Source organism: Oryctolagus cuniculus, chromosome 4, assembly GCF_964237555.1.
Source record: "Oryctolagus cuniculus chromosome 4, mOryCun1.1, whole genome shotgun sequence".
Classification (NCBI taxonomy): domain Eukaryota; kingdom Metazoa; phylum Chordata; class Mammalia; order Lagomorpha; family Leporidae; genus Oryctolagus; species Oryctolagus cuniculus.
Window position 1 is genome coordinate 64,550,476 of NC_091435.1, and position 72,089 is coordinate 64,622,564.

At 37.2% G+C, this 72,089-nt stretch overlaps 1 protein-coding gene across 1 annotated transcript; it reads left to right on the forward strand.

Moving 5' to 3' along the window:
• Positions 1 to 1,454: 1,454 nt before the first annotated feature.
• On the forward strand, positions 1,455 to 39,040 carry TRAT1 (T cell receptor associated transmembrane adaptor 1). Its single transcript, XM_051819076.2, has 6 exons — positions 1,455 to 2,262; positions 10,947 to 11,057; positions 18,868 to 18,904; positions 26,526 to 26,587; positions 28,935 to 29,023; positions 35,093 to 39,040. The coding sequence occupies exons 1-6, from the start codon at positions 2,256 to 2,258 to the stop codon at positions 35,345 to 35,347; spliced, it is 561 nt and encodes a 186-aa protein (XP_051675036.1). The 5' UTR covers positions 1,455 to 2,255; the 3' UTR covers positions 35,348 to 39,040.
• The last annotated feature ends 33,049 nt before the right edge of the window (positions 39,041 to 72,089 follow it).

Genomic DNA, 72,089 nt, shown 5'->3' on the forward strand with positions numbered 1-72,089 from the left:
GCTATGGCCTGGGAAAGCAGTAGAGGATGGCACAAGTCCTTGGGCCCCTGTACCCCGTGGGAGACCCGGAAAAAGCCCCCATCTCCTGGCTTTGGATCGGCGAAGCTCCAGCCGTTGCGGCCATCTGGGGAGTGAACCAGCGGATGGAAGACCTCTCTCTCTCTCTCTCTCTCTCTCTCTCTACCTCTCTCTGTAACTCTGTCTTTCAAAAAAAAAAAGTTTGTGGAAATGGAATTAGAAGATACTTATTTTGGCACAAAAAACGTTTGCACCAAAATATACCTAGATTTTGCCCAATAGATATTTCCACAAACTTATTGAAAACCCCTCATGTGCATAAATTCCAACATTTTGGCACCAAAATAAACTTGTTATTTATGTCCATTTTCCACACACTTTTTGAAGTACTCTAATGTTTGTGGACAGATCCCTTTTTTCTAAGAGTTTGTTGAAGGGGTACCGTTATGTGGACTATATATTGAAAATACTTTTCAAAATAGATTAAACTAGGGAACCTTCTTGACCTCTTCCAGTTTTTCAGACTTTGATTCATAAGAAATATTTTGGGATCAAATGATTGAAGGGGAAGATGTGCTAGGGTTTAGCCAACTCTGTTCCAATAATAAAGAAGCACCACACTTTATTTAGTGAAGAGTTGTTTCCTATAATGGAGCAAAGAGATAACAAAGACTCTACCAGTGTTTTATTTATCCAGCCATTGTAAGAATATTCATTGAGACTTACAATATATCAGTCACAATTCTAGGTTCTGGAATATAATGATAAATTAGATAGATTCTCTCATATGTGGGATCACTTCAAAACATTTGTGGAAAATGCTATGAAAAGTTAAGCTTATTTTTGTGCAAAAAAACTTTGAAATTCAATTTCCCGTAATTCATATTTCCCATAAACTTTTTTGAAGATACCTCATATATGAGTTTCACAAAGCATTGCCCAGAACACCTATGTGACAACCAGTGATGCCTGTTGAAATGCAGATTCCAAAGCACTACCCCAAATATTCTGATCTAGTAGGGCCCAGAATTTCAAACTAGGATTTTTTTTAACTAGGGGTGCATAACATACTTACACACATTAACGTTTAAGAACTGATGTTGAAGGTCTTGAGTTGTGGTGTAGCAAATTAAGCTGCGACTTACAATGCCAGCAGCTCATATAGGAGTGCTGATTTGAGATTTGAATTTCTGCTAATGCACCTGGGAAGGCAACAGAAGCTGTCCCAAGTGCTTGGGCCCCTCTGCCCATATGAGAGCTAGATGGAGTCCTGGCTCCCGACTTGGCTGTTGTGACCATTTGAGGCATGAACTAGCAATTGGAAAATATCTCTCTGTTTTTCTGTCTTTCAAATAAATAAGTAAATCTTAAAAAAAAAAAAAAAGACATAGGAGAGGGAGCGGGAGATGGGAGGGGTGCAGTGGGAGGGAAGTTATGGGGAGGAAAAAGCCATTGAAATCCATAAACTGTACTTTGGAAAATTGTATTTACTAAATAAAAGTTCTAAAAAAAAAAAAAGATGTGAAAGAACTGACACGGGCATTGGCATGGCAGTTGAGAACTAGACTGTTGCCAGGTGGCTCCTGATTGCCCAGACAGCCTCAGAGTGGCTGGGACAGGGTTGGTTGGAAACAAGGCAGGTATCAAATCTCCTGGTAGCAAAATGTACAGAGGGCAATAGTACACAGCAAGTGATCAAAAACTATCATTCCTTTCTGACCGTCATGTTCAAAGCTGAGCATATTCAGAACGGCCTTAGTATTCCCTCATCAGCTAGCATATGCAATTGTCTTTCCATGAGAATTTACTTGTGAGGAGATACCTGGATTCTCTCCAGACATATGAAAGATTTCTTCTAGTCTAATTTGTCGTTTAATTTAGTTATTTATTTTTAAAATAGATTCACGCAGAGACACAAATTCAAATACCAGAGTACAGAGACTTGTAGGATTTTTTTTTCCCACGTTACACAATGTTAAGTCTACTGGTTTCAGATCAGAACTCTAGAAACCTCCATCACCACATTTCCTGTTTGTAACTGAACAAAGTACATACAAAAGAGTTTAAGAAACAGAAGAGCAAGAAAAAAACACACAAGCACTGATAAAGATAAGTTTTACTGCCATGCTGCATATAACTGTAACATTACATTAGAAAAAAAGTTTGTGGGAGCATTTTTAATCAATGCATTTTCCTGATGGCTACATAGAGATTTTTCTGATTTAAAAAGAAGAAGCATGTCAGGTAAGTGGCATTTTTAATTTTCTTCTTTCATTCCTATGCCTAAAAATGTCACTTATAGTTTTCAAGTCTTAACAAAAATACACTTAATATTTGGGATGTAAATTAGCATACTTTTTAAAATGTGAGATAACTTTTAGTATAATTTGAATGCATTTGGAAAATATTAGTGAGTATGATGGACTATATTCTCCTGAAAGAAAAAATGGGCAGTGTTTTTTAATACAAAGCTAGGTGCAGGTGTTCAGTAAGTGTTCATTGATAAGTATGCCATTTGAAGTACTTATTTGAAAAGCAGCTTTTGTTGACCACGCATATTCCCCTGTAGTTTAGTTTAGATATGAGGCAGGATAGGGGTAATTACATTCTAATTTCTCAGAGATTAGGTACTGCAGTATCTTTCCCAGTAATCAACCTGATTGCCAACATTCTGGGAGATGAGAATTTTGAAAAGACCCGTAAAATTTAATCAGTTTTGCAAGGATAGTGAGGATTGGACCCTCGTTGATGTGCTGTTATGAATTCTCACTGATGGCTCATTCCTTCTGTATTCTTTTATTGACTTTTTTAGCTCTTCAGCAAACATCTTTTTTCTAAGAGAAAGCATGTATATTGTATAAGGTGAGAGAATTGTAAAATATACATAAAAAAACAAAAAACTTTCCTATTACTTTAAAAACACAAAATACTATGTTGTATTTCCTTCCTATTTGTATTTCTTTGTAGTATATATAGTTTGCTTAAAATAGCTGGAATGCATAAACTTATATATTCAGATTTTTCACAAACATAATCATTTCCTATTTTATAATGACTTCTTCCTAATCATTTTAATAAATGCACAAAATGACATATATTTGGTTAATTATAATTTGTTTAGTCATTTGTTAATATTTGAACATTTAAGTTTTATCCAACTTAATAATACTTTAAATGACAGAAAGATGAACAATCTTACAGCTTTTTTCTATCCGAATGGTTGTCTTTTGGGAAACATGTCGAGAATTGGATTATGAACTTTTTAAGTCTCATTGCCAAGTTACTTTTCCAAGAGTGATGGTGATTCATTGTTGTCCTAGAAGTTTCTCTCATTCACAGGCTGGTCTCTTTTAAAAATATTTATTAATTTCATAAGCACAACATGCTTACCCATTGTTTTAATATGCATTACTTTAATTATAAGGCTGAAAATTTTTGCATGGGCTTTTAAATGGTAATTCTATCATTTGTAAGTTGTCTGATTATAAATTTTGCTTAATTATTGTGCTTATAGCACTTTTTTTGTTAATTTGTATGGGTCATTTATTAAGTGAAAATATTATATATTATTATGTTTTTGAATTTGCTTCACAGTTTTTTTTATAGATCTGAAAGGATAAGTCACACAGGGCAAATAAGCTGACATCTGATTTTCACATCTCTCTTTGTCTTTCCCAGTTCATAAGTTAGCAAAGAACAAAAGAACAAAAGAATTGTTCTAATTTTGCTTGTCTTATGCAAAAATAGACATTGCAGTACTAGTACGATTGCCGTGATCTAATGATAACGAGCAACTCTGGAAGGGTGACAAGGCCAAAGGCAGTGATTATGACATTAAGCTATTTCCAGGACTAGTTAATTCCAACTGTAGAAGACGTGTGATAAAATGTCCTCCATGACATTTTGTAGTGCAGGTTTCCCCTTCATATGTAATTCAGCGCTCCTCCATTGTCAATTGAAACCTTTCTCAACTCCACAGAAGAGATTCAAATAATAAAAAGTATTTATTCTTAAAGCTTCACATATCTGAAAAGCCAGAACAAAGTAAAGCAAAACTTAATATTAACTAGGAGATATATACAGTAATATATTCTGTATTTAGATAAGTGTAAAGGAAAGTAAATTTGAACACTCCAACAAGTACAAGTTGAAACAATGTATGAGATGAAAAACACAGATCTTTCTGTTCTGTCTACATGCCTATAGTCATTGCATTATCAATAAACATGCTGATATCATAATTCCCATTGTGTTTCTGCCGTCACATAAAATCATATTAGCTGAATCAAATGGTGAAAAACATTCCTTTGGAATACCATTAATTTAAACAATGATACACAATGTAGTTTATATATTTTTAAAAATAATTTTCATTGTCTTCACTCAGTTTTATTTTACCTTGAGCCTACTAAATTGCTTTTTTTTTTGCTTTTGTTTCAGAATAAAAGTATTTCTTTTACAGACTTGGTAGGACTAACTTAGAAATCCATTTTTTAAAAGGTTTATCTATAAAATGGGAAATATTTTATTTGTTTCCTATTTACAGGTTGATGAGCACTTTATCCTCCTTCCCTCTTTCCACCCTCCCTCCTTCTTTTCTTATTTTTCTTTTAATTTTTACCATGACATACTTTCAATTTTCTTTATAATCAAAAGCTTAACCTTCCACTAAACTCAGGTGCATTTCAAATGGCAGATGGATCAAAGACAATGTTTCACCATTTAATTTAGGTAATATTTGGCAATGATTTTATAATTCCAGAAAGATTGTCACTTATAGGTCTCAGTTCTGAGAAATCAATGCCCACAAAGTGCTGGGCTATTTAATCATAGACATCATTATTGGGCAGTCATCCTGACATTTTATTTCATTTTTTTTCAGCATTTTTGAATTGGAAGAAAGAAAAATAATAGGTTTTCTTGAAATGTCAAAAGAAACATAGTAGTTGTTGGGTAAAAGGTTCCACAAAACTATATCACCTTCAGTCTTACCAAGGTGCATCACCTGTAAGAAACAGTAAGTGCATATATGAATCTGAGTGTAGCCAGATACACGCTTAGATTCATCTACACCTAGACTTTGGCAGCACTTCAACCCCAATAGTATGTTTGAAGTTTACCAATCTCAAAAGTTTAATTGTAAAAACAACAAGAAATCCAGTGTAGTGTATACTCTGAAATATCTGGTGCTCACTCCAATATGTATACTTTCTCCAATGAAATTCACTAAGTATTGATTGTTCACCATACACTAGAAAGCATCACACAGGTATGTTTCTAACTTACCTCAAATGGTAGAGTTAGAAACATACCAGGGGATTCCAATTCAATCCCATCAAGGTGGCATGCACCAATGCTATCTCACTAGTCCCAGTGATCAATTTCTGTTCACAATTGATCATAATGATAGGACTAAGAACCAAAGGGATCACATAAACAAGACTAGTGTCTGCAAATACTAGCTGATAGAATAAAAAAGAGAGAGAACGATCCAACATGAGAAGTGAGATACACAGCAGACCCATAGAATGGCAGATGTCCTAAATAGCACTCTGGCCTCAGAATCAGCCCTTAAGGCATGCAGATCTGGCTGAAAAGCCCATGAGACTATTTCAGGTACGAAAAGCCAAGACACTCTGGGAAAAAAAAAAAAAAAACTAAATGAAAGATCTCCACGAGTGAGATCCCATTGGAAAGAACGGGGCCATCAAAGAAGGAGGTACCTTTCTCTGAAGGGAGGAGAGAACTTCCACTTTGACCATCGCCTTGTCTAAATATGATCAGAGTCAGTGAACTCAGGGGCTTCCATAGCCTTGGTAGCTCATGACAAGAGCCTAGGGTGATTACTGAGGCCATAAACAAGAGTGTCAATTTGTTAAGTCAACAACAGGAGTCACTGTGCACTTACTCTTCATGTAGGATCTTTGCCCTTAGTGTGCTGTACATTGTGATTTAATGCTATAACTAGTACTCAAATGGTATTTTGCACTTTATGTTTCTGTGTGGGAGCAAACTGTTGAAATCTTTACTTAATGTATGCTAAACTGATCTTCTGTATATAAAGAGAATCGAAAATGAATCTTGATGTGAATGGAAGGGGAGAGGGAGTGGGAAAGGGGAGGGTTGCAGGTGGGAGGGACGTTATGGGGGGGAAGCCATTGTAATCCATAAGCTGTACTTTGGAAATTTATATTCATTAAATAAAAGTTAAAAATAATAAACAACAAAAAAAAGAAAGCATCACACCGGTGAAGAACTGAACTCCAGTTCTTAATGAGATTCAGTGATTTGCACAATACCAATCACACAACTAGTATTTGTCTGCTCTCCTTTCTCCGCACTAAAAACAGATATTCCAAAGCTGGCATTGCTATAATCCTTCTTCCCATCATAGTCTACTCCCTGACATACACCATTCATTTCTCAAACAACTCTTTGTTCATAAAAGATATTTGTTAAAGATTGGTGGATTTCAGATTTTTGATAACTATATTATTTACTTGGTAGCCTGGATGTGATGTGCGAACTCCCTGCTGTGCTAATGTCTATGATTCCAATGCCTTTTGTTGACGTGGATGATGGGTGTGTATATAGACATTCTTGAAATGCAAAGATGCTCCCTTCTGTAATAGAGTTCTCAAGTAAGAACAGCTTTGTACTAAACTATACACTCTAAACTCACACACTTGTCTTAAAGACGGCCTGTATAGAAATAATTAAGGCATTATATTTATCGCTTTCTCTATTGTTGATTGCTGAAGTAAAGGATTCTGTGGAAACCAAACCTGCCTGTAGGAAGATATTATATTTTCTTAGCTGGGTTTCTTCCCAGAATACATGCAACTGTAGATTTCAAATGCAGTGCCTGCCAATTATTGTTGGTATTAATGGAGTCATAGGTCTTATTAAATTAGAATCTACGGGGGGTCAGCACTGTAACATAGTAGGCTAAACCTCTGCCTGTGGTGCCAACATCCCAGCTATTCCTCTTCTTTCTGCTTATTGCCTGGGAAACCAGTGGAAGATGGCCCAAGTGTTAAACCCTGCACCTGCATGGGAGATCCAGAAGAAGCTCGTGGCTCCTGACTTTGGATTAGCACAGCTCTGGCCCATGTGGATTTGGAGAGTGAAACAGCAGATGGAAGACTTTTCTCTCTGTCTTCCCTCTCTCTATGTGTAACTCTACCTCTCAAATAAATACTGTTTTTAAATCAGCCACCATTAGCCTGTGGCAGTTTAAAATTAAGATTGAAACATAAATCACATTTCTCCTAAATGTTATTGCTAATAATTTCTTGAGTACTTTTGGACTTTTAATAGTTTAAATAGCTACATATAGATTGCATGAGAGTTCTTTTTAAATTGATAAAAGATATATAAATAGAAGTAATTTTAATCAATGAACAATGATACTAGTGATTGCTCCTATTGACAAGAATTTTCACACATTTTGCACATCCAATTTTATAAGAGGCACTGTCTGTACTAAGTAGATACCACACAAATATGGATATATATATATTCACACATATAACACTTGAAGAATTATTGATTAAGGGGAGGTATGAAATCGTGGGAATGTGAATGTGTGAGTATATGCAGATCTACCATTCAAGCTGACATTTTTCACCATTTCGGGGATGGAAAACCTTTTTTTCTGCTAAAAGACCATTTGGATATTTATAATTCTACTTGTGGGCCATACAAAATTATCATCTTAGAAATTAGCCTGCTACAGATATATTGAATTTCAGGTCCCACTGGAAGTTTTCTTTGGAAGGGCCAGACCAAATGATTTTACAAGCTATATATGGCCCACTGTCCAGACAATCCCCATCCCTGAAAGCTAGGAAGTAGCTACTCTTTTTGTGTGTTTGTTTTGTTTTGCAAAGTTGAGCTGTTTATTATTGGCAATCAAAAAAGAGTAAAAGGGGCCAGCCATTGTACAGTAGGTCAAGCCTCTGCTTGTGACACTGGCATTCCCTATCAGAGTGCTTATTCTAGACCCAGCTGCTCCGCTTCTGATCCATCTTCCTGCTACTGCTCTGAGAGGCAGCAGATGATGGCCTAAGGGTTTGGTCCCTGCTTCCTGTGTGGGAGCCCTAGACAGAGTTCCAGGCTCTTGGCTCTAGCCTAGCCTTGGCTGTTGTGGTCATGTGGGACTGAACCAGCAGATGGAAGTGGAAGATCTCTCAAATGAAAAATATTTTTAAGTGTAAAAAATTTTAAAAAGTCATGAAATATAAACTTGAAAATGGAAGTCTTCCTGCTGAAAACTTGCTTCACACTACACTACAAGAGAAAAAATATTGGAAAGGAGAGTGTTAGGACATGTAGACTCTCAAAATCAGAGATAAACTCTGGTCCTTACTAAACAACCTCACAGACATTAGAATTTAGCTTGTGTTTGAAATGACCTCTACCTGATTATGTGAGACAATCATACTCTTACAGTAAATGATAAAACACTGCACTAAAGGAATGTACAACCTGACCCATGTTCTTGCCCTAGTACTATTGACACGGTTTATTACAATTATTGGGACTTTCCTTAAAGATGTTAGTATAAAATGAAGGCTTGCAATATTGATGTGATTGCTTCTTTGTACCTAAAAGCAAAATTATGTTTTGGTGCAAGTCAATGGACTAATAAAACTACTCTAACTCTCCCCTTTAATTGGAAAGAAGAAAGTAAAAATTCTATTTGAAATACAATTTTTTCAAAATGATAGGATGATTTATAGTTAGACTCAGTGCAATTTTTAAAATGACACTGCAACTTTCTGCTTACTTCCTTGAAGTATGACTTCTTATACTATGTTTAATTTGTCCAAACTACAACTGTGTATACGAAATGCTAGTAGCTGTGGGAAATGGAAAGGAGAAAACACTAGAAAGGAGATAGATTATGTTGGGTCTCCCAAGGATGATAAACATTAGAGATTTATTGTTTATGTGTATTTATTTACACCTGCCTCAGAAAAAGAGGTATTAGAGTTCATATAATAGTATAAAAGATAAGTAAATAAGTCAAGGTAAAGAGAAATCAAAGAGCCAATGATATGAATAGATAAAAAAAAGCAAATTACATAATCTTAGAGATTTGCTTAAAGTAGAATATCTATCAAAAACAAATGATTAATTATAATATCTACATGAGCTATATGCCTAAAAATATAACAATTCTTTAGAATATTCCCAGGAGTTTCTACTTGAAACACCAAATGATGTATTAATACTATCTATAGTCCACTGCATCCCTATTAAATAATTAGTTCAATGGTATGTTTCATATGGATGATTCTTTTTCTTAAACCATATTTTGCCTGGATAACAAAGGCAGAAAATGTGGAAAATTTTATCCTTTTTTAAAAAAGATTTATTCATTTATTTGAGAGGCAGAGTTAGAGAGAGAGGGAGACAGAGAGAGAATGGCTGCAACATACAGAGCTGGGCCGATCCAAAGCCAGGAGCTTCTTCTAGGTATCCGGCATGGATGCAAGGGCCCCAAGCACTTGAGCCATCTTCCACTGCTTTCCCTGGGCATTAGCAGAGAGCTGGATTGTAAATGGAGCAGATGGGACTAGAATTGATGCCTATATGGGATGCTGGTACCACAGGTGGAGGCTTAACCTATTGTACAAGAGTGCTGGCTCTGAAAATGTGGAAAATTAAAGAGAATAAAAAGGACAATAACAAATTATTTTAGATTCTATTTCTAACTGCAATCTGAAGTTTAAGTTTCTGTTGCTACATTAGGGCGGATTGTATGCTTTAAGGGTCAGTGAAATCGAAGCAGTCTCAAAATTCTGTTAAGAAACTTTGCAAACATTCCTGGGACATGTCCCAAAATATAAAGACCTCAAAGTTCTTTCTACTGGTTAGATCTTGATAGTTTTGTACAAACAAAATCAATTTTGCCTTTTTTCAGCATGTGATAAGTGAATAATCAAAGTCCAAAGATGTATGCCATAGGGGTTTGATACAATAATTCTAGACTGCACTATTTTTAAAGCAGGGTTACAAGTACATTTTAGTCAAAGTTAATTATTAATAAATTCATTAAGTGCTTAACTTTGGGCAATGCAAATTTCTGCTCAACTCTACTATAGATAAGCTGTAAAATGTATTCTTGGAGAACTTACGTTATATTATAGTTTTCTGCAAAATTGTCTTTACACTGTATAATTGCTATGCTTAAAGTTTTAACAATGGATGAACATCTGCCAAAAACAATAATTTAGATTTTAAGCGATACTATTTAACCACTATTTCTCTTAGAATAACTTGAATGAACAAAAATTTGAAAATGATACTCTTGGTCTATGAGAGAACCATATTAGAACACAAGAAAACATCTAATGTTCTGTTCTTTTAGTAAAATGGCTTGCATTTTATTAGTAAAAATAAAAACTTTAGGTCTCTCAGTTTGAAAAAAAAAGAGATGAGAACACATTCTCATTTATTCTTCTCAAAATTGAGGTCAGTCAAGAGATTGCTTCTATTCACGTGACTCTGATGTGACCAACAGTCTGCATTCATGCAAGCATATATTTCCTGGGGTTGCCACTGGACCTATTACAGGTTAGCACAACTGGCAGTAGTTTCCAAATTCATTTTTTGTAGAGATTATACTCATACTGATCAAACTTCCAAAAGGAAATGCATTTTTTACATGTATGGTGGTGGATATGCCTAATCCAGATTCTTCCTGACATTTCCTGGGAAACAAATTAATATCCAATAGGTCACCAACACCCACTCTGAAATGTGTAAGAAGCTTTGGGTTGTCAATGTTAATCATTTCCTGGTAGAGGATTTGGTCCTTCATTGTGAATAAATGTGATGGCTTTCATTGTGGGTTTAGATAGAACAAAGCAAGTGAGTGAGCAGCTGCTTATACCTGGTATATTTACTTTTGTTTCCAGGAAACTCTGGGTGCCCCTTTTTTCTCTGGGGACTTCTAGCCTTCTTGGGTTTGGCTCTGGTTATATCGCTGATCTTCAACATTTCCCACTATGTGGAAAAGAAGCGACAAGGTAAGACATTTTAACAAGTAGCCACATGATACCTGCTTCAGTGGAGGCTGTAAACTCACTAAAAACATATGGCAGTAGGCAATTTTATGAAGCAACTTTCAATACAATGCTTTTATTTGTAGAAAATCTTTTTAATTTTTTTCACCTTGAGGCTTGTCTTAATTTAATCTGTGATCATATTAAAAAAGTGAAAAAAAAAAAAAAAACTTCCCAAATTTATCTTATCTCAGCCTGACAGTGTAGAGTTAGAAAGGATTATCCTGGTAACAGGTTTTTCCTGCTTTCATTGAACAAGACATGAAACTGTGGTATATTCTGGAGTAACCACTAAGGCTCTCTGTGATGATGATGGGAAAAGTGGAAAGTGGCTCCTTAAATTTCCACTCAAGCCGTCTCAATATTCCAGCACCATTCAGGTTCCTCATAGGATTTCAGGTAGGGATGGACTCCAAACAGGACTGGCACAGCAAATGACTGAACCCTGGACTTCTTAACAAACACTCCCAGGGGCTAGGTAGGTAAGTCAAGAGGAACCTCTACTGCCATATTTTTCAACAGACTGAGCAGTAGTATCAACCATGCAGATTTTGCCCACATGCAGCATGACTGAAATAGTTGTAATGCCCAGCAATTGGCCCAGCCTTTGCATGCTGTGAAGTACGTGGATAGAAAGATGGAAGAATCAGAGCTCAACTACTTCTGGGAGGTGTCTTCACATTCTAAAGCCAAGAAACTCCTAGGAGTAGAACACTTAATTAGTAAGAAAAGAATATAAAAGAAAGGGTACATGCATTTTCATTTAACAAAGGAAATGAAACCAAATTAACAAAATTAAGTTAGACATGTGCCCAAGAAAAGTTGCATAAATCTAACTTAGAACAATGGTCACATTACAGGGAATGTCCTTGGTCTTCTTGGGAGTATATTCTTAAGTATTTATAACATGTAAAAATGAGGAAGTTATTATGGTAATACAGGTGTGAAAAAAATGAGATACTGAAAAATGAGTGGCATAGTGAGTGAGATCATACAACACTTTAATAGCAAAATCAAGAGTAAGTATCCAGTTTTTCCGATTCTCTGTCCAAAATAATTTCTTCTACTCTTATTTTGTTAACTAAGTGCCTGTGGTTACTCTTAAGACTTTTTTGTCAGGCTGGGCAATGATAGATTGACATGTTTAATCTGAGCCCAGTGGTCTAATTCAGATTTCAACTAGCAAATTTGATTTCCAATCTAAGTAGTCATTTGTTTTTAAGCCTTTTAATTGTGTTGAATTGTGATGAATAAAGATGTTAGGAACCAACATGGTCAAGATCAATACTGGCTAATTTTACTGACTTATTACTTCTGCCCCAGAAGTACTCAACATACCTTCGTTTTTTAGTTTTTTACAACTCAACGTGAAAAGGATTTACAATTCTCATTTTTGGTAGTGTTTGCATTGGAATTTATTTACCTGTGTCCATACCATTTTGCATTATACAACCTCATGAAGTAGTTTACTTAAAATGGCAAGCTGACCAGTGGTAAAAGACAATAGCCTGAATAAAAATGAGAAACCTGCTCATTTTGCTTTTTATGAAGAGGTTTCTTTCTTCTTTGCTTTTCAAGTGTGTAAGCTCTTACTGCCTCAGACAAACTATATATGACTTTATTGCCCAAAAGTAGAGTGGTAGAAAATATTAAAATTTTTTAAAAATCAGGAAATATTACATTGTATTTATTGATGTTTTTGCATATCAATTTCAATTCCCTCAACTTTTTAACAGCAAAACTTTTGAAGTCAACCTGATGTGAATTAGAACTTTGCTATTGATATTTGGCTGGAAAATCTTGTGATATAAGTCAAGTATCATAACTTCTGTGAATCTCAGTTTCTTTATAACATTTGGAAAATACCATCTAGACTATAGAATTTTGAGAATTCTATGTGCATACCTTAGCACAGTGTAAGGAAATTAGTGCATTGGTCATAGGGCTGCTACAGCCCACATCAACTTCTATGAAGTCCTAGGGCTTCCTTCCCTCTTTCCACAAATAATTATTAAGGGCCTATTGTGGCAACATGTCATTTCATTTAATTTCAAAATCTGTTATTTCAGTTAACATTACTTCGTCTGGCCTCTTCGGCACCCACACTATCACTATGCCTTCCAGGTCCTCGCCAGCTTCCTCTTCACTTTCTACCCCCTTCTCTGTATTATTTAAGTCTGTAAAGTCATGTAAGTCACATTCAAGTCTGTTTTTTAGGGAGTTTTCTATAGGTTTTTGTGGAGTTGGTGCTAAAGATTATTGGACCACAAATCATGTTATTTGGGCAGTCATGGGCTCTCCTTAGGTGGACCACACAACCGTAGGTCTTACACAAGGTTTACTTTGAAGCAGCAAATATCAATGCTATAGAAATGCCTTTTGTCTTCATTGTCTTCATCCCAGCTCTGTGCTTCCTCGCTACAGCCCTTTCCCAACTGCCCCAAGTTCTCTTGACATCTTTCCACAATTACAAGCTATCTTCAGAAAGTTCATGGAAATGCATAGTACGAAAAATGTATGCATGTATTTCTATCTTTTTGCACCAAAATTAACTTATATTTTAATTCCATTTTCCACAACTTGTGACATGTCTTCACATTGTAATCATGCTGCCATCCTTTCCATGTTATGTGAACAAATACCATGGTTCTCCCTCACAGAGTCTATGCAGATGTGGGATTAATCTTGCAAACTGTTGGGCTCCTTCTCAGGCCTCCTGAAGCCTTCTGCCTGTCTTGTTTTTCCTGGACAGATTAGAAGAGATTCTATCAATAGCAGCCAGCTTGGGCTGTGAATGCAATGCCCCTCTATCTGGCCTCTTGTAACTTTTTCATGTTTGCAACTTGTGCTATACTTTGTGGCTAAGAAACCTGCAAGATATGACTCCACCTTGGCAAAGAGTCAGTGAATAAGTGTTGCTGGTGTATCAAATAGTTTACAAAAGAAAATCTCTATCCCAGCAACCGTACAGTATCTACACATTCAATCAGATAGACAAGATAAGCCTCTCCTTGATGTTTCCTCTAGCAGCTAGGTAGGAGCCTTAAAATATGGTTCTTTCTTCCCCTGAAAATAAATCTTTCATTTGTTTGTGATTCTTTGTCCAATTCCGTTCCTTAGGAGGATTGTATTTATTTCATTTTCTGATAGGTATATACTAGTTTTGTCTCCTTTAAATCCAAAGAATATTCTTTATCCAGTGCTCCCTCTCTGTTTTGGGGAGAATAAATAAGTGCATGGCTTGTCATTCATGAAAGGCCTATCTGTGTATCTGCTATTCAGTAGAAATTCATGTCATTTTTCATATTTTCATGATGAAAATGTATCAGAAAGATTTTATGATGGAGTTCCAACAATGAGCGGCTGTTTCTTGTTGCAGTGAATTGTGCATAGAAGGATGAACACTAGAAAGGAGAAAACATAAAAGCAGATGTATTTGCATCATACCCTCTCAACCGTGAACCTGACCACAACTGTTTGCATATGAATCACAGGAGAGAATTTTGAAAACTTACCTACCTCTTCTCACATGCAATCCTACGCATTTAACTGCTTCGTTTCAAAGCACATTTTTAAACTTTGCTAAATAGCATTGAAAATTACAAGGCAGAGTGTATTTTTAAATAAACATATGAACCCTTATGACAGAGCAAGATCTTTTTAGGAGCTTGGGCTTGCTGACCTTTAGTCTCATTTATAACCTCCGACTCTTTCATTACTGCCCCCATTGAAAGAGATCATATTTTATTAGTCTTCTTCTAGGAAGAAGTTTTATAGTATAAAACTAAAATCACTCAATACTGATCTCTCAGCTCCTGATTACACACTTAAACTCTAAAAGTCTCGTGGTATGTGATATTCTTGAACTTCTTAAATCCAATTTCAGGGTGCTTCTTCAATAGAGCTGGTTTGAAATGTAATGTCCTCTACCCATTACTTATTTTTTTCCCATTGTTTTCATTTCCTTTCCTTCTATATGAGCATCACATTATTATATTGTATCATTTATGGAGCTGTTTCTGTTCCTTTTTCTTCCCACAATGCTTTCTGTTCTTACTTCTAATTTTGTTTTCTGTTCATGATCCATTCATCTGTGTCTGCCTTTTGCAGAATTATCCGTTTGTGTATTGTACAAGTACACTTTTCAGGCACTAACACTTGTACTTCCTACCCTTCCAATTGAAAAAAATCTATATTCTCCTCTAAAAGTATTAGTATGTTTTGGAGGATTTTTTTACTCTATTCCATTTTTTTCTTATTCTAATTTAAAAGTGACACTATTTTTGTTTTCAAATTATCATTGTCTTTTCTTTCAAGTTAATGTTTAGTTGTTCTTGTCAAAGGTGAGAGTTTAGTAATTTTATTCCAAATCAAGTCTTATTTATGAATTTTTTAAGTTCAAAATACCCTCTTAGTAGTGCCAGCCTGATTCAGCTAACTCATTTAATGAAGAAACTTCCCAGTTGAAATAGTCACAGCAAAACTGTGGCTTGTTATAGCACATGTATTATGATGTACAATATCCATAAGGATTTTTTTTCATTTTATAAAATGTTTTAACGAATTATTGTATTTACTTTTCCACATCTATTCCTTCTTATAGACATTATATCCCTACTTTGTTGAAAAACTGAGAATCACAGTTTTAAAGTTGTTGTCTTATGGCAAATACCTGGCAGATGTGGTCCCAAATCTGAAGTTTTTTGTTTCCTTACTCTGATTTTTTCCCATAGTGTATTAGGCTACAATTTGACTAAATTTTTGTACATGCAGTTTAATTCCAGACAAATCTGAATAATAATCATAATAATCACCTGAGAATAAGCATTCCCTTCACATAGAAACCAACATGTATGTCACCTCCTGTTTTATTTTCCAATGGACAATTTTCTGACCTGTATTAGCTACTTTTTCTTCTGAGATTACTGATATTATTTTAACTTCTCAAAGCTTTGGATTCTCCTGGACTGTTATTAACTGGCCACTGTGTACCATCACTGTGTTCTCTTGGCCTTCTCCCAGCATCCATGTCCATTCATATTCACACAACTAATCTGAAAAAAGTTGATAATAACTGCATCTCCTATGTGCAACTCATGGTAGGACACTTCCTGTGGACTAGATGACGTGTATTTCTGACATATCCCAAATGAATTATATTCTTCACTTTTGGTCCCATAGCAATTTACTAAATAAATCTTCCCTCATTTGGTCCTTCACAGAATTCTTCCAGACAAATTGATGTGTGACATGTCCATCTGCCGTTGTGATTATTTTCATAAATTGTTCCACTAATGTTTCTTTAATGATTAGTAACATCTCTTGCGTATAACTGAACTTTGTTGCACAGAAATCTAACTAAAAGTAATATTGTAGCCATTTGGTGACTTAATTTTGTGAAAATGTTATTGTCAGTTCCTTACCAACAAACAGTGCTTCATCATTTGTTAAATCTGAAAGATCACCATTTGGTTACAGTTGCTGAGTCATGGTCAGAGGTTCAGATAACACTGGTCTTATTTTTCTATGAATAGGTTTTATTTGATATCAATTTGAATAAGAAGCATTCAAATATAACAAATATCATGCTATATGTCTCAATCCTGTTCAACATCAATATTTCTTGAGTGGATTATACAGATTTCTTCATAATAAGGATCTTCATTATCAAAACTGTACCCCACTGCTGAGGAAGCCTCACCGGGATATCCTACCTCCTCACAGGCTGCTCCACTGAGCATTATGTACTAGGGAGGGGGCAGCTACCCGGCCCTGCCTGTGCCAGGCAGGTGCCTCCCAGAGCTTATGGGGTAATACCAAGATCTGGTCTGGTTTGAGCAGGGGGCCTGTAGTGCTGCCGTGCTGTGGGGGTGGTAGTAACCCCAAAGGTGTTTTCCAGGGTCCTGGGAGGGTGGCTCAGTGCCAGTAATTCTAGCCCCAAGCTCACACAGATGCTTCTGTTTAGAATCCAGAAGCTTATGGGCCGGCGCTGTGACTCAGTAGGCTAATTCTCCACCTTGCGGCGCCGGCACACCGGGTTCTAGTCCCGGTCGGGGCGCCAGATTCTGTCCTGGTTGCCCCTCTTCCAGGCCAGCTCTCTGCTATGGCCCGGGAGTGCAGTGGAGGATGGCCCAGGTCCTTGGGCCCTGCACCCCATGGGAGACCAGGAGAAACACCTGGCTCCTGGCTTCAGATCAGCGCGATGCGCCAGCCGCAGCGTGCCGGCCGCGGCGGCCATTGGAGGGTGAACCAACGGCAAAAAGGAAGACCTTTCTCTCTGTCTCTCTCTCTCTCTTTCTCACTGTCCACTCTGCCTGTCAAAAAAAAAAAAAAAAAAAAAAAAAAAAAAAAAAGAGAATCCAGAAGCTTAGGCCCCATGCTGGGTTGGTGTAAGGAGGTAGAAATCGAACCCAGACACTCTATGGGGTGAAACCACCTCAAAAGAATGGGTTGATCTTTAAGTGCAGCTGATTGCAGCAAGAGGGGGCAGAGAACCACAAACTGAGGGTGGAAGCCATTGGCGTCACCTCTTAAGTGCCTTGTATAAGTTCCTGGTTACTTCTCCGTTCCAGTCTCCTGCTCCTGCTGTTCTTACCCCCATCCCCTCCCCATGCCACCCACCTAGGATCCAACATTTCCCTCCGCCTCCTGGCTTCATCCCTCCTTCTGCCCATTTTGGGTCTTTGGGGGTGGCACCAGCAGATGGGGGGGTCTCTCTTGAAATAAAACTTTTAAAAGCAAAAAAAAAAAAGTACTCTAAATTTTTTCTTAATTTTCTTCTTGTAATCATTATGAATCTGTTGCTTTCACTAAAAAATATTAAAACCATGTTTTCCCGTATCTTTTTGAATATATATATGCATTTAACTAGAAATAAAAATACTTCCTTTATTTTGCCTTTGAACGACTAACTTCAAATTTCAACAGTGGGTTACTTACTGAGTTGTGGCTCATAGTTTTTTCATGGTTTTATTGGTCTAATAACAATTCTGGTAAGCCTTGTCTCTGCAGACCAAAGGGAATTATTTCCTATAGAAGCCATCTTACTGTTTTGATTAATTCTAAACACTGCTTTAAAGCCTTGTCCAGGTTCTTCCTGGGACCCTCATCTTTCCTTACCACTATTGGTACCATGTGGATGGCGGGTCAGTATGACCAGAACCACCTTCTTGATATTATTTTGTGTCATTGCTCACGTGCCAAGAAATGTTAACACTTTTAGGATAGTTGGATAAATGAGACACAGACACGCACACACACACACACACACACACAGGATTGTCCTATGGTTTTCAATTTTTTTGGTTGTTGTTCTTTTAATTTAATGTACTTATTTATTTATGGTAAGGGGAAAAAAAAAAAAAACCCTGTCCAAGTGTGAACGAAGAGAAAAACTTATTTGAAGGATGCAGAGGTGTTTCCTGGAACTGAAGGACAGACAGTACGGGCATGCCACACAAAGGACTGCACCAACAGGGAGGCAGGAATGGAGGCCCCCCATTTCTTTCCGTAGTCTTTCCCCGAATAAAATGGCCATACCTCCAGGCTCCATATCACTTACAAGATGTACTATTTCCATTCTAAACTATCAAGAGAGAATCTGAATGGTCCAAATAGGTTATGTTTTTATCCCTAGTTTAATTAGAGATAGCTCAAATGACTTAATCAAAGATGTTGACTGACACTTAGGCTAATATTACCCTAGAACGGTCTGTAGATTTAACAAATGTATATCAAAGATTATTTTAATTTGTGTATTTTGAATATCTTTCAGATTATATGTACAGATACTCTGATGACTACATTCCCAGGTATGTTGAAATTGATTCGTGATGCCCAACTAATAAGGAAAGGTAAAAAATGTTACATTGCTTATAGATTTAGCTCAAGGATATTGAACTTGGGTTAAAATAAAATTAAAAGTGAATTTTAATTACTTTTATTCCCATCTGAAGATTAAAAGCTACAAGATTACTATCTTCCCTAATTATTAACTCATCCTGAGTCAATGAGAGAGCCAGATGAAGAATGAAATGAGACTCTATGCTGGCATCTACAGAATTCTCATTCATTTCAGGAGCATATATCCTAATTAGGACTCAGATCAGCCTGTTGGAATGCAGTTAACTATATACAGATTTATGTCTCAGAATTCGGAGTACAAAAAAATCTAGCATTACCAAGTATAATTTAAGATTTGTATACAAACACATTAAAAAAACAAAACTGTTTGGCAATGTGCTGTTTGTAAGGGAAATGATAACAGGAAAATGTAATACATATATGCTATAAAATAATATACAATTATAGATATAAATTATTTTATTTAATACTTTCTGAGGTATTTGCAGAGAAATTTTACAGTATCAACTTTTTTTTAAAAAAAAGTAAAGTTTATGGTGTAAATTCTACTACAGAAATTTCATTTTCTTGGACAGAATATCCTGACCCAAACATATAATTAATTTGGAGATTTTTGTTTTAGAAGTAGAAAAAAATCTAAATCAAAAAATTTCCTAGAGGGATGTTGAAATTGCTAGACTGAAAAGGCTTTGAAAAGCAGAGCTTTGCACTGTGTAGGATAAGAATTGGAGCCTCTTTTGGCCTCTAAAATGCTTTAAAAAAATCTTTCACGTGTGAAAATGTCTCTAGCAGATTCAGGATCTGAGCTGCAGGCACTCCCATACACAAATGCACCAAATTTTTATTTTTATGATTACGCTTAGCTTCAGATTCTTTTGACTTTTTTTTTTAAAGATGTATTTGAAAGTCAAAGTTACAGAGAGGGAGAGGCAGAGACAGAGAGAGACAATCTTCCATCTGCTTGTTAACCGTGAAGTGACTGCAAAGGCCAGGGCAGAGCCAAGCCTAAGCCAGGAGCCAGGGGCTTCATCCATGTCTCCCATGTGGGTCCAGGGGCCCAAGCACTTGGGCCATCTTCTGCTGCTTTTCCTGGCCCATTAACAGGGAACTGCATCCTAAGTGGGGCAGCTGGGACATGAACTGGCACCCACATGGGATGCTGACACTGCAGGCGGCAGGTTTACCCACTGTACCACAGTGCCGGCCCCACCCTCAGATTTTTTAACATTAGGTAATTTCAAGTCATTAATTCATATTGAATGATTTGATGATCACCTTACAGTTTGCTAAAACAAACGTGAATAAAGTCCTAAATATCTACAAAGTAGAAGTGAATCTCTTTGGTGATTGGTTTGATACTTGTAATTTGTAAGGCAATTTAGATATAATGTGATGGAAAGTTCATTTAGCTAAAGACCAGATTGGTGGTTTGGGAACTAGGATGGGAAGAGCCAGAGGGGTAAACTGATAAATTACTCATCTCAGTGCCAGCAGGCTCTTAGCCATAGGGCAAGTGCGGAAAAGAGGCTTGCTCTTTTATAAAACCATTCAGTGAATAAATATTAATAAACAAGCACTATGCTAAACAATTAGATAAAAAGTACATTGACTACAAGTCCCAAGTGAGGACTCCCACTGCAAGGACAGTGGGAAACTCCGTTACTTGCCAACCACCAAGAATGGGAGTCCACACACTACACTTTGGACTGCACGGTGAAGGCTCACTTGACTCTGGTGAGACAGAACACTCACACAAGCAGTGAATTGCATGAGGCAGGTTGGTCACTTACAGACGGGCAGCAAGGGGCAACAGAAGCCTAGGTTTCACTGTAAGCTGGTTCCCCAAGGCTCAGGAAAACCAAGTTAGGTGGTGAATGGGACGTTATCTGCACCTGTTGCACTTGTACTTCTGCTGAGCGACCAGAGAAAGCTGCCCACATTGTGTCTACACCTCAGGAGCACAACTGTGCTTCTAGAGCGGACTGGACCAATCACAGCCAGATCTTTAATCCAGAATGTTGCACTCCCAGCACATCTATGGTTATTCTTGAAAATTACAAGCAAGGGAGAACTGGGCTGACCAAACTCTGCTTGTCCTGCAACGACAGAAAGACAGGAATTGATAGATATAGACATACTCTAAAGGATTTAACATTTTATGGTAATAAATTTCCACTCAGGCAAATTTTGAGGATATAATACAGATTTTATCTAGAGAAGGTACTGGTATTTTAATTTATAAGTCTATGTATTTTATAAGCTGTGTATTTCCTTTGATTGTGTGATTTGGGAATCAGCATCACTTTTACAAGGGGGCACATGGAGGCTCCAGGAAACAAACAAACAAAAAGCTAGATTCAGTCATTAACATTTAAAACATTAAAACAAAGCAAACAGAAATAAGGGCAAGATTTACTGACGCTGCTTCAGTTTCAGAACGGTTTGTGGCTAGACAGAAATGAGACAAGCTTCTATCACGTTGGAATAATCGGTTCTCCATCATGTTCTCCTACCTCTATTCAATATTTGTTCTGGTGGACAACTAGACTAGACAGGAAACAATTGGCTTATTTGATCTTGTCTTCATGTCTCCCCAAATCCCTGCCCTTAATAGATAGTAGATCAGAAATACAATGAATTTAAGAATAGAACAGCATCAAAAACAGACCATAAACCCAAATATATACTTTATGGTATTTTCCCATGGCCACTTTATTTTTCATTTAAAATATACTTCTACACCATTCTTCTCTTTTGATTTGAATAAGGAAGGTAGTGCAGTGGAAATAGCATGGGTCAGGGATCCAGAGAATTCTGGTTTTTAATCAAATTGTTCAATTGTAGATTTATAGCTTCATAAAATGTGCACTGGTGAACTTCAGTTTTTTTACTGTAAAGTAAAAAACAGGGAAGTTGAAAAAGTTGCTGCTTATTGGATGGAACTAAGGTTTCAGAAAATTCCTACTCACTTGCAATATATTCATTGCCTAATTTACAACAGCAGTTCAGATTTACAATAATTTAAGTTTATCATGCCTGCTCAGCTTTCAGTCTCTCTCAAAAATTTTATGGTGATAGTTTTAAAGAAATAAGGACAACTTCCCTGCAGTTTTGCATTGACTGCTCCTGGCTGGCCCTGTAGTCCCTTTAACCAGAAAACATTATCTCAGTCCAGCTACCCTTCCACTTCAGGGTAATTGATTAGATTTTTGGAACTCTGCAGGATGGGAATCCTTTTCATTTCCCTTCTTTGCCAAATACAGTAATTAAATATAACTAGCCCCCTGGAGCAGACCTTCAGTCTCAGGTTACTTCACAAGTGTTCTCAGGGTTGAGCATCTTCATGATGATAGCACTGGGTCGTCTTCTCTGACATCTACTCCAAAGTAGGTATGCAAATGAAGCCCTCTGTATGACCATTGCCACACATGTAATCAAAGTGCCTTTAAGTTCTCCAGCCTCCAGTTTACTTGATTTTGTGTACAAGTTATCCTGTGTTACTGCAAGAAGTCTACCCCCTTCCTAAGTATTTCTGTGAGTGCCTGGGAAGTGCTAATATGCTCCAAAATCTTATTCTTGCTTACCTCTTTGTCACTTCCCAGCTCTGTATCACTGCTCTAGAAATCTTTCCTCCTTTTTAAGTGCTTCAGTTACTGGTAGTACAACCTCACTGCGCTATATATCATTGCTTCTCAAAGAACAGCACTGAAATTTACTTCTTAATCTCTAGCCACATGAAATATTGCTGGGGCTTGAACTTTTCCTCTGGACTAGAGTTCTTTTTAAAAAATTTACTTTTTGAAAGACAGAGCGAGAGAGGGAGAGTGAGAGCGAGAGCGAGAGCAAGAGAGAGGGAGAGATTTTTTCCAGCCATTGATTCAGTTCCCAAATAGCTACAACAGCCAGATCTAGGCCAGGCTGAAGCCAGGAGGCGCGAACTCCATCTGGGAAACCCACATGGGTGGCAGAGGCCCAAGCAGTTGAGTCATCATTTCGCAGGTGCTTTAGTGTGAAGCTGGATGGCAAGCATAACAGCCAGGACAAGCAGCTATTTAACCCACTGCGCCACAACGTCAGCCTTTGGTGCTCTCTCACCTCAAGTACAAGGCACCTACATCCATGACATAGTCCCATCAAAGATGGCAAAATTGTAATAATCAAATAGTTAGGAACATCTCACTCTGGCAGCTTTCCCTTTTCTCCCTGCATCATTACCTGTTCTATCCCTTTTGCATCATTCATATGAATGCATAAGCAGACCGTATTTTTTTTTTTTAATTTGTCAGACTTGAAAACACTTTTAAACAAGTCCTTGGCAACCTCCAAGTTATTCTTGGTGATCTTAATATCTCTCTGGTCATACTTGGGACTAGAGAGATACACAAAAATCACCTTAAGCAGACTATATTACATATACCCAAAAGCTAAAACAAAAAAGCTCCCTTAAAAGCAGTTTTTCTACAGCTATTTCTTTATTGTTCTGCTTCCCATATGGCGAAACCTGAAGGATCCACCTACATTCTGTCCATATTTGCCTGCTTCTCTTTCTTGGGATTACTCTATCTGATCTTCTGTCCTCACTAATCCAGAGTCAGCTCTTGTGAAGGTCACCAATGAACTGTCCAAGGTCAAATCATTGTCTCATCTTCCTGGGTCCATCTATAGCATTTGGCAAACTGACACTCTTCACTTGGGATGCTTGCTTCTCTGGGCTTTGAGCCACCTCTCTTGTTTCCCTTCTCTCTTACTAACAGCTGAACCTGAACACCAGAGTTCCCAAGGGCTCCTGTAGTGAACCTCTTCTCTACCTAAACTCATTCCATAAACAATTTTACCCTCTTTCAGGACTTTAAATAACTTTTCTATGCTGCTGGGACCCAGACATATTCCCATCTATTCAAGGAAATTCCATTAAGTAAATAAAATAAACATTAGCCCAAACAAACTTATGATTATGATAAACCTCTAAACATACACTTTTCTTAATCTTCAACTTTCCAGCCCACTGAGACAGTCTTATTTAATTTTGTAGAAATATTTTTAAGTATTATTTAAATTTTTTGAATCCTACATTTACATCAAAGAATTTTAGAACCAAAAAGAACCACAGAAATCAACTACTTTAATATTCTTGCTTTACAAGTTAGACAAGTGAATGGAGAATTTAAGTCCGGGCAGGAACAATAATTTTTAAAATGAGTTATTTGAATCCATAAACTCTTTAAGGATTTTTTTGAAAAAGATTTCACAATAAAATAAAAATCTTAAAATAGAGACTAGAGAAAAACATAAATGAAAGCACAATATTTGAAACATACTTTTAAGATATAATTGTTATACATTTTTTATCATTTTTGAGTGTCAGTATGTGCAGTTATTGGTTAGAAGACCATTTCAGATGTATTCATAGAAAAGGAGAGTGCGATCTGACCCCAAACTCAGAGGTGCACTAGTGTTTCATTTATAGGGCTGTTTATTTATTTCAAGTTAATTACTATTATCTTCCACATAAAGCACTGCCAAAGATTTATTGATTAAGTTTTCAACATCTTTACAATAGACTGGGGGTATCAGGCTCTGCTAAGTAAAAATACATGTTTTAGTTTGTTCATCAAAAACTACTCTTGAATAATAGTTTATTTGCATTGATTAATCATTTGAGACCTGCCTGTATTCATAGGACACTACATTAAAAATCACATCTTATTTTCATTTATAAGGAATGAAATGAAGTTCACTTTTTTTTACATGATTTATCATTTGCCAGTTGTACATGCTATCTATGTGGGATAAGAAAAATAGATGGGTTGTTTTATTAAAAATTCTCTACCTTTAGCTATTTTTTTTTCTAATCAAGAGAAAAAATAAGCAGAGATGACTCTCTATCACAATATTAAGCTGTATTTAACTACTAGATGGAAAGAAAGGTTATGAATTAGTTCATTTGTTATCAGATAAGCAAAATACACACAGAATCTACACTTTCCAAACCATTTCATGCAGGTATCATTTGAACTGTTTTTCACATTATTTACATATATCATATCTTTTTTTCAGAATCATGGAGAACTGAAAATTCTTATAGGCACAATAGGGATAAGAATGTACATAGAATAGGATTGTCTTGTGGTCAAATGAGCACTGGCACGGAAGAAAGTTGTCATAATTCATAGTAATTATTGACATTACACATAAGCCTAAAATAAGTTCATATACTTGAATCTCAGGCTTATCCCTTAGGAAATGGAAAATAATATTAATTTTGTATACTTTCTCTGGGCCTTTCATATAATATATGTAAAATACCTAAACTAGTACCTGGACATAAAAAGACATTCAATTTTATTGAATCTGCCAACCTGTGTCTAAGATAAACTAAACATAGTTTCTAGCTTTTTTTTAATAAGTACATTTTATTTATTTAAAAGGCAGAGAGAGATTGAGAGTTGTACATACAGGAAGAGAGTAAAAGAAAGAGAAAGAGAGAAATTGCCTCCATCTTCTTATCTACTCCTCAAATGTTCCCAATGGTTGGAGCTAGGCTGAGGTCAGAGTTAGGAACCAGGAACTCAATCCAGGGCTCCCATGAGGGTGGTAGGAACCCAACCACCTGAGGCAACACCACCGCCTCCCAGGCTCTGAACTGGCAGGAAACTGGAGTGGAAGCTAGAACTGGGGCTCAAACAGGCACTCTGGGGTAGGATAAACTGTGCTAATTGCTAAGCTAAATGCCTGCTATAATAAACATAGTGGTTTTTTTTTAAGATTTATTTATTTATTTGAGAGGTAGAGTCATAGACAGAGAAAGGGAAAGACAAAAAGGTTTTCCATCCACTGGTTCACTCCCCAAATGGCCATAATGGCCAGAGCTGGACCGATCCGAAGCCAGGAGCCAGGGTGTAGGGGGCCCAAGCACTTGGGCCATTTCTGCTGCTTTCCCAGGCCATAGCAGAGAGCTGCATGGGAAGAGGAGCAGCCGAGACATCATCCAGCACCCATATGGGATGCCGGCACTGCAGGCGAAGGCTTAGCCTGCTACGCCACAGAGCTGGCCCCAGAAAACATAAGATTAAGAAACTGTGACATTAGTATTCTGGGTAAGTAAAAAGAAAATATAGTTGTACTGTTAAGAGCACAGATAACTTAATTCTGATCCCAGGGCTGCTATTTACTAGTATTGTGATCTTGATCAAGTTATATAATTTCTTTGTGCCTCAAATTCCCCATCAGTGAAGTGGTGATGATGTATAGCCTACCAGATTGGGATTGGTCTGAGAATTACATGAACAAACATATGAAATGTACTTCAAGAAGCATGTGAAACACAGGGAGAGATGAATAAGCATTAACTATTATTACTTCAATAGTTAAAATTCAATCATGGGTATACATACATATATATACAAGCATATGTTCACTCATTCACACATGAACACACATCTATCTTGTTTGGTTGAGGTTGAACAAGAACATGCAATAGTTCACTCAATACTGAATTCTGGTGATAGATCAATAACTAATTGTGTATAAATTGGACTCTAATAAGATCAATTATTTTTCTTACTCTAGGGTTGATGAAGATTATATTGAAGACACACCAATTTATGGTAACTTAGATAATATAATCCCAGGTAAGTTTTACTTCTCCACAAATTAAATTTATTAATAAATTAAGTAAACTCCACTTAATTTCCAAAGAATTTGAGATAGATTTTTAAAAATCATGATCACTATTAAATATCCCAGTGGTAACCATAAACTCAGGTATATTTCATATGTTTCCAAAATCATGAATTATAGATTGTGTTACAATTTACAGATTAATCAACACCCTGTTTTTCTATATTCTCCTTATTTAACTCTAGTAGTATTGAGAATATAGGAAGAATCTATTACAGTGAATTTTGACACATACAGAATTCTGTGAAATAAAGCTATTTCTAGGACAAAAAAACTGATCACATAATCAGTGCTTTCTATTCTGTACACAAAAGGAAATCTACAGTGAATAATTTGGAACATTGAAAACCTCAGGCTTTCTGGGTATTTTTACCTACTCTTTTTTAGCAAAGGACTTTGGACTGTACTGATGGCCCTGAAAGGAGAAATTCTCTTCAATTAACAATTCCAAGAATCTTTTGTTGCTTCTATCATTTAGTCACCTAAAAGTGAAACACCCTACATTCCTCAAAACAGACAACACTGGAGTTCTGATGATAGAAATTCACAACTTTTCTCTGTAAGCACTCACAAAATTCATGCTGGGGAACTCTGGAGTAATTTTCCGTTGACCTGTTAAGACTAGAGCACAGAGATTTCCAGTCATGTACTAAATTTTTCTGAAGATGTTTCGATTTTGCTGCAAATTTGGTGTTTTGCCAAGCTTTGTTTTAAATATTTTCCAAAAAAAAATTAATAAGCATTACATAATACTATAGTCTCAATGGTTTCATGACTGTTTTAAAATTTACTTTATATGAGTGAAGTGGATATCTTTCCCTTTGATTGTTGTGTATTACCTATTCCTATTCTCTTGCTAGACTATGGTCTTTTCCCTTTTTATTTGATGAACACTGTATTTAGTGTAGCCAATATTCTGTTGACTATAACATAAACTTAAAATATATTATCTCAAAATATGAAATGTTACTAAGTTAACAATATAGAAATTCTATGGGATTCAAGAATTTATTTAATTTTGTCTTTCCTTCCATTATAACTTGTCCCCTAATTGCTATACTCTAAGGAATCTGAAACTATTTTTCAGGAATCTGAGGGTACTTCAAAAAGTTTGTGGGCTGAAATTGTGACACTATGGGTTAAGCGACTACTTGCAAAGATGACATCCCATATCAGAGCACTGGTTCACATCTGGCCTGCTCTGCTTCTTATCCAGCTCCCTGCTAATGCACCTGGGAAGACAGCCAAAGAGGGCCCACACACTAAGGACCTTGCCACCACCCAGATTCCAGGGCTGGCTAGAGTTCCACGCTCCTGGGTTCAGCCTAGCTCAGCTCAGTCCATTGTGGCCATTTGGGGACATGAATAAATGGATGGAAGATTCTCTCTCCACCTTCCCCTCTCCTTCTTTGTCATTCTGCCTTTAAAATAATTAAATCCAGAAAATATTTGTGGATAATTAAATTAAATATTTATTTTGATGCAAAAATGTTGAAATTCATGCATAGTTTTTTCATAATATGCACTTTTCATGGACTTTGGATCAAATTGCTGACTCTACATTTCTACCAGGATACTGACCATTGTATGCATCATTACCTCTCTGTCTTTCCCTTTTAAATGAGCATAGCTGGGTGAAGAAATAAGCATGTCCCCAAAGGATGAAATAAGCATATAGATCTACTGGCTGATGGACTCTGTACAAAAACCCCCAAAAGTTAGGACCAGCATTATATGACCTCAGACCCTTAGCACAACCTGATTAGGCTGTCCAGTCATGGATTTCCAGTAGAGGTATTCATTATTTAAACTCTCTGTTATCAAATTAAAATATTGGACTTTAAAATGCCCCTAAGTAAAACTTCTTACCCACAGAGGATACTACAAAATTGTACGTGCACTGTTTTATGCACCATGCACAATATACAATCACTCCTAAATAGCAAAAAACACAGGCAGTCCTGTGTTTAACTCATGGGATCTCTAGAACATCTAAGTGGTAGTTTAAGTTAAGACCATCATGTCTTGCAATAGTATTAAAAATATATTATCCAGTCCTTATTGCAGGGATTTCTTTTTTGTCACATAAATGCTGTGGCACTAAACATTTTACCATCTGATTTGCAGGTGAGGATTTGCACTTCTTTTGTTCCTTACATCTCCACCAGAAAGCCTCTACTACAAAATTCTTGAAGGCTTTTTTATATTTAAAGTTAAATATTATTTGGGGAATGTATTTTAATTTGTGCTGGCAATTTTCTTTTTTCAATTGTAAATCATAATCTTTTGGCTCCCAAGAACCAATAGATGAAAACTGCTATGAACAAATGAAAGCCCGACCAGAGAGATCTATAAATGAGACGCAAGAAGTGCCCCCATCTACACAGGTGAGTTTTTCTTCTGCATCAAGAGTCACTGTCAGTCTAGGTCAGGACATATGACTGTTTCAGGGCACAAAGCATTGCATTCTGACACACACATACATCTGAAGTGGACTGTTAGATAATTTTGCGGTCCAAATCAGGCATCAGCTTCTGGGACCTGAGTTCTAAAGATAAACATAGAGACTAGTAAATAGAGCTCAAATCACACCTGAGTACAAATTGTGTACAGTTACAAAGGTGATAAATTTGAAGGAAAAGGTGGGATGATTCCTAAATACTCAATTCAGCTTTTCCTTCCAGGCTTAAAAATTATATGTATCACAAAGATAATTATAAAGCTGGCCTGTGTATAATGCTCACAAGACCTATAAGTCAGGCATTCATGAGGCGAAGCGAAGGAGTAGTCAGGCAATTTAGCTGTGTTTTACAAGGCAAATGAGAGTAAATTTTAATGCGAGTCCTAATGTCTATGGTCTTAAGAGATTATGAAATATACACATAGTTTACATAGGGATAGGCATGACTAAAACCTAAGTACAGACAAACAAATCCAATAAGAAATTGATAATTTCTCCTCCTCCTACCACACTGACTTCAATATCCTTAGATAAAGCACTGACTTTATGAAAAGTCACTCAAAATTCTTAGCTTAATGCTTGTGGAGTGTCCTAAATTTCAGTTAAAGTGGTCTTCTTCCATCTCCTCCCAGGTTTGTCCTTCAGTTATGTTCTCTCTCATGACTTCCATAGAAATAGTCATAGGGTCAGCATTTCCCAAGTAGCTGTTTATGCCAGGCCTTGGATCATGTGCATGATCACCCTATGTTCATATAAGGAAGGCAGACTCATTGTTCCCATTTTGTAAATTCTTGCAAAGGATGGATAACTTGTCCCAGAAGACTGAGGTACTAAGGACAGAGACAGAATCCAAATTATAGTCCTATGTAACAGAAGACATTCTCTTCCCTAAATGGATCACATCTTGGAAACTTCCTATTAAGAGAATTTTCTCTTTTCCTTATGTGATTCCTCTGAGAAATTAGAATTCTTGAATATTTTATAAGAAACCAAGATGTGGTAAGGTCTGAGTGATATATAAAGTCACCAAGTGACAGGTACATCTGTCATCTGATGTTCAGTTAATTATAAAATATATTTTTAGATAAAAGGTGTGAAAACCTACATAATATTATCTGCTAAATCTATGATAATAAAAAGAAAACCTTTCAACGCAGGTTAAATACAGCCCTATCATCTAAAATGTAGGGACTCAGAACAGCTTAGTTATAAAAGTATTAAGAATTTTAATTAGAAGTTACTATTTTATACATAAGAATTATACAAGCTGGCTTTATTTGAGCTGCATGAGGTTTGTACTCATGTAAATACTGCAGAACCTTAGAAAGTCATTAAAAGTCTGCCTGTTAACACACACACACACACACACACAAATATATAAAGATGCTTCTAAAATCAGTCTTCATTCTTTAACACTATTCTCATAAATTTAATTTCATAAATTAGAAGTAATTACTTTATATTTGCTCAATTTTATTTTGTTGTAGTGAACAAAATCATAAAAAATACCATTTGCTACTATAATATTTTGTTACTTTGGTTAGTCACAAAAGCATGAGGAATCTAAAATATTACATACAAAATCTTGATAAAGTGTTTGTTGAAAACAGTAAATAACTTCCCTGCCCTTTGAAACATGATGGGTGCATTTCAGATAAAGTAATTTCAGAATCTCAGTTAATTAACTAGGAAGGATGAATTAGAAAGACTAGTAATAGAACGAGTCCACAAGGTTTCCTGCAGCTTAAAACCTTTGAGGAATTCAAGTAAGAGCCTTTTCCTCCTCCCTTCAGGTCCAAATCTCTAGTCGATCTCTCCCTTTCTTTCCATGTTAGAGGCATCCTCTCTTCTTTCCAAAGATAAAACTTTCACTTATGCTCCTAACTATTTCCCCTAATTCTTTGTAGATTTTGGATCTTTTGTTATTTAACTTTTCTCCATTTTCATGTTTGTCTTTAAATTAATCATTATTATTTGCTTACCAATATATACAAATTTCTCAACATTAAAAAAACCCACAGAACAATACCTTAGTTCCATTGTTTGTTCCTCTAATTTCTAAATAGTTCTTCCCCTCCTCTGTTGTTTCTATTTCTTTCCTTAGATGTTCATTCTTTCACCCTGGCTAGATATCTTCCACCCATGCACTTAACTGTAACAGTGCTGTCAAAGTCTCACATGACTATTAAATGTACAGATTCATGGCCCATTCTCAAGAGTCCGATTCTTTGAACATTTCATGAAGTTGGCCAAGTGTTTTCTAGATCTCCATTATGGTATTTGGAAAGATTTCAGTAATAAGTACAGAAACTGAATTCAAATCAACTTATCATCAGACGGAAATTATTGCCTCATATAATGGGTATCTAAGCATATATTTTGCTTTGAGGTAATTGAATAAGGGGGTGCTCTCCATTACTCTTTATGAAGTTACTGATTTCATTCTCTTCCGTTATCAACAAACTTTTCCTTTGAGAGCTGGCAAGCTAGAGGAAGCCTCAGATGATTTTCCTCCTGATCCTAGAAAAAAAAAAAAAAAGACTTTTGTTCCTTGAATGTATGTAGCAGTCCCAAAGTGGCTCTTCTTAAATTACATGCCATTGGTTACACTCTTTTGTTAGCATAATGGGTGGCAAATAATGATTGAGATACAGCATATGCAGCATACTTAATCCTGTGCTAATCCTGTGCTGGACCTGCTGCATTGCACTATAAATGACAGCCTCTTTAGAAACAGGTAGTGGGAAGGAATTTCCCAAAAGAAAGGGGGTATATTTTTTAAAAAAGAAGAAGGATAGAACAAAGTGATGGGCAGACCAAAAGAAATCCAGAGGTGAGCATTGGTGCAGTGGTTAAGACACTGCTTGGGGCCGGCGCCGCAGCTCACTAGGCTAATCCTCCACCTTGCGGCGCCGGCACACCGGGTTCTAGTCCCGGTCGGGGTGCTGGATTCTGTCCTGGTTGCCCCTCTTCCAGGCCAGCTCTCTGCTATGGCCCGGGAGTGCAGTGGAGGATGGCCCAAGTCCTTGGGCCCTGCACCCACATGGGAGAGCAGGAGAAGCACCTGGCTCCTGGCTTCTGATCAGCGCGGTGCGCCGGCCGCAGTGCGCTGGCCGTGGCAGCCATTGGAGGATGAACCAACGGCAAAAGGAAGACCTTTCTCTCTGTCTCTCTCTCTCACTGTCCACTCTGCCTGTCAAAAAGAAAAAAAAAATAAGAAAGACACTGCTTGGGAGAAGACAAGCCATCTGGCTGCAAGTGCTTCTAAGACACAGCTTCCAGACTACCTCAGGCAAGGTGATTGCCCTCTGGACCAAGCAGGACAATGCTTCCTGAGGCCACTCTCAAACACCATAGCACAGACAGCAAGAGAAAAATACCCATATCCAACTTTACACCCAGTTGTCAGCTTCCGAAGTAGCTACAGAATACAGACTTCTGCCCATTTATCATTATAAGATTATGGGTTTTTCTTTCTCTTTTGAGGGGGATATGTTAGGTAGGAAGTCAGAAATTAAGCTTATGTGTGTTTGTGAGACAGGCCTGAAGACCAGCACCTGCTGCGGAAGCTCCAGATGCCCAGAATCTTGCTCTTCAAAGTCCTGCTCAGACCCCATACCCTCCCAGGTGGTCCCAGCCCTTCCCCCAAGGAAAGCTCCCAGGAGAATTCTCTCTCCTCTGGACCAAATGGGTTACCTGACCTGATAAAATGGGGTAATAAAACCTTCTCAGACGTGCCCTAAGGGAAGCCCCCTACTCTGCCTGGGTGCCAGCAAATCTGGGGAGGAATTTGCTAATTTTCACCCAACAAGCCCTTCCACCAGGACTCTCCATCCTTTGTCCTGGAGGAGAGGGGGAGGTGGGTAAACAGACTCCCTTAAAAAGCTAGGGAGTCCAAACAGACTGCGCTCAGTCTCTGCCTCTCTGTCCACCTGGCCTGCCCAGGTGTATTTTCTCCACTCAACCATGTAACCTCGCTGTCCCCCAGTCTGAGCGACTGGGTGCTCTCTCTCTGTCCCTTCTGTTCTGATGGATGCCCTATCCCCAATTAAGCCTTATCACTCTGCAAAAAAAAAAAAAAAGGACACTGCTTGGGATGCCTGCGTACCTGGCTTCCAATCTGGATTCCTGCTAATGTGCATCCTGGCAAGCAATAGATGATGGCTCAAGTACTTGGGTCCCTGCCGTCAATGTAGGTGACTGAGATTGACTTCTGGTTTCCTGGCTTCAACCTGGTGGAGTCATGGTTGTTGGAGGTATTTGGAGAGGGAATCACCAGGTAAACCTCTCTCTGTCTCTGTCTCTCTCTCTCTCTCATTATATGTGTGTGTGTGTCCCCTTTCCAATTAAAATGAAAACTATCCACACACACATATACACACATATATGTGTGTATATATGTACATATATATATATATATTTCACCCCTTTGTGTTACCAAGTGCTTGTCCAACTCCATTGACATCTTCCCCACCTGTCTAGTCAGAGTCAAACCTGGTGAATCTATAACAGAGGTACAGGAAGAGTAAATTGTCACATTTGCCTGGAGTACAGAGTTTATGCAAGGGGACTAGTGGAAATCAAAATTGAAAATGTGACTAGTGTAAAATAGGGAAAATCTTGAAGGGCAGAATATGAAATTAAGAGTTTAGTGTACAGGCTAAGATTTCAGAGGAAAGGGTCATGGAACTTAAATGTTATGTAATTGGAAGATAATTTGAAGGAAGTAGATGAGATAAATGGCAGGGGAAAGAGACTAGAACAAACACACCAGTCAGGTCTGAATTACAATTTTCCAGTAATGATGATTTTATGAATAAAAAGACAAAGAAACCGAAGTTGTAAGTAGAACCAACTGTTTTGCCTTGTAGAAAACATAAGACTCTCTTACCATGAAAATGAGTGCTAATAGGGAGAAGAATTAGCAGTTTTGTTACTCCAAATGTTGTTTCCTCAGCCCTTACCTTCCCCATATTAATATAATTTGACCTAGGCTTGAACTTAAATTTTCAATATAGAAATACTTGGTTTATTCAATGGTTGTCATACATTTTTAGATTATAATTCTTAATATTTATAATACCATCTGGCTTTGGAGAATAGTTCAAATACTTGTAGCCTCCATATATATTATTTCTATTGACTAACTATAACAATCCTGGGAGATAGGTATCACTACTCTCGTTTTACAAGCAAAGAAATTGAGGGTCCAAATTGTTTATTAAAACTGCTCAATTTCCTATAATCAGTATATGGCAGAATCAGTATTCAGACCAAAGCTTTTCATACCAAATTCAAGGTCTTGCATTCAGCCTGTTGCTTCCCAAGTTACCCTGTTCTCCTGTTCTACTTGTCCCAGTATTGACTCTGCTTTGGACCAGGGAAGACCACCTGACATTCTTGGATGTGAATGTGTATTTCCAAGGTTAACCTTAGGGATCAAGAGATAGTAAGACAAGAAGGAAATAATAGGAGAAGATGGTAAATTTAATTCTTTACCCAATGACCTTCATACGGATGGATACTATTATATTTGTACTGGTGAAATTTAAAAATGTAGAAAAATTGGGGACTTCTTTGAATATCATTAAGTGACCAATGATTAAATACTTATTATGTAGACTTTGTGACTTGTCTAATTTCTTTCTATCATGCCTGGTGCCACTTTAATAAAATGAAGTATTGTTAGTAAGAGCAATATATGGCAAGAGTTATTGGAAGAGAAGGAACATGTAGGTGCAGGTGTGAATAAATATGAAATGTGCATGTCACCTTTATAAGAAATAAATAAAAATCCATTAAAATTTTCATCTAAGAAATTTTTCCAACTCAGAAGTCTTGAGTTGACTATTGCTTTTCAGTCTGTCATCTTAAGTGATAAATGTGGTAAAACCAAGTAACAAGCACAGACAACAACTTATTTACTTTCATAGACCATAAAAATTTCCAGAAGTCATCAAAGTTAAAGAACAAACTAACATATCTTTCTTTTCAGGCAACGACTGAAACACAGATGTTTTATGCCTCACTCGATCACAGCTTTAAGGGGAAGCGCAGAAAGCCCAGGAAACAGAACACTTTTTCAGACAAGGATGAAAATGAGCAATCACACGCAATGGATGCCAGCATTACTGAGGCCACTTTGGTAGACAGTTTCTCACCAGAGAGCCAGGAAATAGAGGAAAATATTCATGATGACCCTGTTAGACTCTTTGGATTGATTCGTGCTAAGAAAGAACCTATAAAATAGTTGGATGAAGATCTAACCTAGTGATTGGGCTCTTCTTGGGGATGGTTGTTTAGAAAACACTGAAAGACCTGGCAGGGAGACATCTGATCATTTGTTGTGATGATGGCTTACTTCTTATCCAGAGCTTTGTTCATGTATGCCAAGGGTAAGGCCATGAAAATTAGTCATTTGAATTCATTTTTAAAAATGTCTAAGTAGCAAATATAAAATAAAATGCAATTTGCAAATTGACTCTGACAGCAAAAGCACAAATTCACCAACAATAGCTATTAGGGAAATAGACAAATAATGTTTAAGATCACATTAAAAGAAAAATAAAGACCAACAATTTTTTATAACCATATTTCCATTTCCTAAGCAGTATGAAACACCCCATAATTGAAAGAAATTTGTGATCACAAGGTATAGGGGATACAAAAACAGGTATTTTTACCAAATGTAAATAGTTTTGTTAAGTTAAAAACTACTGTAAAATTAGTGAGTACTCTTACAACAATAAAAAAAAAAAACTCCAAAGGAAGAAGGAAGCAAGGAGAGGGAAAGAAAGGGAAGGGGGGGGGGTAAGAGTGAGAAGGAGGGAAGGAGGAGGGGGGAAAGAGAAAGAAAGGAAGGAAAGATAAACAGAAGGAGGAAAGAAGAGAGAGAAAAAAAGGAAGAAAAAGAGAAAGAGAGAGGAAGGAAGGAAGCAAGCAAGCAAGCCCACTAGTCAGAGATAATCACAGCGCACAACTTTATATCCTTCTAGATAGTTTTCTGGCCATGCCCATATACACACATTGATTGTTTTTGAAACAAAAAAGGAGTGGATGATTAAATTTTACATATTATATAAACTTTCTTTACTTAAAAATATTTTGTGGGTTTATTTGCACTATCATATTTAATTGTACCTGATTACAATTATGTATCATAATGTTAGTGTCTATATAAATCATATATCCCATTAATGACTACCACATCAGAATCTAGTTAAATAAATTTGGAGGACATTTCACTTGTTTCCAACTCTGTTGTTTTGCTTTTACAAATAACATTCTAATGGGGATTTTTCTTTACACACCTTTGGGTACTTGTCTGATTTCTTCTGTTGGTTAAATGCCTAGAAAGGGAATTGCTGTATTAAAAGATATTCATACTATGACTCTTCTTAGGATAGATTGCTGGGTCAAAGTATGTGCTCAATTTAAATTTATAAAATGCTCTTAAACTAATTCCTAAATGTCCCTATTTTGTTCTCCAAAATATATTTTTTTTAAAAAATCTGTTACCTCTAGCAAACATATTTAATCTCCCCTTTGGTTTCTTGAATATCCAAAATACATTTATAACCACTTTTAAAATGTTTTTATCTTCAAGATTGGTCATGTCTGTCATTCTAAGTGAGAAACAACCAACTGATATTTTCCTTGTCATGGGCTGTATTTTTCTGTTTCTTTAAATTCTTCTTAATTTTTGGCTGAACAGAAGATATTGTGAGCATTACTTGTATAATTTTGGTGGTGGATTTTTTTAATATTCTTCTAACTATATTTTAGCTTTGTCCTGGAAATGTCACATTACTTGTTTACAATCTGATCTGTCAGTGTCTTTCTCTTAAATTTTGTTAGATAGCAGCAGAACAGATTTTAAATTAGGTAAATTAGCCTACCACTAAGACAAGACCCTGAAACTATGAAACTACTCTAAGAAAACAATGTGGGAACACTGCAAGACATTAGAATAGGCAACAGTATTTTTAAGATCATAAAAGTAAAAATAGACAAATGGAATTATATCAATCCAAGAAACTTCTGCATAGCAAATCAAATAATAAACAGAGTGAGGAAATATCTGATAGAATGGGTTGAAAATATTTGCAAACTATGCATGTGACAAAGGACTAATATCCAGAACACACAAGAACCAAAAAAATACATAAGAAACAAAAAAATATATAAGGATGGAAAAATAAAACAAAAAATCATCAATACAGTAAAAAAGTGAGTAAGTGGTCTGAACAGACACTTTTCAGAAGAAGTACAAAAGGAAAAATATATTTAAAAATACTCAGCATAGCCAGCCATCAGGGAAATGCAAATTGAAAGCACACGAGGTATCCTCTCACTTCAGTCAGAATGGCTATTATCAAAAAGCAAAATATTAAATGCTGGTAAGGAGGTGAAAAAAGTAAAACCTACATAAACTATTGGTGTGAATGAAAGTCAGTATAGCCGTTATGGAGAACATTATAGAAGCTATACAGAAAGCACAGCGACTCTCATATGACCCAGTTATGCTACTTCTGAGCATAGGTTCAAAGGACATGAAATCAGCATATAAAAGAGATATCTGGGCCATTTCAGACACCGAGGGAGGGAGAGGGAGTATCTGCGGGAGCCAGGCCAGGCCGGAGCGGGGCAGCGCAGAGCAGGAAGATCCTTGGGAGCTTGTGGAGTTGAGCCTCCCCACGCCTAACCTTAGATTTCGAAATGCATCGTGATTCCTGTCCATTGGCAACAAGACTGAATCGAACAGGCCTTTGGCTATTGTGTGTGGGTTGCCAGAAACCCTCCTGGCTTCGCTTTTGTTGAATTTGAAGACCCCCGGGTTGCTGCTGATGCCGTCGGAGAGCTAGATGGAACGCTGTGTGGCTGCTGTGTGAGAGTGGAACTGTCGAATGGTGGAAAAAAGAAGTAGAAATCGTGCCCACCTCCCTCCTGGGGTCGTCGCCCTCGAGATGATTATCGCAGGAGGAGTCCTCCACCTCCCCGAAGATCTCCAAGAAGCGGAAGCCTCTCTCGCAGCTGGAGCACGTCCCTTTCTAGAGGTAGGAGACGAGAAAGATCGCCGTCTCGGGAGAGAAATCACAAGCCATCCCGATCCTTCTCTAGCTGATCTATGGCGAATGAAAGAAAATAGAAGAGTCATTTACAAGAGCAGTGGTGTACAGGAAACAACTTCATTTGACAAGAGTTTGTACGGAAAATTCAAGTTTTGTTTGAGACTTCATAAGCTTGGTGCATTTTGAAGATGGTTTAGCTGTTCAGATTTGTCTCTTGGAACAGTGACACACAAAAAGCTGTCATTCTCTATGGTTTGAAATGGATCATATGAGGCATGTGATACCAAGAATTGTTACTTTAGGATGTTCCCTTAAGCAAGATTGAATTTACTTTTGAGCTTTAGTCTTGCAAAGACTGATGACCTCAAAATCCTGCTCAGCGAAACGAAGTGTGATGTTTTAATATTGTAAAAACCGCACTGTCAAAAACTGAACTAAAATGTGCTTTTTTTTCCTTAGCTGGTATATAGTACAAAGCTATAGGTAAACAAGCAGTCTTTAGAAGCAGGTAAATATAAAAGCTGCACCATTAAAATAGATGAAAGGTTTTTGGAAAAACCCAGCTGGTCTTACCTTGGACAGAGGTTGTCTAGTTGGTCTAGAATTTAGTAAGTTTTGAGAAAGTTTACATTTGCCTAGGTGGTAAGTTCCTTACATAATTGCAATATAGAATACATAGCTGTTTGTGTAGCAGTCTTTATTGGGAAATTTGAAGTTTCAAAAAATACCAATGTCCTGCCAGTTTAAGAGTACATTGTAGAGCTGAACTTTGAGTTACTGTGCAAGATTATTATTTTTTTCATGCTGTCATTTGTAATATGTTTTTGTGAGTATCTTTGGGATTAAAGTTTTGGTTAAAAATTGTTGTTTAACTTGAAAGCCTATTTTTCCTTGCAAACTCAAATCTATGAACTTGGTACCAAGTCCAAGTATAACATTCCTATTTGGAAGCCATACTTATATTTTCTTATAAAGTGCTTTTGAATTAATAAATATTAGCATAATTGTGTAATAGTCAGTCGAGCCCACTGTTACCATTGTTCTTATCCCATGGAAAACAATTGGTTATATATAATTCCTGAAAGAAAAAACTGATTAGTCTTGCAATGAAGGAGATTTTTGGTCATCACCAAAGTGATTGTTAATAGTTACTAATTTTGTAGGTGTTGAAGCCAGTTCAGATTCTGTGATAACTTAGTGAACTACATTTTATAGCAGCAAAGCCGGTACATTGTAACCCAAAATAGGTTGCCCTGGCGCTGTGGCGAAGCAGGTTAAAGCTGCAGCCTGCAGCGCCGGCAACCCATATGGGCGCTGGTTTGAGTCCTGGCTGCTCCACTTTCTATCCAGCTGTCTGCTATGGCCTGGGAAAGCAGTAGAAGATGGCCCAAGTCCTTGGGCCCTTGTGTCCACATAGGAGGCCAGGAAGAAGCTCCTGGCTCCTGGCTCCTGGCTCCGGATCAGCTCAGCTCTGGCCGTTGCAGCCATCTGAGGAGTGAACCAGTGGATGGAAGATTTTTCTCTCTCTCTTTCTCTTTCTCTCTCTGGCTCTACCTCACTCTGTAACTCTGTCTTTAAAATAAATAAAATACATCTTTAAAAAAAAAATAAGTTGCCCGTCTAAAAAAAGGCTTTTATCCTTAGCATGAAATCTTAACACAAAGTTTTAAAAATTGCTTCCATTTTGTAATTTGAGGTGTTGCATGGTAATTCTAAACTGACCCATCACATTGTAACATTTACAATATGGTTCAAATGTAACAGTGCAGATTTGAATATGGCGGCATGCATCACTTTCCTCTTAGAAACTGAGAGACACTGTGACTTCACAATTTCTGTGCGATTATATTAAATCATAATGCAAAGTCACGTGGCTTAGTTTCCTTAAATGTGCTCCTCCAAAATAGCTTTGGAGTATGCTGTACTGACTTGTGTTTAATATGAAAGATAAGTCATTGCATTCAGAGTTCTGTCTATAAGGCTATTTTAAAATAACAGATCCCTTTGGGACTGGCTTATTTCACTCAGCATGATGTGTTCCAGATTCCTCCATTTTGTTGCAAATGACTGGATTTCGTTGTTTCTTACTGCGGTATAGTATTCTAAAGAGTACATATCCCATAATTTCTTTATCCAGTCTACCGTTGATGGGCATTTAGGTTGGTTCCAGGTCTTAGCTATTGTGAATTGAGCTGCAATAAACATTAGGCTGCAGACCGCTTTTTTGTTTGCCAATTTAAACTCCTTTGGGTAAATTCCAAGGAGTGGGATGGCTGGGTCGAACGGTAGGGTTATCTTCAGGTTTCTGAGGGATCTCCAGACTGACTTCCATAGTGGCTTGACCAGTTTGCATTCCCACCAACAGTGGGTTAGTGTCCCTTTTTCCCCACATCCTCTCCAGCATCTGTTGTTGGTAGATTTCTGTATGTGAGCCATTCTAACCGGGGTGAGGTGAAACCTCATTGTGGTTTTGATTTGCATTTCCCTGATTGCTAATGACCTTGAACATTTTTTCATGTGCCTGTTGGCCATTTGGATTTCCTCTTTTGAAAAATGTCTATTGAGGTCCTTGGCCCATCTCTTAAGTGGGTTGTTGGTTTTGTTTTTGTGGAGTTTCTTGATCTCTTTGTAGATTCTGGTTATTAACCCTTTATCTGTTGCATAGTTTGCAAATATTTTTTCCCATTCTGTCGGTTGTCTCTTCACTCTCCTGACTGTTTCTTTTGCAGTACAGAAACTTCTCAATTTGATGCAATCCCAATAGTTAATTTTGGCTTTGACTGCCTGTGCCTCCCGGGTCTTTTCCAGAAATTCTTTGCCTGTGCCAATATCTTGAAGGGTTTCTCCAATGTTCTCTAGTAACTTGATGGTGTCAGGTCGTAGATTTAGGTCTTTAATCCATGTTGAGTGGATTTTTGTGTAAGGTGTAAGGTAGGGGTCTTGCTTCATGATTCTGCACGTGGAAATCCAATTTTCCCAGCACCATTTATTGAACAGACTGTCCTTGCTCCAGGAATTAGTTTTAGATCCTTGATCAAATATAAGTTGGCTGTAGATGTTTGGGTTGATTTCTGGTGTTTCAATTCTGTTCCATTGGTCTATCCATCTGTTTCTGTACCAGTACCATGCTGTTTTGATTACAACTGCCCTGTAGTATGTCCTGAAATCTGGTATTGTGATGCCTCCGGCTTTGTTTTTGTTGTACAAGATTGCTTTAGCTATTCGAGGTCTCTTGTGCCTCCATATGAATTTCAGCACCAATTTTTCCATATCTGAGAAGAAGGTCTTTGGTATCTTGATTGGTATTGCATTGAATTTATAAATTGCTTTTGGGAGAATGGACATTTTGATGATATTGATTCTTCCAATCCATGAGCATGGAAGATTTTTCCATTTCTTGGTATCCTCTTCTATTTCTTTCTTTAAGGTTTTGTAATTTTCATCGTAGAGATCTTTAACGTCCTTGGTTAAGTTTATTCCAAGGTATTTGATTGTTTTTGTAGCTATTGTGAATGGGATTGATCTTAGAAGTTCTTCCTCAGCCATGGCATTGTCTGTGTATACAAAGGCTGTTGATTTTTGTGCATTGATTTTATACCCTGCTACTTTGCCAAAATCTTCTATGAGTTCCAATAGTCTCTTAGTAGAGTTCTTTGGGTCCCCTAAGTAATACCATATGTTCTCCCTGATTGGTGACAACTGACTGAACACCAAAAAGGAAACCTCCTGAAGTGAAATGGACACTATGGGAAACGGTGACTTGATCAGCATAGCCCTGACTGTTAATGAACAACTTAATACATTATCCCTCTTAGTAGTTTTTTTTTTGTCTGTTCTACTTAATATGACTGGTTTAATTCTGTAATTAATACACAGTTATTCTTAAGTGTTAAAAATTAACTGAAATGTGATCCCTGTTAAACATAAGAGTGGGAATAAGAGAGGGAAGAGATGTATAATTTGGGACAAGCTCAAGCTGACTTGCCCCAAATGGTAGAGTTAAAAACATAACAGGGGATTCCAATTCAATCCCATCAGGGTGGCATGTACCAATGCCATCTCACTAGTCCAAGTGATCAATTTCAGTTCACAATTGATCATAATGAAAGGACTAAGAGTCAAAGGGAGCACATAAACAAGTCTAGTACCTGCTAACACTAACCGATGGAATAAATAAAGGGGAGAGTGATCCAACATGGGAAGTGAGATACTCAGCAGACTCATAGAATGGCAGATGTCCTAAATAGCACTCTGGCCTAAGAATCAGCCCTAAAGGCATTCGGATCTGGCTGAAAAGCCCATGAGAGTATTTCAGGCATGGAAAGCCAAGACACTCTGGCAAAAGATCTCTGCGAGTGAGATCCCAGTGGAAAGAACAGGTCTTCAAAGAAGGAGGTACCTTTCTCTGAAGGGAGGAGAGAACCTCCACTTTGACTATGACCTTGTCTAAACAAGATAAGAGTCGGAGAACTCAGAGGGCTTCCATAGCCTTGGAAACTCATGACTGGAGCATAGGGAGACTACTGATGCCATAGACAGGAGTGTCAATTGGTAAAGTCAACAACAGGAGTCACTGTGCACTTACTCCTCATGTAGGATCTCTGTCCTTAATGTGCTGTGTATTGAGATTTAATGCTATAACGAGTACTCAAACAATATATTTCACTTTGTGTTTCTATGGGGGTGCAAACTGTTGAAATCTTTGCTTAATGTATACTAAACTGATCCTCTGTAAAAAAAAAAAAAAAAAAAAAAAAAAAAAAAAAAAAAAAAGAAATTCTCAACTCCCAACTTGACTCTCACTGGGATTAAACATGACAATAGATCTGATCTGATTTCATCATCATTTTAAAAAAATCATCTATTATTTTTCACTTTATGTTTCTGTGTGGGAGCAAACTGTTGAAATCCTTACTTAATGTATACTAAGCTGATCTTCTGTATATTAAGATAATCGAAAATGAATCTTGATGTGAATGGAAGGGGAGAGGGAGTGGGAAAGGGGAGGGTAGTGGGTGTGAGGGACGGTATGTGGGGGAAGCCATTATAATCCATAAATTGTACTTTGGAAATTTATATTCATTAAATAAAAGTTAAAAAAAAAAACAGATCCCTAAATACAAGTTATTTCCAGAAGGTCTCGTTAACTTTTTACACTGATAATAAGGGAGAAGAGAACTGATGTCAGGAAGGTTGAGGATGAGTCTGAGCAGTTGTGGTAGTTCAGGGAAGAGACTTCAGATTGCCTGATGGTTGACTGGGACCTCTGACTTCATTCTTGCCTTGACATTTCTGGTTAGCCTATAAAACCTGTTCCTTTTGCTAATAAACCAAGATAGCTAAGAAGTTACAGAAGACACTTAAAAATGGGCTTTCCGGGGAGGGGGGACAGTATACTACTACTTAAGAGTCTTAAATTGGAAATTTTTATGTATAAAGGACGATTGATTATGGATAGAATATGGGTGATAGGCAAATAAGTAAACTGAAATAAAGATCTCATTAGCGAGTTACCCTAACTTGCGTCACTAAGATGAAGCCCTAACACAATTTTATGTCTTATGCTAGGTAAATATGGAACATGAAAATTGTTGAAACCTTGAACTGCATATTTAGATTGGCTGAAATTTTTATTTTTTAAAGATTTATTTATTTATTTGAAAGTCAGAGTTACACAGAGAGAGAAGGAGAAGAGAGAGAGAGAGAGAGAGAGAGAGAGAGAGAGAGAGGTCTTTCATCTGCTGGTTCACTCCCCAATTGGCTGCAACAGCCGGAGCTGTGCCGATCTGAAGCCAGGAGCCAGGAGCTTCTTCTAGGTCTCCCACATGGGTACAGGGGCCCAAGCACTTGGGCCATCTTCTACTGCTTTCCCAGGCCATAGCAGAGAGCTGGATCAGAAGTGGAGCAGCCGCGTCTTGAACTGGCGCCCATAGGGGATGCCAGCACTGCAGGCAGCTGCTTTAGCCTGCTACACCACTGCGCTGGCCCCTAGATTAGCTGAAGTTTTAAAGCTCCTGTGATTTTAGAAACCGCAGGTCACGTTAGCCACCTTCTGAGTTGCGTATAATACTAAAACAGGAATCATTTGACCTACAGTGTATGTTTACAGATGTTCATTGAAAATCACTATTACTTAGTGATATGTAAGCATCTAAGGAGTTTTTATGTTTTGAAAGTATTTGCTCTATAATTCTCAGTTCCATTGTGGTTGCTTCTGATATCTACAACTTGAGCAAAAAGTTGAAAATAAAATTAGCCTGACAAAGTTTTTATTGGATACAGATGGCCTTTAACTACCATTTATAAACTTGAACATACATCTTACAGGTCATGTTAAAATGATCATGCGATCCCTAGATGGTACCTCCATTCATTAGATGATGATCTGTTGTGGTTCACACTCAAACCATAATCTGGATGAGAAATCCTGGTAGCTTTTATTGTAGAACACTGCTTCATTTTAGTACAGCGCTGATTAGTCAGTTATGACATCTTTATAGAGATGATTCAAAACACAGCCAGATTCCAGGATCATTCATTTAACTTTCCAGGATGGTCCAGCCCTGTGAATTTGGAAGTGTTCTAAGTGGTGAACATCCTTGGGCATATAAGAACCACTGGTTTAGTATTCTGTCTAAATGTGCTTTTATTTTCAAGATGTGGACTGGGGTTTAGTTGTCACATCTAGTTGGTGGTAATCTCTTCCAGCTGTATATTTTTGTACTGCCAGACTGTTGCCTTCTGGTTTTCCATTTTTTGAGAACATGAAAGATTTTTATCATTAAAGTTGCTGAAGAAAAAAAGAGATATCTGCAATTTCATGTTCATTACAGCACTAGTCACAATAGTGAATCAATGAAATCAATTGAGATATCCATAAATAAATGAATGAATAAAGAAAATGTAGTTTATATATACAATGAGATTTTTTCAGCCAAAAAACAATGAAATTGTGACATTTGCAGTACAATAGATGGAACTGAAAATCACTATGTTAAGTGAAATTTGCCAGGCACAGAAAGACAAATACCACATGCTCTGTCTCATATGTAGAAATTTAAAAAAAAATGTCAGGCTGAACTTAGTACATGTATTACAAGAGTTTGGGAAAGAGGGTAAGGGAAGGTTGAGTAATTGGTGCCAAAACATAGTCATAAACTTCTGGTGTTCTGTAAAACAGTGGGCAACTATAGGTAACACAAATATACTGTATAAAGAACTGGAAGAGGATTATGCAATTTGCAACAATTAAGATTGCTTGGGATGCACACATTCCATATCTGAGTACCTGGATTTACATTCTGGCTCTGCTTTTGATTCTAGCTTCCCACTAACGTGAACCCTAGGGAAACAGTAGGTAATGGCTCAAGTACTTAGGTCCCTTCACTCATATGGGAAACCAAAATTGCATTCTTGGTTTCGATTTTCATCCTGGCCCAGTCTCAGCCATTGCAGGGATTTCCAGAATGAAATAATAAAAGGAAGATCTCTGTCTCTTTGTGGCTTTCAAATAAAACAAAAAAAATATTTTTCCCAGAAACCTTTTATGTAAGGAATAAAAACTTCATGCATTTCATAAGTACGACTTTAGGAACATAGCAATTATTTTGTAGGTTCTAAACACAAAGAAAGGAAATGGCAAGACTAGTTGCCTGATTTGATTGGCATGTTGTGTACATGTATTGAAATATAAGGCCATACCCCACAAAAGTGCACGGATATTTTATGTTAATAAAAAAGTTTTAAATAAGGTAACTGAAAAGGAAGAAGAAAAGTGAATATTTATTCTCTAAAAATAAAGAAATGGAGAGATCCAACATGGCTGCATAGTGAGAAGCTACAATGTCCTCAGCCACAGAACATACCAGGAAAACAAAGGAAGGACCATGTTTCCAGTGGACTAAATGAGAAAAATTTTCAGTGGAGAACTGACAAACAGAGCAGAGGTTCTGAAAGCAACTAGGAGAGAGAACAGACATGCTGCCACAGGTTGAACTGCCAGCCACTCCTGCATCTATATGACTGGCTCATGGCTGAGAAATGCCACTTTGCCAAGATAACATAGGAAGAGGGTGTCATGGCCCTTGTCACCAGCAGCTTTAACTCTGGGAAAATTCAACAGTCCCCACTGACTTCAAGCCCAGCCTATGGAGCTGACAGGGGTCTGAGTGACAACTTGATCCAAAAAGCAAAGGCATATCGCCTCCCTCCCTTCCCCTCATAAAAGCAGCAGACCCACTTTGCTGTAGCAGAGTTACCGAGGATCCCTGCTCTTACTCAGCAGACAGCAGTCAGTTGACAGGCCAGAGGGCAGATTCCCTGCACCCCTGTGACTGCGGGAGTTCTGGACCCAAGTCCTGCAGCTGAATTCCTGTGCACCCACCCAGTCATATTGCAGAGACTCAGATTTCCCCGCATCCTGGGCACAGGTGTTACAGTGGGGTCAGGAGACACACTACAGAGTGAGTCAGTGCTCTGAAAACGTGCACGTATAGGTGTGCGAAGTGGACAGGCTCTGTGAGCCTACTCTAAGCTGTGAATCACCTAATTCACCCTGTCACAGAGAAAAACAAGAACTGCAAACACATCAGCTGCCTCCAACATGCCCTCCTTCCACAAATTGTAGACAGAAGCACTCAACCATGCCCATCTTGAGTATCAAGCAGGACTCTTGCCCTACTCCTAGTGACCAAAGCTCCATGGCTCCACCCAGCACTTCTGGAGCCCAACTGTAAGCTTTAGGGAATCTACCAAGACTCAGACACACATTTCCAGGAATAAAGCCTTAAATAACAAAGAAAGAAAAGAAAGAAACTTTCCTCCAAAACAGATAGAATCAATAGTTCTGCAGATATACAAAAATCAATATAGAAACACAAGAAATATGAACAAGAATGGCAATATGATTCCTCAAAAGGAGAACCATAGTACAGCAATACTGCGTGAAGAAGGGAAGCTTGACTAAATGCTTGCAAAATAATTCAAAAGAATGGTTATAACGTTCCTCAAAAACACGAAGAATTAAATGAAATAAGGAAAAAAGGATGAGAAATTCAGCAGAGATATTCAAAAAGAAATATTAGAAATGAAGTATTCAATAAGTCAGATTTCATAAGGCAGAAGAAAGAATATATGACGTAAGAATGAAATCCTGTCTTTTGCAATAAAATAGATGTGATTGGAGGCCATTATAGTTAGTGGAATAAGCCAGACTCCACCCAGAAAATGACATGCTTTGTCTGATTTCAAGAATACAGGAAAAAAAAATACTTAAGGCGTTGTCACTGAGACATAATGTGTTGGGCCTGTCTGCAGCTCCAGAATCCTATATTGGTACTGGTTTGAGTCCTAGGCTGCTCTACTTCTGATCCAGTTCCCTGATAACATACTTGGGAAAATCAGTGGAAGATGGTCCAAGTGCTTGGCCGCTGCACACATATGGGAGATCTGGATAAAGCTCCTGGCTCCTGGCTTTGACCCTGGCAATTGTGGCTGTTTGGGGAGTGAACCAGCAAATGGAAGATCTCTCTCTCTCTCTCTCCCTCTTTCTCTCTCCCTCCCTCCCTCTTGCTCTCTCTCTTTGTAATTCTGACTTTCAAGTGGACAAATAAAAAGCTGTTTAATTTATATATGATGGAAATTGACATTTTGGAATTTGATTATTATTTATAGCTGTTGTCTATACACCAGAATAACAATGGTCATTCTACTTTTAATTTGTTGATCTCTTTATGTAATGGAACATAAGGCTAAGATTATAAAATAAATTTAAAATATGTTATTTCAAAAGTTAAAGAAAGGAAGAGGAAAAGAAGATAGTATCACCATATTCTTAGAAATGTATCAGTGAACTACTTATAATCTGAACTCTTCATATCAATAAAATTTTTTAAAAAGAAAATATGGGAAACAGAAGAAAAGAATACCTAACCTAGAGACAAGTCTTTTGAAATATCTCAGCCAGACAGTACTAAGAAGTAAAAGAAAAGAAAAATTAGAAAAACTGAAAATAATACTCAGTGTCTATGGAATATCATCAAATGACCAACTAAATGAACTTTAGAAGGGCCTTTGATATGGAAAAAAAGAATTGTTTAGAAAACCTCTTCAGTAAAATAATAGCATAAAATGTCCCCAATTTAAAGAAAGATATGGATATTCCAATACGGGAACTATATATATCCCAAAATAGACGTGATCAGAAATATCCTCACCATGGCACACGATAGTCAAACTTTCAAAAGTAAGACATACAGAGAATACCGTAAAAATTTCAAAGAGAAACACCAGATCTCTTTTCTTTAGAGAAACCTTAGGCCAGGAGAGAATGGAAAAGCGTAGTCCAAGTTTTAACAACAAAAAACACCTGCCAACCCAGAGTACTTTATCCAGTGAAGTTTTCATTCATAAAAAAAAGTGAAGCTTTCATTCATAAATGAAGGTTAAATAAAGAGCTTCAAAGACAAAAAGCGATTGAAAAATTGAAAGAATTTGTCACTACCTGATTAGGTTTACAAATGATACTACAGGCCAGCACCACGGCTCACTAGGCTAATCCTCCGCCTGCAGCGCTGGCACACCGGGTTCTAGTCCCAGTTGGGGAGCTGGATTCTGTCCCGGTTGCCCCTCTTCCAGGTCAGCTCTCTGCTGTGGCCCGGGGAGTGCAGTGGAGGATGGCCCAAGTCCTTGGGCCCTGCACCCCATGGGAGACCAGGAGAAACACCTGGCTCCTGGCTTTGGATCAGCGCCGTGCGCCGGCTGCAGCAGCAATTGGTGGGTGAACCAACGGCAAAAGGAAGACCTTTCTCTCTGTCTCTCTCTCACTGTCCACTCTGCCTGTCCAAAAACAAACAAACAAACAAAACACACAAATGATACTACAGATAGAAACAAGGAAAGACAATCAGGGTTATGAAAGAACATGAAGACAGAATATCTCCTAGGAAAGGAACAAAGGAGATTCAAAACCACAATATTTATGGAAATGTGGCAGGACCTAGTCATTATTTATCAATAATAACCTTGATTGTAAATGGCCTAACTTCTGCAATTAAAAGATACATATTGGCTGAACGGATTAAAAAAAAATCTATGTATATGTTACCTACAACAGATACACTTCACCAATAAAGACACACACACAAACAAAATGACAGGATGGAAAAAGATATTAAAAGCAAATGGAAATCAAAAGTGAACAGGAATAACTATTCTAATATCAGACAAAATAGACTTTAAGACAAAAACTTTTAAAAGAAGCAAAGAAGATCACTCTGTAATGATTAGGGGATCAATCCAACAAGATAAGACTAATGCTAGACACCAGTTTTATAAAACAAATGCCAGTGCATCTAAAGGGAGACTTAAGCTTCAATACTATAATAATCAGGGTCTTTAAATCCAAATTTCATCAATGGATAGATCAACCCCACAAAAAACAAAGAAACAATACAGCTAATCTACACTATAGATCAAATGGACATAACAGATATCTATAGAACATTTCATCAAACAGCTACAGAGTACACATTCTTTCCATCAGTGCATAGAACATTCTCTAGGAAAAGCTACATCGTCGGCCATAAAAGAAGCCTCAATGAATTTAAAAAAAGTTAAATCATAGCACATATCTTTTCTAACCATGACAGAATGAATTTGGAAATTAACAGCAGAAGAAACTCTAGAAAATATACAAACACATGGAGACTGAACAACATGCTCATGAATGAACAGTGGGTCACAGAAGAAATTTAAAAAAGATCCTTGATTCAAAGGAAAATCAAGCCACATCAACACTTATGGGATAGAGTAAAAGTAGTGTTAAAAGGAAACTTTAGAGCAATGACCACGTACATTAAAAATTAAAAAGGCATCAAATAAATTACCTAACAATGAATCTCCAGGACCTAGAAAAACAAGAAAAAGCAATGCCTAAAAGTAATAGAAAGAAAGAAAAAACAAATATTAGAAATGAAACAAATACAATAGAAATAAAATTACACACAAAAAACCGGTGAAATGAAGAGCTGTTTTTTAAAAAAAATGATCAACCACTGGCCTAACTAACCAAAAAATAATGGAGAAGACTCAAATTAATAAAATCATAGCTAGAAAAGAAGATTTTATAACTGATACCACAGAAATAAAAAGAATCATTGGGAATTATTACAAACAGCTAAATGCCAACAAATTACTAAATCTAGAAGATGCAGAAAAATTTCTGGACACATATAATTTACCAAAATTGAACTGTGAAAACACAGAAAACCTTCATAGATCGATAACCAAGATGGATATTGAATCAGTTGAAGCACCTCCCCAAAAAGAAAAGCCCACAACTGTATGGCTTCAGTCCTGAATTCTACCAAACTTTTAAGAAAGAACTATTCTTAAACAATTAAAAAGTTTTGAAAGGGAGGGAACACTTCCACGCCTCATTCTATGAGCCCAGCTTTACCTTAAATGTAAAGCCGGAGAAAGATGCCACAAAAAACAGAATTACAGACTGATCCCTGGTGAATACAGATGCAAAAAATTCTCAACAAAAGCTACCATACCAAATCCAAAAACACATCAAAAATATTGTCTATGCTAACCAACTGGGATTTATCCAAGAAATTTGGGGATGATTTAATGTATGCAAATTAGTAAATGTGATGTATCACATCAATAATGAAGGATACAAACCATATGATTACCTTAATAGTTGCAGAGAAAAAATTTGATAAAATACAAACTTTTATGATAAAAAATATTTTAAAAATCAGATCTAAAAGGAACATATAACAATACAATCAAGGCAATATGTGATAAATCCACAGCCAGAGTCATACTGAATGGGGATAAGTTGGAAGCATTTCCACTATGATCTGAAACCAAAAAAGATGGCAACCCTCAACAATATTATTCAATATAGTTCTGGAAGTATTAGGCTAGAGCCATTAGGCAAGAAAAAAGAAATCAAAGGCATAAAAATTGGAAAGAAAGATGTCAAATATTTTCTGTTTGCAGATGTCATGATCCTTTAAAAGATCCACTAAGAGACTATGAGAATTTGGTAAAGTGTAGGATATGAAATCAACACACAAAAATCAGTAGTATTCTTATATACCAATACTGTTTTGGCTGAGAAAGAACTTAGATCAGTTGCATTCACAGTAGCTAGAAAAAGTTTAATTCCTTGGGATAAGTCTAACCAAGGAATGCGAAAGATCTCTACAATGAAAATTTCCAAACAATGAATAAAATAGAAGACACAAAAAAATGAGAAAAAAAAAAAACTTCTGTGTCCATAGATTGGAAGAAAATGTGGTATATAAACACTATGCAATATTACTTAGCCATAAACAAGAATGAAGTCCGTTATTTTTCAAGAAAATGTATACAACTGGAAGCCATTATGCTTAGTGAAATAAACCAGTCTCAAAAAGGCAAATATCGTATGTTTTCTCTGATATGTGGTAGTTAATATAGAATATAAAAAATTCTTGAGAATGAAATGGACATCTTGTATTGACTTATTTTTAGCCCTTGTTTACACTCCTGTGGAATTGTGGTCTTACTACATTTTTACCTGATGATTATTGTACTTAATGGTGAATTAAGCCTGTGATTATAGAGGAAATGGAAATTATGTGTTAGAAAAAATTAAAGAATCTAAAAGAAATGCAGGAAGGAGAATTGTCTGTTCTTGGTGTCATGGAATATTCCTTAAACAAGACCCAAAAACCATAAACCATGGAGAAAAAGTTTGATAAACTCAAAGTAAAAGTAAGATTTTTTTTATCAGAGAATTGACTAAAAGAGTAAGAAAAGTTGCAAATTGGAAACTGTGTCCCAAAATTTTAAAGATATATTTGACATAATAATGAAAAGATAAACTCAGTGGAGGTGGGGGAGGGAAAAACTTATGGCCAAAAAACATAATATATCTTCAGTTTGTTAGACATTTATTTTTACAAAAAGACAAGCACAGCTGTAGACTGAGAGAGGATTATTTGCAAATTGTATGAGGGGGCCTTTAAAAAGTTCATGAAAATGTGCATTATGAAAAAAACTGCATGAATTTCAAAAATTTGCAACGAAATAAGCTCTTTTAATTCCACTTTCCATAAACTTTTGGAAATTCCATCATACAACCAATTAAGGATTGGAATTGAAAATATCTGAAGAAAGTTCTTGCATCAGAAAGTAAAAGGCAAGCAATATGCCAAAAGAATGAACAAAAATATGCACAGATTATTCACAAATATATAAACTCTAATAGCTATAAGGAAACATGGCCAACTTCACTAATAACCAAGGAAAAATAAAGTAAAATAAGAAGATACATTTTACTTCCTTTAGATTTTACCACCTGACAAGACCTATTTGGGCTAGAATGAGGAACAGTTGGAACATGTGTACTGAGACTTAGATTGTAGTGTATCATTGCCAATTGAGAGAATTGTTTGTCCAGTTAAAGATGTCTGTTTAAGAAGTACACATCATTTGACCTACAAATTTTACTCCTAGGTTCATACTCCGGAGAAATTCCCAAACATGTAAACAAGGAGATGTGTGCAAGAATGCTTACAGCAGCAGTGTTCATAAAACAGATAAATTTAAAGTGGTCTAAATATCCCACAGCAGGAGAGTGAATACCATGAACTGTGCACTCCCATGTAGCATAGAGGACTTATCCAAACACTTGGATAAGGACTGACCAAACTTCAGCACGGCTCTCATCACACTGGGCCATGTTTAGAAAGGTAATGCAAGTCTCTGAGTGTTCGAGAAAATGCACTGGTGCCAAACCACAAAATGTACATTGTTTCACCCACCTTGCCAAACCATGATCAGTAATTATTTATCTAATCTCCCATTTTTTAATTTTCCATATCCACTTCCATTTTTTGTTTTCCCCCTTACTTTATGTGTAGTCTTTAAAAAATTCCCATATTCCTTTAAAAATCTCAATCACCTTTGTATTAGTTGAATTCCACTCACACTGGAGTCTCTCTCTCCTACTACAGTCCTCAGAATAAAATCTAATTTGATACCTTTACTGAGTGTTTTATATTCCTTGAAAATACAAATGCTCTATTTTGTTCATATACTGTAATAAGCACAGCAATGAAAATGAATAAATTAGAGCTACACTTATCAATATGGATGTATGCAAAAATGATACAGAGAAATAAATATGCAACAAAAGTATAAATTTATAGATTATTAAAACACATGGAACTCTTCTATATGTTACTTATAGATACATATATAAGCAGTAAAAATACATAGAAATGAAAGGAAGTTGTAACAACAGATTCTGAGTTATATTTATCTTTGAAAGAGGAGGAGAGAAAAGGGAGATGCATTCATGAAATGTATACACAAGATGGAGTCTTCACTGTCTTTTTAATTTTTATTTATTTTAGTTTTTTTAAGATTTATTTTTATTTATTTGAAAAGCAGAGAGAGAGAGAGAGAGAGTTCTTCCATCTGCTGGTTCACTCCCCAAATGGCCACAGTGTCTGGGTCTGGGCCAAGCTGAAGCCAGGAGCTAGGAGCCAGGAGCTTCATCTGGGTCTCCCATATAGGTGCAGGGGCCCAAGCACTTGGGTAGACCTCTGATGCTTTCCCAGGTGCATTAGCAAGGAGCTGGATTGGAAGTGGAGCAGCTGGGACTCAAACCGGCTCCCATATACACATAATGTCCATCAAAAGGGAGGCGGAGTTAGATGAGCATTAAAACCAAAAAAATGGTATAATCGTGGAGAGTGGGCATCTCTCACAGAGACACTTTCAGAGACTTCTCTTTCTGACCCAGGTCCAGGTTCTGGGTTTATCATTTCCCTGTTACTGAAACTGACGCATGAGGTTAAGAAATGCCTGGCCTGCCTTTGATCTGACTTCATGCTCATGAAGTGACATCATCATTTGATTTCCTTTTACAGATTGTCCACAGGGAGAGAATTTACTGATCAGGTTCAAAGAAGAATCTGGTCTAGTGTCCAATTTTAAAACAATTGGTGGACACTTTGATCCCTTAATTACAATCCCATGGGCTTCTGTCCCTGATTCAGCATTCAAGCCCTGACTCTGAACACAAAAGGGCTTGGGTCTGAGTCATGGTAAATTTACTAGAAAGGTCACAATGTTATAAGTCTTTTTTATGACTGGAATCTGTTGGTGAAATCTTGGCCAAGAAACACTTTCTATATGAAGTCCCAGCAATAATAGTTAAATAATTTATTACAATGTTAGTGCTTGGCAGTTGCTACTCTGGTGGGGTGAGGACATTTTTACTTCCTTATCCCAGGAAGCCTTTAAAGCACTTCTAAGTCTTCTAAGTCCCTTTGTTTCAAGGTACTTGGCACTCTAAAATAAAATATCAAGTCCCTCTGACTTTACCCCAGGACATTTCTCTGTCTTCAGATGTTTCTCTGGGAGTGGAATTACAGGAGGACAAGGAGGGAGACATTGGTGCTGGGATGGAAAAAGCAAATCTTGATATTCTGAAGGTAGGTGGGTGGGTGAGTGAGAAGGAGAGGGAGAGAGGAAGGGGAGGAGGGAGAAAGGGGAGGGGGAAATGGAGGAGGAGCATTGAGAGATATTTTAAGTATGGGGATATAATGAGTGTTCAGGACTATCTCCAAGGGCCAGATATATATGGCCCATTTATACTAGGTTCTCAAATTGGAGGTGGGCTGTGAAATATCCACGGAGGCAGCTTTTATACCCAGTGTTCAATGCCTTTATGTCAGAATGCTGAGAAAGACCCCTGTGGGACAAGATGATCAGCACATAAGGCAGAGGGAGCTGTGAGGATGGCAGGAGCCTCATGTTCTGGGCAACGCAAGCCTGCCTTTGAGGAGGGAGGTGGTCTCCTAAAACACACTCATACTTGAATTTCACAACACCTCAACCAGTGACAGCAGGACGAGAATTAACTTGACTTACACAAATAAAGTAATCTAAATTTTCTGGTACTACAGTGTCATAGGCTAATTCATGCCTCCTATATAATAATGGTGAGTTAGTATTTTGAATAATTGCTTCACTTTACCTTTTCTTGTTTGAATGTCGGTCCTCTTTTGGACTGTACAAATAAGAAATTTAAGAATGAGAGTTGTTAATTTTTTTTATTATTTTATTTGACAGGTAGAGTTATAGACAGAGACAAAGAGAAAGGTCTTCCTTCCATTGGTTCACCCCCCAAATGGCTGCCATGGCTGGTGCTGTGTCAATCTGAAGCCAGGAGCCACGTGCCTCCTCCTGGTCTCCCATGCAGGTACAGGGACCCAAGCACTTGGGCCATCCTCCACTGCCTTTCCGGGCCACAGCAGAGAGCTGGACTGGAAGAAGAGCAAGTGGGACTAGAACCCAGGACCCATATGGGGTGCCGGCACTGCAGGCAGAGGATTAACCAAGTGAGTCACAGTACCGGCCCCAAGAGTTGTTAGTGTTTTAATAATGTTACCTATTACTGTCAGCAAATACCTATTTTCCGATAATCTGGTCACTTGGAAACACCATCTCAAATGAACAGGCAGAAATAAATCATTCCTAGTGCTTTCTTACCAAAGTCTTACTTTCCAGCCTTTAATTTTACACTAGCATTTATATTAAGTAACCTTCCTTGATGAGTGAAAGGCATCAGAAGAGAAAAAAGTATTATAATATGGAATGAAAAAGCTAATTTATTTCCTACCTCTATTTGCTTTTCCCAAAATTTAATAGCTTGCCTACAATGTGGCAGTCACCGTAGTAGATACTGGAGTGATGAAGAGGAATGGATCATGAATCATAGTCTCAGCTCTCAGACGCACCAGAGCTAGCGTAGCCCCGTCTCTTCTGTGTGGCTGAATGATATCAAAGAAGCCACAGGTCCCTCCAAAGCGGCAGTTGGCAGTCACTTTCTACTCTGATGCAGGCTGCTGGACAACTTGTGTTTAATTTCTCAGGAATTTATAGCCCTGAGGTGTGCTTAAAGCCAGAAGGAAGGGGGAAAGGCAAATACATGTGGCATGAACCCTTTCGGAGCTTTTGTTGAGTAACTGCCCCAGATTCACTGTGGTTCACATGGCTCTGATAGTAGGTACACTAGATATTCATAGACCAATACAGCTTGACCTTTTAAATGTTGACATTGTGTTCTGATTATTTTATTTGGCTGTTGTTTTTTAATATTAGCTACCTAAAATGATATAAATTTCTGTCTTGAAAATTTCACTGGCTTTATTTTCTATCCAAGATAATTAAACAAGGAAAGAAAATTGGACAAATAAAAATGAAAAAGCATAGTAATTGCTTGTCATTCTGTTCTCATCAGCAGGTAATTCATCTAGTTCAGATATGCTGTTTAATCTGCATTCCTTCAATTTGGGTAATGTGCTCTAATCAGAGGGATTAAAAGCTTACCCAATTATAAAGGAATGTTCCATAAAGTAGACAAACAGAAAAGGCTTAGCTCTCTCTAGGTGCATTTTGCTTAAGAACACCTGCTCATGTGTCACCAACTTTTGGAGGTGCTCAATGAAAACTAAATGAAGATTTGCTTAATAATCAATACCTCATGTTCAGTAAGAAAAAGGAAATGATTTGGAAGAAGAGAGAAAACAAAAGATCCTGTTGAAATTTGAAATTTCACCACTTCTCCAAAATTAAATATACTCAAATTACTGGCCTTTGGGCTTTAGTAATATGATATAATTTCATCACATTTATTCATAATCAATTTTTTCTTTCTTCTCTAGTTATGACAAAAACAAGTCCAAAAAACGACATCATAACAATCAGCTGTTGGATATGACAGAAATGTTTTAGGGAAGGAAATATGCTTAATATTATTTTCTTATTTTTTCTTGTGTTTTAAAAGCTACTTGTCACTGAACAGTTTGTTTATAATGTATTTATCATGTTATATAAAAAGTGAGAGAGTATACAATGAACTTAAATATGTCCTCTGTGTTAGAAACTGTTGTTTCTAAGTAGGGCCAGGGAAACAATTTCTATCAAAAATCAAAAATCCACCTGAATTCTGAACCATTCTCTTACCTGTCATGCTAGGCATGACCCTGACATTCTTTGCTTTTATGTGCTTCGAAGACAGCTCAGAAAAGCACTGTAGTGGAGCCATAATAACAGAGACATGGAATTCCCCTACCTACAAAAACTCTCAAGGGTCTTATGAGGTCCCTCCAGGATATGCTTCAAAGCCAAGGGCTTTGTCACTTTTCTGACAACACATTGAACCCAAGAGGAAAACCCTAGTTCTATATTGAAGTTGAACTTTATTTCAAAAATAAAAGTTGAGTTAAATCAAACTCTTTACTACTTATTGCATAGAGTCTTAGGTTCTTCAAGGAGCTAAGTTATTTCCTACCCAGAATGTCAAAACCAGATTTTTGTTGATAAATATTGACCCATGATTCAGGTTCTATTTTCTGAGGTGTTAGCTGAGTAGCTTGTATGCAAATGTAACAGTTAAAGAAAGCAGTATTAAATTATTGGCTTATTTATTTATTTATTTAATTTTAGAGGGAACAGAAGGAGAGAGGGAGAGAGGGAGAGATCTCTGTTCCACTGGTTCACATTCCAAATGCCAGGGAGCTGAGAACTCAATCCTGCCTCCCATGTGGATGGAAGGAAACTAGTCACTTCCTGCTACCTCCAAGGGTGTGCATTTCATGTTGGACTCTTGAATAGAACCAAGGTGCAAATTCAGGCACTCCAAAATGGCACGCAGATGTCACAAGTGGCATCCTGACTGCTGTAACAAATGCGTACCCCAGAATTTTATTTTTATACAAACAAAACCAGTCATAAATCCAAAGAGTTATCTAGTATATTAAGAGAAGATTTGGGGAGGGGGTCAGGGTTCTGCGTTGTCCACTGGATGTTGTTGAGGGCACTTCCCTAAGGCAATTTATTTGTCAGAGGTGGCCCTTGACTGAACCAAGAGTACTCCATAGCAACTGGCCTGGAATATGATCAATTGTAAGACTTTTGTCAAACCAAGGTCTGATGACAATTCACTGGAACAACTCAGATTCAGTTTTTTTTTTTTTTTTTTTTTGACAGGCATAGTGGACAGTGAGAGAGAGAGACAGAGAGAAAGGTCTTCCTTTGCTGTTGGTTCACCCTCCAATGGCCGCCGCTGCCGGAGCGCTGTGGCTGGCACACCATGCTGATCCAATGGCAGGAGCCAGGTGCTTCTCCTGGTCTCCCATGGGGTGCAGGGCCCAAGTACTTGAGCCATCCTCCACTGAACTCCCTGGCCACAGCAGAGAGCTGGCCTGGAAGAGGGGCAACCAGGACAGAATCCAGCGCCCCAACCGGGACTAGAACCCCGTGTGCTGGCTCCGCAAGGCGGAGGATTAGCCTAGTGAGCCGCGGTGCCGGCCGAGATTCAGTTTTTAAAACATCTTGGGATTATTGAGAAAACCATATACTTAGTATTGGATCTAGAATGGGAAAGGTAGAAGAATGCAGGGGGAAAAAGAATGTGTACGAATATTCTGTTGCAATATTAGAACAGGGATCTGTATATGTGTAAAGTGCTTCTAAAGGGAACCTAATAGGGTGACCAGGGTAAATCTCACTCAGACTACCAATGCTGGTATAGCATGAAATATTTCTGCCTTGGAGATACAGAATCCTCAGAAACAAACAAACAAAAAAAGTCAGTTCCCTAGGATTCTTTGCATTACATATCCCAGACCTGGAACTGAAAAAACCAGCAACATGTAAATGCAATGAGTACAGACAAAAGTGCTTTCTGTCCAGCTGAAGGACCAGGAAAGGAGAGACCCAGCATGGTAGAAAACTTTAGACAAAAACCTCCCTGTTCTAGTCAAACACCATAGAGAAAACTGTGGCCCTACTCCTACCCAGGCAAACAAAGTCAATATGGGAGCCCAGACTTCCAAATTCACCTGTCTGTAATGATGTATCCCCAAACCTCCACAGTGGTATCAATGAAGGCCAAATAGTGAGGTGGGATTTTCATCAGTATGGTGCTGCGTTCACACCATTTATCTTATTGTGGTGTCAGTAGAGACCCCATGAGGACCCTGGACTTGCACACTTCAGCTATCTATAAAGAGGCACCCCCGCTTCTTGGGGCTATCACAAGAATCAGCCCTTAAAAAAATCTGAGAGGATATTACCTGAGGAAGTTTCCCTGCACCTGTTAGGACAGGGTGCTGAGCGCCCCAGGCAAGAACCCCAGCATCACCACGCGTGCTGTGTAAGAACTGGTGTCAGGTCCATGTAGGACTTGTAGAGCTGGGAATGTTGATGTTGGTATTGCAATCTCTGGAATAACTTGCTCTCACTTGGGTATCTGGAGAAATCGATCTGAATTGCTCAGTTTTAGGCAGCTGAATGAGTAACTCTCACCTTGGGAAACCTGGGTAGTAACCTCACTGCATCCACCTTAAAGTTGTACTTCTACCCCCAAGAGCTGCTGCAAACTAGGCCACTGTGTTGCTTATACACACTGATGACATTGATTAAAGCAAAAAGAAGTAATTCACTTCTGGGATCACCTAGAATCAAAGTCAAAGCAACAAGCCAAGTGATACCTTGCATTGCATGTAAACAATAAGCTTTTTACCAGCAAAACCTACTCCATAAAGAAGAAAGGACTATTATAGCAGATAAGCAGACTACAATATAGGAACACAGAAAACATGAAAAAGCAAGACAGCATGACCCATTAAAAAAGAACACAATCCTTCTCCAGAAATAGATCCTCATCTGAATAAAATCTATGAAATGTCTGAAATGGAATTCAAACTAGTGATTGTAAGGATATTCAATGTGATGTATTAGGATACAGATAGATGGCTGAAAGGAGTGAGGAAAACAATAGGTGGCATTAACGAGAAATTCACTAAGGGGATGGAAATCCATAAGTTAAAAAGTATCTGAAAGAAATTTTTGAACTTAAATCTTCAATCAGTGAAATAAAAAATAAAATAAAAAACTTCAACAGCAGAATAGATCAACTGGAGTAAAGATTTGGTCTAGAGGATGAGACTTAAAATTTAACCCAATCAGAAAAAAATAAAAACAATTAGAATAAAGAAAGCTGTGCAATAGTGAGACACTATTAAGCGACCACGTGCTCATATTATAGATTTTCAGAAGGAGAAGGAAAGTAAAAACACATTGAGAACCTACTAAATGCAATAATAGTCAAAAACTTACCAAACTTTGAGAGAGACACGGACATCGAGTTCTGGGAAGCTCTAAGGACCCAAACCATACAAAATAACAGATTTTCTCTAAGACATACTGTATTCAAAATACTGAAGTGAAGGACAAGGAGAAAACTGTAAAAGCAATAAAAGAAAAGCATCAAGTTACATATAAAGAAAATCAGAGTACAAGCGGGATGAAATATTCAAGGTCTTAAAATAAAAAAAATTCCAATTCAGGTTATTATATGTAATTAAGCTATTCTTTAGAACTGAAGGAGAAGTAAGGTAATTCCCAGATAGGAAAAGATAGAAGTCAGCTAACTCGAAAGGCTTCCATAGCCTTGACAACTCACGACTAGAGCCTAGGGAGATTACTGACGCCATAAACAAGAGTGTCAAATTGTTAAGTCAACACCAGGAGTCACTATGTACTTACTTCTCATGTGGCATCTGTCCTTAATGTGTTGTCCAATGTGAAGTAATGCTATAACTAGTACTCAAACAGTGTTTTACACTTTGTGTTTCTGTGTGGGTGCAAACTGATGAAATCCTTACTTAATATATACTAAATTGATCTTCTGTATATAAAGAGAATTGAAAATGAATCTTGATGTGAATGGAATGGGAGAGGGAGCAGAAGATGGGAGGGGTACGAGTGGGAGGGAAGTTATGGAGGGGGAAAGCCATTGTAATCCATAAACTGTACTTTGGAAATTTATATTTACTAAATAAAAGTTAAAAAAAGAAAAAATAAATAAAGGAAAGGAAAAACAGAGAATTTGCTACCAGCAAATCAGCCTTACAAGAAATTCTGAAAGGAGTTAATATTAGGAGTAAATATCATGAAAACATGACACTACCAAAATCAGTAACAGACAAAATAAAACCAATCAACAAAATGATAAGTGTTAGTTCTTATCTACCAATACTAACCTTAAATATAAATGTCTTATATTTCCCAGCCAAAAGAATTTTGTTGGCTGAATGTATAAAAATCCTACAAAAAACTCACTTCACAAGTAAAGATATGCATAGTCTAACAGTGAACGATTTAAAAAGTCTATATCAGGATAATAGGAACCCAAAATGAGCATAAATAAGTATACTAATATCAGATAAAACAGGCTTTAAATCAAAAACTGTCAAAAGAGACAAAGAAGGATATTATATTTTGATAAAAGGACCAATTCAACAAGAATATGTAACATTAACAAATATATATGCACCCAAAACAAGACCATCCATATAAATACAGCAAAGATTGTTCTATCTAAAGGGAGAGATGGTTTCAAACACAATAATAGTGAGAGACTTCAATATCCCACTGTCATCAATGGACAGATTATCTAGAAAGAAAATTTAAAAACATCATCAGAATTGAACCACATTATTGAGCAAGTGGACCTAATAGACACTTAAAGAAAGAACATTTCACCAAAACCTACAGAACACGCATTCTTCTTTTTCATCAGCACAAGGAACATTTTCTAGGACAGGCTATGTATTAAGCCACAAATAAAGTCTCAGTAAATTTAAAGAGATTGAAATCATACCATATGTCTTCTCAGGCTACAAAGGATCAAAACAAGAAATCAATAAGAACTATAGAACACTTATAAACTCGTGGAAATTAAACAACACACTACCAAACAACCAATGAATCATTGAAGAAATTAAAAAGTAAATTAAAAAAAAAAAGCCTTAAAACAGAACTAAAAACACAACATAAAAAAATCTGTGGGATACAGCAAAAGCAGTATTAAGATGTAAGTTTATATCATTAAGTGCTTGCATTAAAAAAATAAAAAGCTCTCAAATATATGATCTAATGATTCATCTAAAACACTTAGAAAATCAAAAACAAACCAAACCCTAAATTAGCACTAGGTGAGACGTATTGAGTATCAAGACAGAAATAAATGAAATTTAAACTAACAAACAGGGGCTGGCACTGTGACGCAGTGGGTTAAAGCCCCAGTCTGCAGCGCAGCATCCCATATGGGCGCCGGTTCAAGTCCTGGCTGCTCCACTTCCAATCTAGCTCTCTGCTATGGCCTGGGAGAGCAGTAGATGATGGCTCAAGTCCTTGGACCCCTGCACCCATGTGGGAGACCCAGAAGAAGCTCCCGACTCCTGGCTTCTGGTCAGCTCAGCTCTAGTCATTGCAGACATTTGGGAAGTGAACCAGTGGATGGAAGACCTCTCTCTCTCTCTCTGGCTCTACCTCTCTCTGTAACCCTGTCTTTCAAATAAATAAAATAAGTCTAAAAAAAAGAAACTAAAAAACAAACTAAACAAATGCCAATAAAAAGCTGTTTTTTAAGAAGATAAGCAAAGTAGACAAACCTTTAGCAAGAATAACAAATAAAAAGAGAGAAATACTGCAAAAAATGAAAATAAAAATAAAAAGGAGATATTAGAACTGCTATCAGTGAAATGCAAATGATCATAAGAAGCTACTATGAGAAGCTAAATGCCAACAAGCTGGAAATAAATTCCTGTATACATAAACCTACCAAGATTAAATCAAGAAAATATTGAAAATCTAAATAGGCATATAACAAGCAATGAGATGGAAGCAGCAATCAAAAGTCTCCCATAAAGACAGTATGGAGATACCTCAGAAGGATAAAATAGATATAACATATGATCCAACAATCTCACTTCTGATAATATACCCAAACAAAATAAAATCAGCACATGAAAGAGCTATCTGTATTCCCATATTTATTGCAGCTCAATTCACAATAGCTCAGATATAGAATCAACCCAGATGTGCACCAACTGATGACTGGATAAACAAATTGTGAAATATATATATATATGTATATATATATATTGAGAGAGAGAGAAAGAAAGAGAGAGAGAGTAATACTACTAAGCCATTAAAAAGAGTGAAACTCTGTATTTTGCAACAAAATGGATGCAACTGGAAACCACTATATTTAATGAAAGAAGCCAGTCCCAAAAAGATAATTACCATATGTTTTCCCTGATCTATGGTAACTAATAGAATACAAAAAATGTAATGTATAGGAATGAAATTGACATTTTTGAGATTCAATAACTGTTTACAACCCTTGTCTCTTCTATTGAGGGACACTATTTTTTTTTTCTTCTTACTATTTGTTGAACACTTTACTCAGTGTAGGATTAACCTTATGAGTATACAGTAAGCTGAAAGTAGATCATTGTAAAACTTAACAGGGAATAAAAGAGGGTGGAGGAAAGGTGGGAAAATTGGTGGGAAGGAGAGTAGGATGGGAAGTAACACTATGTTCTTAAAGCCATATATATGAAATACATGAAAAATGTAAACCTTAAAAAATTTTAAAAATGGAAAAGCAAAACCAAAAATGCCTATATTTATCACTCTGGCAGCAAACACAGTGCTTAAGACTTGTTTTTAAAATCTTTTTCAAATTGATAGAAATTCTGTATCAGTATAGTTTTAGTGAGTTTGTGATTATTTAAAATTGACTTTTATAATGAAGTTGAAAATTTTTCATTTTTTTATTGTATGTAGCTCTTAACAATTTTACAGCTCAACTGCAGTCTTTTTACTTTTTGTTTGTTGGACTCTTTATTTAATGGAGCAGTAAGCCTTTGCATATAATTTAAACTGGAAATATGTTATCTTAGGGCCAGCACTGTAGTACAGTGGTTTAGACCACACTTGGCATATCCACATCACATAAGGGCACCCATTCAAGTCCTGGCTGCTTCATTTCCCATACAGCTCCCTGCTAATGTGCCTGGGAAAGAAGCTGAAGATAGCCCCAAGTACTTGGTCCCTGCCACCCTCATGGAGACCAGGATGGAATTTCAGGTTCCTGACTTCAACTGGCTCAGTGCTAGCAGTTGTGGCCATTTGGGGAATGAACCAGGGGGTAGAAGATCTCTCTCTCTCCCTGTCTCTGTTTCTGTCTCTCCCTATCTCTGTTTGTGTCTCTCCCTCTCTGTCTATAACTCTGCCTTTCAAATAAATAAATCTTTTAAGATTTTTATCTCAAAAATTAATAAACAATAAATATTGAAAAAAAGAAAACCAATTAAATTAAACAGCGTCAGGCCAAAAAAAGCAAGATTTTATAGTTAAACAATCATTAATCATATGTAAACACATTAGATATTAACATTTCTTCCACTTTGTTTACATAGAATTATGGTTTTTAGTGTTTGGGTCTGTGCTTGTGTGCATATGTGGGAGCTGACATTATATTGTTTAATGAAACTTATTCAAAAAAGATGGCAGATTTAAATCTAAAATATAAAATTATATAACATGTAAAAACAATAAGAAAAAATTTTTGGAACCTAGGATGAGTCACAGACTTCAATTTGACACCAAAAGCACTATCCATAAAAGGAAAAATTGACAAACCGTTTGTTATACAAAACATTTGGTCTGTAAAATAATCTAGTTGAGAGGACGAAAAGGTAACCTACAGACTATGCAAATATATTTGAAAAGCATACATCTGATAAAGAATATTGTCTAAAATATAGAAAGGACTCTCAAAATTCAACAGATAAAGTATCCATTTTGGGGCTGGTACTGTGTCACAGCAGGTTAAGCTGATGCCTGCAATGCCAACATCTGATGTGAACACCAGTTTGATTCCCACCTGCTGCGCTTCCAATTCAACTCCCTGCTAAGGCTTCTTGGAAAGTAGAGAAAGATGGCCAAGATCTTGGATCCCTGCTGTCCTCCTGGGAGACACAGATGGAGTTTCAGGTTCCTGCATCAGCCCAGCCCATCCATGGCTGTTGTGGCCAACTGGGAAGTTAACCAGAGGATGGAAAATCTATCTCTCCTCTCTGTGTGTCTCCTCTTCTCTACATGTAACTCTGACTTTCAAAGAAACAAAAGATAAATGTTTAAAAAAATCCACTTAGAATATGGGCAAAAGAAGTGAGCACATATTTCTCTAAACAGTATATATAGATGGATAATGCTTAAATAATTAGCCATTAAGAAAGTCAGAGTAAAAACTACAAGATATTTCTACAATACTTACAGGAATGGCTAAAATAAAAAATAGCGACAATAGCAAATGCTTTCAGAGATTTGGAGAAACTAGATCACTAATACATTGCTGGTGAAAAACAGTATGGTAGGAGCTGGCACTGTCTGGCACTGGCCCAGGTAGAGCCACCATCTGCAGCACAAGCATCACATATGGGCGCTGGCTCGAGTCCCGGCCACTCCACTTCCGATCCAGTTCTCTGCTATGGCCTGGGAAAGCAGTAGAAGATGGTCCAAGTCCTTGGGTCCCTGCACCCACGTGGGAAACCCAGAACAGCTCTTATTTCCTGGCTTCATATCAGCCCAGTTCCAGCTATTGCAGTCATTTGGGGAGTGAACCAGTGGCTGGACAAATTTTTTTAAAAAGATCCATAATTTATAACAATCTGCCTTTATAGATTGCTTCAGAAAAAAAGACAAATATCAGAAATAATATTTTGAAGCCAAACTGTCTTGCTTTCAATAGTATCATTCTTAAATTTTCACTGAATAATATTATTGGATAAATTGCTTTATGTAACTTATGCAAGTGTCATATATGTTTGGCTAATTAAAAATATAAACCACTAACTCTGCCTGTCAAATAAGTAAAAAAAAATATAAACTACCAAAAAAGCTTTTCTCTCTGAAATGACCTGTTTTGGAAAAAGATTAAACTGAACAGTGCATTAGATGGCACTTTCATGTCTTTTTAACTCATTTTTTTGTAATTGAATTATTTATGGGATAGTTTTCATGTTCTTAATTTTATGTGATTCTTGGTTATGCTATAAAACAAAATATTTGCAAAATATATAGCATTTGTGATTTGCATCACAAATAAGATATCTTTCATTTATTTACTTTTGTTAAATTTTGAATAAATGAATTTTTTAGCTTACATTAAGTCATTTCGTATAAATATATCTTGCTCCTTAGCTTATCAAATTTAATTGTAGCTCTGGAAAACAAAGTTTGGGTTGGTTAGATAGAAAACTGTTCATGTCTAAATTGCATCCACTTTATAATCATAAATGCTTTGTTTTTTTTTTCATTCCTTTTTTTATAATCAAAAGAACAATGTTATCATTTTAAATTGTTCCACAAAGGTAGTTGTTCACACTAGTAGTTAATTCATCTACCTGCCATATTGGAGTGCTTCAGTTCAGTTCCTAAAGCTGACTCCGGACTTCTGCTCACTGCTAATGCAGGCCCTGGGAGACAGGTGATGCCTCAAGTGATTCACATGGGAGATTGAGTTCTTGGCTCCTGATTTTGACCCAGTCCAGTCCTGGCCATTGTGAGCATTTGGGGAATGAGCCAACAGCTGGGAACTTGCTCTCCCTATCTGTGTCAATCTTTCTTTGCTTCTCAAAAAAAATATTAAAATTAAAATTTTTTAAAATTATGAGCCTAGCACTATGGCATAGCCAGTAAAGCCATCACCTGCAGTGCCAACATCCCATTTGGGCAGTGGTTCGAGTCCTGGCTGCTCCACTTCTGATCTAGCTCTCTGCTATGGCATGGGAAAGCAGCAGAAGATGACCCAAGTGCTTGGGCCCCTGCCCTCACATAGGAGACCTGGAGGAAACGCCTGGCTTCGGGCTTCAGTCAGGCCAAGCTCTCACCATTGCAGCCATTTGGAGAGTTAACCAGTGGATGGAAGACCTCTCTCTCTCTCTCTCTCTCTCTGCCTCTGCTTCGCTGTAACTCTGCCTTTCCAATAAATAAATAAATATTTTAAAAAATTTTTTAAATCGTGCCACCAGCATGTCTTTCTAGAGACAACCGGTTGGAATAAATATTCCTTGAATAGTTGCTCTTAAGTTTCTGAATAAGTTGTTGAAAACAAATTACACTGAGAAAACATCATCACTTATAAAATTTAATCAAAAATTTGTTGAAGTCTGCCTTGGGTGCTTAAATTAGCATATATAATTCCCATGAAAAATGGAGATATATTTCAACAATTTTTTCTGCTATCTAGTGAACTACATCTGAGGAAATTTTGTATGTAAACAGATTTATAATGATATTTAATCTGAAGATAGACTACAGTTAAGGCAGAAAACATGAACAAGAGCAGGCATTGTGATTATTGACCTTTGAGAACATTCTGTCAATCTGAGTAATGTTCTATATTATTCCATAGGATAGTGAGTCACAATTTTCCCTATTAACTACTGTGTTATTACAATGTCAAGATATACTATAAATATGACAAAGAAGAATAAATAGCATTTACTAAAAAAGATACCTCTGGGTTTTGTATTTTCTTGTTGTTTTGATTGGATCTTTGCAGCCCATCTTTTTAATCTTTAACCCCAATCACAGGAAATGGAATACCCTTGCAGATTTCATGTTGCTCATTAAACAAGGTCTAGCTGACTCCACAGAGTAAACTTCCCCAAAGCTGGTAACCAGTCTTAAGGAAGGAAAAAGAAACCTACACATTTATTTATGTGTTTGATTCTAGTGCTTGCTGGAAGCAGGTGCTGAAATTAAAGAGGAAAGGAAATGTGTAGAGATAAAAACAGGAAGGAGAGAAGCGGTAAGGTTTTCCGGAAATGGTAAGCTTGGGTGTAGCTTTAAATAAAGGTATGATTTTTTTATTCCTTCATTCATTTGTGCAGTGTCTTCCAATTACAGCTCTCTGATAAACCCTAAGGATAAAATAGGGGAAACAAATGATCAAAGAGAAATGTATACCAGTGATTTGAGAGAGAGAGAGGGAAAGAGAGAGAGAGAGGAAAGATCTTGTGAAGGAACTAGGAACTATGGAAAATTCCCCCAAGTTTGTATCATTTAACTTAAATTTTGGATGTGAGTAGCATTGGAAAAAGCAGAGAATAAAAATTATTTCTGGGCATGGGTACAGCAAAGCACACACTCCATATTAAGAGGAAGCATGGTGAAGAGAAATTGAAAGAAGAGGAAGGTGGTGTCCAGGATGAAGACAACACACATGAAGTGCATGTGAGCTGAAGCTGTAGAGGTGTAAAACCAGACTATGTAAAGTCTTGCAGAACCTCATAGTAATGGCCAATATAATTAGATCATATTACATTATATTCTTCAAACACGTACTGTTGCATTTGAAATACCTCACTGGAGGATAAGGCATACTGATTAAGAGTTGTACTGCATAGACATGCTAATTGGAATTTGAGTGGCAAAACAGCTACAGAAAGCGCTGTGATTTCAAGAAGTCAGCTTACTCAACCAGAGACTGGTGTGGGTTTTCTTCCGGCAGCACGGGGCAGCAAGTTAAGGTGGTGAACCGGAGAGACCCTATGAGGGAGACCTGCAGAGGGGTGATCCTGCAGCACTGAAGTAATGCTTTCTTTTCTTTTCATTTTAATATGCTCAGAGAAAAGGTCTGCCTCTGTGGAAGTTATTCATGCAGATTTTAAATCATAATAGCAGGTCACATTCTGATACAGCAAACCAAAGCATGGGTGGATTTTCAGAGAGGAAGGAGGTCTCTTGTTCTTGAGATGTGCGTGTGTGGACTTGACAGGTGGGTCAGATGCCTGAGCAGATACAGTAGAAAAATATTGAAACTCAGGGTAGCCAATATGTTTGCCATGCTTGGTATTCTTCATATGCATATGCTGTCTCGTTCAGTCAGCAGCATCTGCCACCTCATCAGTTACGAAAAAACAAAACAGCAGAAAAATAACTCTTGATCATTAAAAGCCAAAGTCTAAGAGCCTTAAACAACTCAGGCCATAAAAACATTGCCCTAATCAATTTGTGGAAGATACATGAGATTGCAGTCTATAGTTATCTCAATTAAATAAAAATTGTTAGATTGGGGAGTAAGGAGAGAGTAGAATATAAAATAACGAAGTTAGACACTGAGATAGATTTCCAAATATTGTCTGTGCTCCTAGTCCTGAATTCTTATCTAGAACCTGATCCAAATGCAGTTTCAACCTTGACAAAAAGGGGGAACTGAAGAGCAAGATAAGCTTCTTCCCCTCCCACACAGTTCTAGAGTTGAATCCAGAGAGGTGCATACACGATGAGACGAACAGATGAGCTGAGAAGAGAGAGTCCTCGCGACCAAGAGTGCACAGGCAGATCATGATGCGCTTCGTGCATCTGGAAAGCACCTGAAAATGGCTCAGAACCCTGCAGAGGTTTTCCTCGGTGGATAAAACATGTGACCGCGGTTTGGGTGAATCAACACTTGAAGACCAGATGGGCAAATTCCTCAGTATGTGCTTGTTCACTAATTAGCTGTCCTTCATTCTGACCAAGTTCACCTGTGCCATTTTGATTTTTATACATTTAAAAAATATCCTGTTATGGGCCGGCACTGTGGAGTAAGGGTAAAGCTGCTGCCTGTAGCACTGGTGTCCCACATATGTGCTGGTTTGAGTCCCGGCTGCTCCACTTCTGATCCAGCTCCCTGCTAATGTACCTGGAAAGCAGTAGAAGATGGCCCAAATCCTTGGACCCCTGAACCCGTGTGGGAGACCTGGAAGGAGATCCTAGCTCCTGGCTTCTGGCTCCTGGCTTTGGCCTGCCCCAGCCATTTGCGGAGTGATCCAACAGGTGGAAGTCTCATTCTCTCTCTCTCTCTCTCTCTCTCTCTCTTTCTCTTTCTCTTTCTCCCTCTGCCTTTTGCTCTCTGTAACTCTGACATAAAATAAAATAAAATAAGTAAAATATTGTTATGATTACCCATGATCACAATGAAATTAACTAAATATATGGCAGCAAAGTCCAGTTCCCTTGTCCCACACATTATTGTATGATAAATTCCCTGAGAGAGGATGGGAAAAGTTCCTAAATGGAAATTACATTCTCACTACCCAGGAGAACAGGAATCACAGAATAGAATTTAAGTTCAGTTATAGAAAGAATAATGCTACATTTCCTACAAACCTGACTGAGTTAAGCGTTATACACATCTACTTCTCAGACTCTAACAGCAGGCAGCAATGGATTTCGTGTACATTCACTCTAGAGATGCCCATCAGCATGAGACAGGTAATGCTACACTCGGTATTTGCTCACTGTCTAAAACAAATCTCTTTCCCTTACAAAGGAAAAATTATTCATGTAAGATAAATTTGAAATATAAATACATAGAAGAAAGTGACCAAAAGTAAAAAAAAAATTAAAAAACCTGAGCTCAATCAATTTAAGAATTCTCTAGGTAAATGTCATCTATGTGTCAAGGTTTGGCAAGGATGCAGTTTGTCTTATAAAAAATGTCCAGCAAAGTCATAGCCTAATTCTCACAGTCATATCAAATCTAATGAACTGCTCACTAGAGTAGAACAGCCTAAACACATTCCTTTTTGAAATTGGCTGTAGTTCCTTTGAGTCAGAGAACATTGGCAAGGTGTCATTTGCCTCTGAGCCTGGATGTCAGGACCATTTCAACTAAAACACATCACCAAAGCAGGTACACACATCTTTGCCCACAACTGTTTGGTCCCAATTGCATACTTCTATTATTATTTTTAATGCTTATTGGCTTGTAGTTAAGTACAAGAGAGAGAAGAATGTACTAACTTGTAGAATTTAAAATAGAAAGTTAGTTGCTGAGGTTGGCATTTCATGAGTACAGGCTGGTCAGCGGTTAGGGCACAACAAGCAGTGGCATCCATTGATGTTGCTAATTTCATATTTGCTCTTAATTTTCACACTTGGATCCACTTTGTGAGAGGCAGAGCTTAGAAAAAGAGCACGAGTCTTTTGACTTCAAATCAAGGTCATTTCTATTGCACTGAATTACTGCCTTTAAATACCTTTGCAACAAGATAACCCCAGGGAAACTCAATAGAATGGAATCTTCATTCTACATGGTACACGGTTACTCACAAAATGAACTCAGAATAAAATAAAATAGAGGTATCTTAGACTGTTATATGTTGCTATAAAGGGATGGGGGAACTTTTTTTCTGCCAAAGGGTTATTTGGATATTTATAACATCATTTTCAGGCTATACAAAATTATCAACTTAAAAATTAGCCTGCTATAGGTTTATGAAATTTTGAGTCCTGCCTGAAGTTACCTTGGCAGGACAGACCAAATGATTTTGCAGGCCATATGTAGCCTGCAGGCCAGATGGTCCTCCAGCCGGGCAGCAGAAACCAAAGGAGGTGGAAGAGCTAGCTGACGTGTCTGCATGGGACTCTTTTGAAGGACCTTAATCCCATCAGTAAGGGAGCAGCAAGCAAAGCCTGATCACCTCTTAAAGTCTCCTCTTCTTAATATAATCACTTCGGCAACACCTGAATTTTGGAGAGGACACATTTGAAGTGTGTATCATAGCAGTGCTTAAGATAAACTCAATTGATGGCAGATCAGTAAAGATGCAAATAACAATAAACGGAGAAAAATAACTCTTCAGTGTCCATGGAAAAACAGGGTCTTGAGCAAATTGTGCTGTGACTTTCTTATTCCAAGCTTATACCAAAGTTTCATATTCACACTTGTTTTTTTCTTCTTCACCACTTATTCTTCATACAGATATAGTTTTTTTAGAATTTTAGGAGGGAATATGCAAAAATAACCTAGCACAAGTCTTTTCTCTTTCATGTCTGGCATTTGTAATGAGAATCAGGGATTGTTGTCAGTATCACATAGAAGGCATATTGGTTCTTACATGAAATCTTACATCTTAGAAGTGTTTTGAAGTGATTAGAACATTTTTTTCACAATTAAAGAGAAAGTCTTAGTAACATATGAAGACCTTAACA

Bases quoted from the DNA above. Each gene is read 5' to 3' on its own strand.
- TRAT1 (XM_051819076.2), top strand. The intron at 18,905-26,525 runs GTATGTTGAAAT...TTCTTACTCTAG, and splicing joins TCTGATGACTACATTCCCAG to GGTTGATGAAGATTATATTG. The intron at 29,024-35,092 runs GTGAGTTTTTCT...CTTTCTTTTCAG, and splicing joins AAGTGCCCCCATCTACACAG to GCAACGACTGAAACACAGAT.